At 41.8% G+C, this 72,089-nt stretch overlaps 1 protein-coding gene across 1 annotated transcript; it reads right to left on the reverse strand.

Annotated features, from left to right (window-relative positions):
• Nucleotides 1-1,928: 1,928 nt before the first annotated feature.
• Nucleotides 1,929-29,601, reverse strand: EGLN3 (egl-9 family hypoxia inducible factor 3). Its single transcript, XM_059914071.1, has 5 exons — nt 28,920-29,601; nt 8,068-8,187; nt 6,339-6,475; nt 4,478-4,551; nt 1,929-3,611 (listed from the first exon to the last, which is right to left on the reverse strand). Exons 1-5 carry the CDS (start codon nt 29,274-29,276, stop codon nt 3,580-3,582), a joined length of 720 nt encoding a protein of 239 aa, XP_059770054.1. The 5' UTR covers nt 29,277-29,601; the 3' UTR covers nt 1,929-3,579.
• Between the last annotated feature and the right edge of the window lie 42,488 nt (nt 29,602-72,089).

Consider the following 72,089-nt stretch of genomic DNA (forward strand, 5'->3'; position numbering starts at 1 on the left):
TTCTCTGAGTATGCAGAGTCATCTTACCGACGGCACTACATCAGGACTCGAACCTCTGACCTTGGCCTTGCAAATGTAAAGAAGATAAGCCACAGTAAGTCCAGGATCTCAAAGGATCTAACCTATCAACAAGGAAAGACAGCAACATATTAAAAAATCACTTTTGGATGGGAGTAGATTCGATCTGAAGCCAGACTGGGTCTTAAACATAAACCAGCATATATTAGCCAAGAGTTCAACTATAACCAGCTTCATCTTGAAAAGAACTATTTAGTCCCATTCTGTTTTGACAATAGTCTCTAACCACCTGGCTAACCAGTATTCTTTTCATGCCATTCAAAAGAGTCAAGACTGAAGCTAAGTCAATTTTGTATTACTTTTATTTAAAATAACTTTACCAAGTACATTCCTTGGGCTTGTCCTCATAGTTGATCAAATATAAAAGTACCTGACATGTCCAAACCCCTATTTTATATAAACTGCTGACCCAGCATGGCATTTCCCATCACTGCTTCCTAAATCACAGGAAATTTCAAGACCGTAGAGCCAAAAGAAATTAGGATGACCCAGCCTCTAAAAAACCTGATTTAAAGAAGAAAAACAAAATCATATCTGAATGGATAATTCATGATCCAGACAGCCCAGCATTCAATTGGTATTAACTACTCTACTAAAGACCTATTTAATGCACTTAGGTAACACTTTTTATTTCCACGAAATTGGATCTTTGGTTCAAAATTTAATCTCCTGCCAAGGACTCTGCACTATGTAGGTGACGTAACACTGAGGTAGGCTCTTAACATGTCATTGCCAGGAATATAAAAGAAATTGATCCGATTATTTGCTAAATAATGTTTCTTCATCAGGGCTAAGTCCTCCCCTAAGTGTGCTGTCACAGAGAGGAGCAAAAAGCAGTCACTATTAGTTGTATTTTCCAGGACTCAAATTCAGCCATGAAAAAAATCAGTGCATTAAAAATTGATTTGATATAAAGTTTATTAGGTTATAGGACCTTTGTCTGGAAGGAATAAGCAAGGCCTATGAGGTCTGATCTTCTGGCAAGTCAAAATATTGACTAAAATGAAAGATACAAGACATACTATTGGAACGACATGATATTCCTTCAGAATATCATCATTATCATTCTCATGACATTAGTAATCATGAAAAAAACTTAGCTACCATTTTAGGGAATATAAAATCCCTAATAAATAACCTTTTTTCATTCTCTCTTGCTGAAGTTTTTCGAAATTGTTCTGAAGGAGGAATGTAGTCTGTCCTATCTGAAGCTACTCTTATGTTACTCTCACGGTCCCTGGACACAGAGGGCAGAATCCCCTTGGTTCAATCTTCAGATTCATTGCGGTCAATGACCTCTTCAAACAGGCAAACAGATAGGAGAGGACACTGTGACCAAAGCTTTCTAAAACTCTTCGCCTAAATTTACAAGTCAACAACAAGAGAAAGACGTATGTGCAAAAATTCTAGCGAGCCCTTCCTGCCCAAGATGGAGGAAATGAATCAAACCATTAAAATGCGATGACAGGGGCTTCCCTGGTGGCGCAGTGGTTGGGAGTCCGCCTGCCAATGCAGGGGACACGGGTTCGAGCTCTGGTCCAGGAAGATCCCATATGCCACAAAGCAACTAAGCCTGTGCGCCACAACTACTGAACCTGCGCTCTAGAGCCCGTGAGCTACAACTACTGAGCCCATGTGCCACACCTACTGAAGCCCAGGCGCCCAGTGCCCGTGCTCCACAACAAGAGAAGCCACCGCAATGAGAAGCCCTCGCACTGCAACGAAGAGCAGCCCCCACTCGCTGCCACTAAAGAAAAGCCCGCGTGCAGCAACAGAGACCTAACTCAGCCAAAAATAAAATAAAATAAAATAAATAAATTAAAAAACAAAAAAATGCTACAGCAGGAGAGTGAGTTTATTCAACAAGTATTTACTGAGCCCTTACTATGTGCCAGGCACTATTTTAGGTGCTGGGAATACATTCCCTTGATTAAAAACGTACAAAAATCCCTGTCTTCATTGTGCTTACACTCTAGAGGAAGGATACCAGACAATGAACATAATAAATAAGTAAATTACATAGTAAGTTAGGAGGTGATGAGTACTACAGAAAAAAAAAACAGAGCAGTCGTGAGAATGAAGACAAGTCTTATCTGGAAATTTTCCAAAATCAGACACACTCACACAAAAATATGCTTCTTTCTTGGAAAGTCTATGTATCTGTCAGTGACCAAAGAAAATATTTCTGGCCCCTTAATGTTCATGGGATTTTCAAGCAAGAAATTACAGGGATTTAAAAAATATGAAAATGGAGTTGAAAACTAAGAAAAGTAACTTTCATAAAACAGGAGCTCAATACAGAGTTCTTGAGGCAGCGGAATCTGTGCTTACTGTAGGAGCAGAGCTTCCCACAGTTCTAGCAAATTCCATGATTCTGGCCACACTGCCAACCACAGTGGATCTGAAGAGTCAAATCTGTTGAAAAGAGGCTACTAGGGTCAGAAAATGTGGAAGAACTCAAGCAGCTTTTCAGGATTTTTTGGTTTATTTCCATTTCCTTTTTAAAATACAGTGCCCTAGTTTTTGTGATTTTCTTATTTTGTTAAAGAAGAAGGGTGAGCTCATTAGAAAGGAAAACTGAAAAACAGGAATGCCCACATTTCCAACTCCATTTCCAATCTCAAATCGTTCAAGATGCACACGTTTATTGTATATCAGTAGACCCAGGTCTTTTGACACCATTGTCAGAGGTTGTCGGCTCTAAACTACCAGGAAGATTTTTTCCCCTTTGATTTAAATTCAAATTTCATTTCAACAAAGCAACCAGAACAATTAATGAATTAGGTTCTCTGAGTCAGAAGTGAAAATAGAAAATAAATGGTGTTGTCATCTTTGATCAGAAAGTCATATTTTCAGCAAAATGGGGCAGAGGCGGCAAGTCCAGTTTGCAGGACCAGGAAAAAGGAGTGTCCACCCACAGGATACTCAGAAATTGATGACTATGACAGCAGCCCTTTCTAGAGGTAATAACGTCATTAGGTTGTGATAATCCTCCAGAAACCCCAACAGCCCTGGATTAAGAACATCTGGAAATTGTTCAGATGACACAGATTTCTGCTTCCTGCTGTTAAGGCTTCAGTGATGCCTCTCTGTGGCATCTGTCGCCATCTAACTTCTTTGCAAACCTCCTCCTTTCAAATCAGGAAGTGTACATAAAGTGCAAGTAAGATTCAGTCCCTCGCCTGTGCTTCCAGGTTCTTGCTTTGATACCCAGGATTACCAAATCTGACAATTAAACCGCTGGCCAGCTAGGTCGTCTGCAGTTATTTCTGGAGTTAGCAAATGAGTTCATCTGGCAAAGAGAGTGTCTGAAGGTAGATGCAGTCTTGGCAAGAAAACACAAAGTACCGTACGCAAGACAGGGATGTGAATGATGCAAGCAGTAGGGGGGTTCTCATCACCGAGTCACTAAAGAAGTGGCCTTCTTTGGATCGCCACTCTTAAAAGTGAATTCAGGAACTGTTACTAAAATGAATGAGGCCAGCGGATTTCAGATCAGGGTCAGTCCTCAGTGAGGGCAGGTTCAGTTTTCCCTGGGTTGGGAAGAGAGAAAAGAAAATGAAGAGGGTAAGGAACCAGATCTGATGACTTTCATGTCACAAACGTCACCCCAAAAGCCTCCAGCAAATGCTTCCCATCTTACAGAACAAAGTTGAGCGGAGTGCCTCCTGACAGGGCTTAGCAAAATGTGTTTTCTTTGGGATTTGCCAGGTAGACAGTCCAAATGGATCATGGGTTAGGCAATGTTACATACATCTTTAAGATTTCTTAGATTAATTTTTCTTGATTAATATGCCCATAAGCACTGTGACTCTTCAAGAAAGAGATACAGTATGTAACATTTCCCACATTTGGGGACCAGGAATTTTACCTTCCCTCAAACTAACTCGGCTTTCAATACAATGTATTTTGGGAAACGCTGCCTTACAATACTGGTTGGAGGGGACAGGAATGACCTTACGTCATATTCAGTATATATTACATGAGCCCAGTTTTTTTAATGAGTCACATTCCCGTACCAATATAATAAATTAACCATTGTTGTTGGGATCCACTGTATTTCCTTTGCAATGTGCCAAAATCATGGGCAAAATTTAACGTTATGTTTGACGGACAAACATTAATGATCAAAAGTTAACTATTTGCTATCTATTATAAACTGTCACACAATCAGTGGACAGTCACAGGGGATGTCCTTTGCATTTTTTCTGATTTTTCCAGCACAGCTAAGGCCAAGGTTTCAGAATTAAGACCACAAGGCTGTCATCATATATATATGCAGTCTTGCATAGATATACGGCTGAGACTGAACAGAGTATATTAGAATATACATAAAAATCTGGAATAAAAGTCAAGGATTGACTTGATCAAAAGTCACAGAAAATTATCAAACACATACTAGTTAAATTCCTGAATTTCTTTTTGGCTTCTGCCCTTTCTTCAGCATCAAAGTACCAAACAGTCATGGCATATCTGTGAAAGATAAGTAGATATTAGAAAAGAGGTTTAAAAATACTACCAAAAAAAAAAATACTGTAAATTTCACATAACAGTCATTTGTAAAGCCAACATTTAAAATTTTTCCTATTATCAGAGGTCCATCCCAATTTTAATTTAAAATAAACTTCTCTGGTTTCAAGTCTATTTAAATGTAATAAAACATTTAAGGAATTCCAAGTATGCTCCAGGCATTATCCTGGGCGATGGGAATTCAAATGGTCATGTGAATACATTAGCCTCTTTCTCAAGGAGCTCAGGCTCTAGCAGGCAGGAAAGGCAATTTAACAAATAATGTAACAGGTCAAGATGATCTACACAGAAAGGGCTAGAAGGGAGTCATTCTGCTAAAGACTGAGAGACCCTAAGTTGATGGGGAGAGCACAAAGGAGTGAAGCTTTGAAGAATAACTTATCAAATGACAGGACACTTAAAACTCCTGGCTTTTTTCTTTAGTTTTGGACATTGAGGCAAAGATGCAATGGAATACTAATGCCCTCAAGCTTTCTACTGCGTCCCATCTATGGGATAGACTATAATAGGAGTAATTTCATGCATGAGTTTTCAAAAAGTTTCATTTTATTATTATTATTAGTTAATGGAATTTCTATAGCACTTGATTTTTTCCAAAGGCTTCCCATCAACATGTGCTAATGTTTCCCCTGTGACCCTGGTCATAGAGGAACTGGGGAAGAACGAGGGAATTCTGCACAAATGACAGGGTCCAATTATTGTACAACATTAAACAAGCCACAAGCAGGCTTTGGTGGTAGAATCAGTTACCTGTTCACCTAGGGCACATCCCAATTTGATATTTCATATGCAACTCTATGCGGGGCTCAGATCTGTGATTTCTGGAGGGGGCCACATAAACCTTAAGCTCTTAACACCTGTGATTTTAATTTAATCAGTCTTGTTAAGGTTTAGTCATTATCTTTCCACCCAACCTCTCTCCTCCCTGCCCCCAACTGCTATTCCCAATTCAGGCTACACCCCACAGAGCTCCAATACCACCTGGTTTACAGCTTTGGCCATAAAACAAAGGCAAATGAGAGGCAGAATCTGAAATTAAGATTATATCAAGAGTTTCCAGATTAATACTAAACAATACTAAATTGTTCAGTTACTCTGAAAATCTCCCCATGCATGATCTAAAAAAAGAAGTCTGAAAAATCCAATTGTTGGGACATGATGGGTACAGTAAGCCCAATCCAATTTTAAGCTCAGGGAAGGGTAAAAAGGAAAAGAAACCAGAACAAATTCCTCTTTCTTTTTTTTTTTTTTCTTTTAAGTTTTTATTGGAGTATAGTTGATTTACAATGTTGTATTACAAATTCCTCTTTCTTTTCTGGAGGTTCTTTCTCTGCTTGCAACTGGCAACTTGTAAACTCATCCAGAGCTAACCAGACAGAATTCCTGTTATGTGGCAGCCAACATTCTCTAGGGGTGGTTCAACATTAGGTTTTTTTTAAAGAGGGGTAGGGGGAAGAAAGGAGAGAAGAGAAAAATGCTCTGGGAAATTTAGAATCCAAGATGCTCACCTAATGGAAAACAATTTGTTAATAGTTCAAACCGATGTTAGGTTTGTGTACTAAAGAACCCAAAATTTCTCCTTTAATTTTTATTGACTTCATACAGGTTTGCTATCAGTTTTGGGGGGTGGTTGGTCCCTCATCTGCAGAGAACACAAGTTTAGAGAATTCTCTGGGAACTGGGGTTTGTACATGAAGCTTCTCAAGAGGAATCGTGGCCCTGGCTGTTACCTGATTGCATAGGAAGGCTGGACTTCATGTGGGTTCCTGCGGTCTGACCAGAAGAACAAGAGTCTGTCAAAAATGGGCTCCACATCCGCTATGAACGATTTCCCTTCTGGAAATATCCGCAGGACCCCACCATGTAGCTGAGGGCCACAAAGAAGGTAGATTACTTCCTCACACATAGTTCATTATCAATGATATTTCAGCCTCATCTAGAAACAAAGCCATCTTCCAACCACCACTCCAAGCGTATATTACTCCCAAATTTTTACTTCAGCCTCATCCTTTGTATTAAATGTTATTTCAAATTTGGCTAGACATATCTCCTTATTCACCTCCCACCAAATGAAGCCTTCCCACCCTCACAATCACGGAGTCCATGGATACAACATGGAGTACTACTAGGTCAGATCATACAGAATTGCCAATATTCGATTGTTTCTGACCTATAACCCCCTCCCGCCCCTCCCCCTGGCAATTTCATATAGTTCAGTCTAATACTAACAGCTCCCTAGGATAGTGACCACACATAACCTCCCCTTCAATTAGAATTTACAGCTTTCTTTTGAGCTCCCCTATCTCCTATCCGATTTCATCAGTTGGAAGTTACATGCTCTTTTTTCTGAACTCTCAGACCACCTTATCTTTCATGACATATATCACTCTCTTCCTTGAATTACTTTTTTTTACATGTACACCCAAGCTGTCCTACTAGAATAACCATGTCAAGGTAGAATTCAGACCTCATACGTCGATGTTTCCTCACAGCACAATGCCCGGCACTAGCAGGCACTCAGATATTTTTTGAATGATTTCATACTTTGCAATTTATCATCACTGATCTGGCAACTTTACCCTCTCGCCTATAACACTACCTTTCAAGATTTTAAAGGACAACTAAGGGATATACTTCAGTCACGTTACCAATAGGGAGCTGACACAAACCTTGTCACTAATTCACTGGTTTCCCAGGTTTAGTTTTTCTGACCCCAGATAAAATATCCTTGCTTTATGACAGCAAGTATCTGGCCTAATGAATAGCGAAAGGAGATGCAGAAGGTTCAAAAGCCAAATAAGCCTGAAAAGTTCTCCAACGTCTCAGACTCCTAAATCATCCCTAACTTTCAGAAAGCATACAAATTCCAGACAAATGTTTGTCAGTGCGGAACCAGACTTCATATCTCTATATATATGTTCAAAAATATAAAAATAAGCCATAAAACCTTTGGCATTCACAAACCATAGTAAACCATGGCAAGAGGCCACCAGGGAGACATTTTACCCCAAGAGGGAGGACTGTGTGGGAAACCTCACTTGGGGATAGTTTAATATCCTACAGTTCTATTTTTGTGAAATTCTCTCAGTGTTGGTCCTGGCAGGGAAAAGTATATATCTTATTCCACATTGAGAATTGAGAATCCTATCAGCTCTGGATTAGACTAAAGAAATTGATCCCCATTCCTAAAATTATAAATTATTTTCTCTTCATCAACCATCAAATTATAACCTATAACCTAATAATGGCCCTACCCACCCATCCCCATCAAATTAACTTCGTATCTATTATTTTCATCTCATCAACTTTAGTACTAACACCGTAAGAGGAAAAAAGAAAAAATATGAAATAGAAAGGATTCATCAGTGGGGATTATGAACTGCAAATTTTCCTCTAAGTCATCTGAATTCTTTTCCTATAGTTCCTAACCCCTCACTCTACTCCCATTATTCCAAGTACCTTGGCATCCCAGTTCTTGTTCAGATAGTAGATGCAGGTGATGCAGCGGCCGTCACCGCTGGGGTTGTCCACATGTCGAACATAACCTGTTCCATTTCCTGGGTAGCAAGCCACCATCGCCTATGGAGAAATCCCAAGGTAGCTGGTTAACAAAGCTGAACCAATCTTCTCCCACCAGTGAACAGCTGAGTAACACAGTCTCCTTGGGTGCCACGTGACATAGGTGACTGTTGGCTTCTTAACTTCACGTACAGTACATGAATTTGGACTCTTCAGCATATATGATTAACGGCCAAGTTATACCTTATGGCTCAGCCCAGTGGAAAGTAGTTCAACAATATTCCCACAATTCTAGAACAGTTTGGACAGTATCTATGGTTGTCATTAGGATGCCCCGCCTTTCTTCAATTTTTCTTTTTGAAAAAGCAGGTTCTGGGTTCCCACCCTAGAGCCACAAAATCATAATCACTAGGTTTGGAGTTTAGGGATTATGCATTATTGACAAGTGCCCCTGAATCACCTAATCACCCACTGTCTCAATCAATGGCTAAAGATACTTGCATTTACAAAGAGACAGGAACCAATGACGAAGGAGAAAAAGGTTAGGCTTGCTCAATAAAATGCTTAGGACAGAAAGAAGAGGGGAGGGTCAATGGAAGCTGTGCCCCAACTTGTCAGCATAGATGACAGTCAGATCCAATTCATAGAAAAAGCCACAGACAGATCTTAATGCATTTTTCAATGCTTGTCTTCTTCCTACTGACAATTATCAAATTAAATGATAACCTGAAATTCTCTTCCTTTTGCCCAAGCGCTACCTGTATCAGTCAGGTGGAGAAATAAAGCAGGAAGCCAAACTAAAAATCCTACTAAAAATTACTATTAGGGAATTACTATGAAGAGGGTAACAAATCTCTACTTGCTCCCTGGAAAATTTATAGCAAAGAGTTGAAAAAAATAGACAAAGTGTAAAAAGCCAGTTCTTTTCACAGGACACGGCCTTATTTCTAAAATATCTTTGTAGGGATGAGATACATGCAGGGAAGATCTCGGCAACAAAAGATGAGAAAAGGGATATTTTTTCTGTTTTGTTTGCTGATGTATTCTTAGTGTCTAGAACAGTTCCTGACACACAGAAAGTATCTGTTTAAATTTGATTTTTTTCTTGGTGGGGGAGGGGGGCACCGCGGGGCTTGTGGGATCTTAATTCCCCAACCAGGGATTGAACCCAGGCCCTCAGCAGCGACAGCACGGAGTCCTAACCACTGGACCGCCAGGGAATTCTCTTTTTTGTTTTGTTTTGTTTTAAAATTTGATAAATATATGAATGAATAGCAAACAGCTCTTTCCTCTAAACAGTAAGTTTACTTTCTACCTAGATCAATAGAGACTTTTGTCATTTTAAAGCATATCTTCAAACATACATGTAGCGATCCAGTTCACATTTTCCTTCATAAATGGCAAGACTGTTTCATTGGTAAAATAACCAGTCAGGTAGAGCCCAAACTAATAACACTAGTGGCTCAATGAATCAGCTTCAAAACCATGGGTGCCAAGTCACTCCCAGTGGTAACAGGAAGACATGAACTAGGCATGTACTTGAAAGGCTTCTTGCATACTAGAACAAAAATAAGGTTGAATAGTAACTTGGCTTTACACTGATCTTAAGGCTTAAATCACCATATCTCTCAAACGTTATATCCCTAGGAGGCTAGCAATCCCCATATCCTGCCTTTTAATGTCTAAAATGTCAGTGCAATGTCATCTTAGAGCTGAAGTTAGGCTGTTAGCTTGAACATCTTTCAGAGGTGGGATTCTGAGGCTACTGCAATCGAGATTTAACAAATGATGGTACCACCAAGCAAAGGATGGCTTGGGGAAAGGTGATTGGTAGCAGACAGAAATGATGGGTCTAGCTGGGGAAGAAGAGATAAATGAAGTCGCCTATAATGACTAGGGAATTACCCATCCCTGGAAGCAGCTATTAGGATTATAAGAGCCACCACTGAGCCAATAATGAAAGTCACTTAAGCCACAAACAATTATAGGCTGAATTCCCTACCAACTCAGCCTCTCCCCACTGTGAAGCTCTGAAAAGAAGAAAAAGTACTCCATCAATGCTACATAATCGGGCAGAAACAGAGACACAGATGTAGAGAACAAACGTATGGCCACCAAGGGGGGAAAGTGGCGGGGGGAGGTGGTGGTGGTGGGATGAATTGGGAGATTGGGATTGACATATATACACTAAAATGCATAAAATAGATAACTAAAAAGAACCTGCTGTATAAAAAATAAATAAAATAAAATTAAAAAAAAAAAACGCTACATAATCTTATATTCTTAAACAGCTCTACTCTAAGGAAAAGGTCAGTAGTCTGGATGTCCGCCATCTAATTTACTCTGCAACTAATCATGTGATCCCAGGCTTGGTTTCTTTCCTGTAAAAAATGGCTTGGGTTACCCAGCCTCTGATGGTTCAAGAAGATCTCAGAGTCTACCTAAGCATCAACCCCAGAAGCAGCAACAGAGTTCTTCAGGGCATTAGGAAGTGCTTAACTGCCTCAGGACTCAGCTTAGATTAAATACTGACAGAAAGAGATAAAAACTCACAAAAGTACATCCTTTTGTATGTACTGCTGCATCTATAAAACGCACGCATAGAGAAGGAACTAGCACATTCCAGGGCACTTATCATTAGGACAAGACTCCTAAGTGTCAGCAAAGTATCTGATTGCTTAAGGGAGAGAAATATAGAGAATTTTTCTGGCCAGAGTGAATCTTCACCTTCTCTCCTGGTTCCTGAAACCATAGCATCAAGTTCAAAACAATGCAAGCAAATCATTGTGAGCCTCAGTGGGCCTGCTGAAACTACACAGGCCAATTTTATCAGTGTTTTCTGGACAAGAGCCACAGGAGATGGGTCTTGGCTTGGGCACATTCCCAGTATCTGTTGGGTTTTGACACAGTCTAAAACCAGGAGGCTAAGGATGCGCTAAGAAGCAAGGCTCACTTCAATGACATCACGCGTTTCTGTGCCAAACTGTGCACGGGGCAGAAACAAACCCCGGAAACTGATCAGTTAGTTCAACAGAGCTGCTATCCAAACCTCATCAAGCCAGGAAGGGATTTAGAGTGTACAGAGGAGGAGAACGCTCCAGGACAATAAGAACATCACCAGAGCACTTCAATGATCACATGACAAACACGCTGCGCAATAGCACTGACATCCATCAGGAGGAAGTCTCACTTATCGCCGACTTTTTATTTGCCAGAACTTGCGGACTAGATTAATATTTGAAATTTATACAAGTTTAATAACGTGTTAGCGTGACCTGCAATAGCACATACAATTTAGTCCTATACTTCTATGCTTGGATGGGCAGACAAATCCACATGTCCCCTTATGTGTCCACCATCCTTTCCTATGGCCCCATCGTGGACACCCCCCACCCCCTGCACCATCCCCAGAGGCTTCTCCATAGCTCTGTAGCAAAAGGAAATGAGTGGAGAGGGGTGAACCCCTCCCAGGCTCCCAAACTGGCTCTAGACCAGAGACATGTGCTCTGGATACCTACGCGGCCACGTTCAGGCAGTAAATGTGTAAGGATTCTTTGAAAATGTACACAGACACAGAACTTTGACAGCCAAACCCAAGTAACAAAATCTGCTCCCCAAATGCCACAGGTGGAAAAGAAAACAGTTTCTGTTAAGGGGTATTACTGAGTTGGCTTCATAAAAAGCCATATCTCACCAATCCCAAAGGTAAAGTTGAAAAAGGAAAGTCCAGGATTTCCATCCCAATGCCTAAACAGAATGTTCTTAATTGAAACCAGTTTGATCGCATATATACACCATTTCAAAAAACTGGCATCATTGACCTCCACTGTCCATTCATGGGTGGGAAGGGGATACATCTGTCCCATCCCAGCCTCCACTCAGATTCACCACTTCTCTAAAAACAATCAACAACATAGATGTTTTACAGAAACGTATTTTACATCACTCATGACTTCAGCGTCAGTCACTAGTATGACTTGATCTTAAAAAAGAGAGTGACGTTTTACATAAAGTTTAACTCAGCAAATTAAAATAGTAATCAAGTCTTATTTTATTTACCAAATTTGCAATAAATATGAATCCATTTTTAAAAATTTATCAAGAATAGCATAACTTCAAAGCTGCCAGGTTGAGTGACCTTTAAACTGGTATTTTGGTCCACGGCCAAATGCTAGGTCCCTCTAACTGTGAAGCAGAAATACCAGCCAATCTTGGTAAGGATTTGTTTTGAATTACGAACGGTCCCTAGCAGAGCATATTTTAATAAAATGCCACCTAAACACAGAATAACCTGTACTTAACCTCTTCACACCTCAGTTTTCTCATCTGAAAAATGGGTTTATGAGGATTGAAGGTGATAATCCATGTAAAACAGCGCAAGGCCTGGCACACACTAAATGCTGCTTAGTGTCAGCTATTTTTAAAACTGATGATGTGCATGTTTTTGTGTTCCCCTCCACTGGGGCTTCAGAATGTCTCCCCTTCAGGGATCCGATCCTACCTAAGTGCTTTGTAGCTTCGAACCCAGGGCTGGCAAACTCATATAGCCTGTGGCACTTGCAAGTAACATAAAAAATTGAAGCTAACCAGGTATATATGTGTCAAAACTCTAGAGTGTGTACTATGCTACCTACAACTAGGGAATTTTCTAACCTTGGCAATGAGGGGCCGGTGTTCCAAAATCTTCAGATTTTAGGACAGTAGCAGGGAACTGAACCGGATTTGGATGTAAACTCTCCTGTATATTTTTTATCCCGATTGTTAAATCTGGGCCACAAAAAAACATATCAGGCTGGATTTTGAGATCACTGTCTGAGGCTCTCCTAAGAGATCAAGCTACTCCCTGTTACTTCCTGAGCTACAAGGAGGCACCTTCCCCATTTCTCTTTACCAGGCTCAGCTGTATCCTTCATCCTTCAGTGCCATCCACATTGCACAGGCCTCCGCCAAACCTCTCTCCCCTCAAGTCCTTCCCCCGTGTCCGCTCTGGATATAGCAATGGGGGCCCAGGATCCCTCCTCTCTTTACCATAAGACACTAACCACATAGAGTATTAGACATGTAAAGACTTGAGAAGAAATACACAAGACCATGCACCTTGGTTAGCTTGGAAAAACAGCTAAGCAAATGTAATAGCTGAAGTTTTCTGGCCAGAAATGGGTCCAATTTATACTACCTAAATCGGACAAAAATCATATGATATCACTTACATGTGGAATCTTAAAAAATGATACAAATGAACTTATTTACCAAACAGAGATAGACTCATAGACATAGAAAACAAACTTATGGTTACCAAAGGGGAAGGGGTAGGGGATAAATTAGGACTTCGGGATTAAAATATACACATGACTATATATAAAATAGATAACCATCAAGGACGTACTGTGTAGCACAGGGAACTATACTCAATATCTTGTAAGAACCTATAATGGAAAAGAATCTAAAAAAGAATACGTGTGTGTGTGTGTGTGTGTATAACTGAATCACTTTGCTGTACACCTGAAACTAACATAATATTGTGAATCAACTACACTTCAATAAAAATTTAAAAAATATATATATTACCTAAACCACTTAAATTCCTACAATACAATATTTACAACGCATCTTTACAACATAGTCGCAACTATGCAAAGCTTTCTCCAACAGTTTCAAGAAAATGTCACTAAACAAGAGTTCACATTGTGGCCAGTCTCTTACAAAAAAGCAAGCTCTCAGTGTGATGATGAACAGCTCATAAGCAGAAAAAGTGCTTTAGAGTCTTTATATTTATTCTCATGTCATCTAGATTGGCATAAAGAAATTAGTTGGAGATAATGTAGGCACTTTAAGGAAACAAGTGTGCAAACTGTCACTAGTTATCTTGGCATCTTGCTTGTTATCTGTCTTGTTAGTTAAGAGCAAGCCTAGCTAGTTCCTTCCTCCTAGTGCCCTAGTTAAAGACTGATGTAACGAAATGAGAGAGAAATGGGAAATATGCTTTTGGTGGGCAATAGCAAGAGCTGTGTCCAGCTACCACGTTCCCCTTCCCAAAGTTTCAGCATCTGACCATACAATTCAGAAGATTCAGAACATCAGACAGTCAATGTCCATCAGGTAAGTAATCTTGAAAACGAACCCCAAGTTATTCACTAAAATGTCTTCTATTATTCTATTTCTATCCTGGGAACTTCTGCCTTCCTCATGTGTCCTAAATCCACACTAAAAATTCCCCTCCCTGAACCCACGTACCCAGAACTCTGCTACATATAACCTCACCTCCAATTTAGAACAATAATCATTATGCCCCCCATACCTGAACTTTGTTGAAATGCAGGAGCTTCAGTAATTCTGAAAATGAAAAATCAGAAGTTATTGATATAAGCAACTCTCAGTTGCTCTGGTGAAGTAGGCCTGCTGGTTCCTCCTGATCAGGCAAGAGCATCCTGCCTAGAAGGGCAGGGAATTTACCATATTCACTTGAAAACCTGTCCTCGGGGAGACCTTTTTCATCAATGCCCCTCTTTACTATGAACTTGGTCCTAACTTTGGGATCATTCAACCAACTATGAACAACTATCAAGACTCTGAAATCTTCTACTCAGTTCTCTTAGCTCCTTGAAATTCTTACATTAAAGAGCTGGGATCCCACACCCACCCTCAGAAATATGCATAGATGCGCGCGCGCACACACACACACACACACACAGAAGCACGCATAAGATCACAAAGGGTTCACGGGCTTGTAAGTTCTAACTGAACTAGATCAAGATTCGATTTCAGGGGATCCTGTACTTCGTGCATGAACCTGAGTAAATCACCCTGAACTTGAGTGAATCACCCTTCCCCAGAAGCCACTGAAACTCTCCGAGGCCAGGATTTTAAGAGACTATTGTCACTCCTTTTCGAATTCTGCTTAATTCCTCTCCTTGGAGGGGATTCAAGCAGAGCCCTGCAATTAAGCACAGTAAACAGGCCCCGGAACATCGACACAGCAATACAGGCTGTTTGGGTTTGGGAAGGCGGCCCTTCCCGCAGAGGCCTGGCTCCCGGCCAGCGGGGTGACGGCTGAGTGACAGGGCTACGTGCGCTGCGTGAGGGTGGCAGCGAGCCCACACCCGAGCACACAGCCCGGCAGCCCGCGGAGGGAACCGGCACGGGAAAGCCCTCCCCCATCACTACCCCAGTCACCAGAGAAATGTACTCAGTAAGGGCTTCCTTGCAATTATGAAATCCGCACAAGTCAGCCAGGCCCTGGGTTAAGGACATTAACACAGGCATTTAACCGTATCCATTCCGCTACCCCTCCTCAAATCGTTAACAACTGCCATTTCCCGAAGACCCATGAAGCCAGGGAGCACTTTAGGGTGGCAATTTACACGTATTCTCTCATTTAATTTCCAGGTTAAGGGGAAGGTGGGCAGCGGTCACCTGCCCTGAGTCACCCTGCCCACAAGTTTTCGGTAGAAGTCATTAACCCTGGGAGCTATCATATTGACCTACAAGTTATCTTATTCCTATAGAAAAACAAATTCATGAGTAATCCTTAAGGCAATATGGGGGTAGGGACGTTTCACTTCCTTTGATGTGAGAAACAGACTTATCAGTAAATAAAACTTTACATGTAGCTCTCTAAAGGCTTTGAGCCGAATAGAAAAAAAAAAGAATGTCTGTGACCGCAGGATTGTCAGAGAATTAAATATGGTTGGCTTTAAATTCTCATCTGGAATGAATCCTAAAATACTTGAGGGAAGCCATGATAACTTAAATACAGTTGGTAAGACAAGATTTTATTGAGTAATATACAAAAATATATAGTTACCAATCAAAACATGTCAAGAAAAATGCCTTGAAGCAATGTTCTTCAGAGAAACCAGGAAGCACTTTACTTGCAATTCCCAGTGACTCTGAGGAGTCTTAATGTGGGACAATGTAACTATGTTGGAAAAAGAAAAAGTTAAAGAACTTTCTAGGAAACCAGATCTTACATTCACATTCGGATTTCAGCACTTGGAAAAATACATCTGCTGAATGAAAGGAATGACACACAGCAAGTCAGAACTAGAACTCATGAAACTCGGGAGGCCCATTTATTTACTGAACAAACATGTGTACGTGCCTGACACTGTTCTATGTGCCTCCCAAATATTACCTCATTCAATATTCGTAACAGCTCCATGAGGCAGGAACCATTATTATCTCCATTTTACAAATGAGGAAACCGAGGCACGAGGAGTTTAGGTAACCGGCCTTTTTGAACCCAGTTAGTCTGGCCTCAGAGTGAGCGCACGCTTTACGGGCGCAGCTTATCCTTTGTCTAACATTAATCGGTTCACCTCTTTTTTGAGAGAACTAAGATCTTCGGTTCTTCTTGAAGTATTTGACTTCTTCTCACCCTCGCCTATCACCCTTGCCATAATGATAGAAAATCACAAAATGCAAAAAGAAAGAAAAAAAAAAAAAGTGTCCTTGGTATTGAGTCTGTGAACTAAAAGCTCCAGGGCAGTGAAGGGGGTAGGGGGTAGGGTGCAGGTAGGGTTGTATTTCCACAAAAGCCGAGAGCAAAGGAAACTGACTCAGTCCCGCAGCAAAACACTAGTTGTCCGAGTTGCCTTTGATTGGTTATTCCCACTGCAGGACAAACTCAATCCCACTCTAAACTCTGTAGCCCCATATCTGACTGGGATGCAGTTGGTCAGCAATCAGTCTTCTCCCCAGGCTGCTCTTCCCCTTACCTCGGGGTCTGTGGAAGGAAGTCAGCCTCTCCAGGACCTTTCCTTTTAGCTCAGGTGAACACCAGCCAAGGTTTTCAGACTTTTTCAAAGTCAGAAAGCAAATGAACAATTAAGAAAAAACTTTAAAGGAAATACAGAAGTGTATTTCCCTTGGGAAGGCACCTGGTAAACTCCAAGGAATCCCAGGGATGAGACAAATTTTCCTTACTCAGGTGCAAAGCTTATTCAGGAGACTCTTAACTCCACTACTACCACATTAATTAGAATTCACTGAGTACAGAACTTTCTAATATCAAGTGAATTAGAATACGCTGGATACAGACCCACTATGGCTTACAGGAGGGGTGAGATCTAGAGGACCACTCAGACACTTGAAAAGTGAAAGGCTCTTCTGAGAGAAATGTATAAACTACTTTGGGGAGCAGCAAGGGGACTAGAAATAAAGGAGTTGCCTGGCCCTGAGTCTAGGGGGCAGCGATGGTGAACACAATTGTACCTATGTCCCTTCAAGATGGGGCTCCAAGAGAAGCCCCATTTTACAAACGTGGAAACTGAGAGAGACAAAAAGTGACTTACGGGACATTATAGAACTAAGCATGGTCTTCCCACTGCTAAACACTGCTTCTAAAATATCAGGAAAAAGTTGTTCACTGAAAACAGGTGCAATTATTTCCAGAGTGACCATGAATGAAATTGTCTTCCTTCAAGATAACACAACAAAGGATTCTCAGATGATTATCATGGCTTATCAAATAGAGGCTCAAACTATATTAACTGGGAAATCAAAGCCCTCCATGCGGAAGTAGGAAAAGGCAAGTGCCAGCTACTCTCCAATCTCTACCTAGTAAAACCTTTGATTACAGTCAAGCTGGATTCGTTTTTCGGCTTTGCTTCCCCAAAGAGTCCCACACCTCAGCCATCTTACCCTAGAGGGTCAGAAACAACCCTAGGCTCCTGTGTGGTGTTCAGTTAGCGCATAATCGATACTCAATACTGACAGAATCATCTGCTCTTTTCCAGTTTGTTCTCACCCCAAATCACTACGATGCTTTCTTGTTCTCCCTGGTGCCTTGAGCTTGCACTCCTTGCCAGGCTGTAGGATACAGGGGAGCAATACTGTGCAGATATTAACAAATAGTGTTCCCCTCCATTCAACGCAACAGGAGAGAATCAGTTCCAAATTATACTCCAATTCTGATTCTGGAAAATTAACTTTTATTGGAAAAAATAATAGAAAAATTGTGTGCGTTGTGTGTGTGTGTGTGTGTGTGTGTGTGTACTTAATACGTTAATGTGTTTTTCTCAAAAATTTCCCAAATGAAACAAGAACACTTGCATTTTTTAGTTTTAGCAATGAATTAGCTCAGATCTGATCAACTGATTGAATGCCGATTTTCTCACTGATAGAGAAACTCCAGGAAGACAGAGCACCATCCCCATTTAGCCTCCTCATATTCATTTTATTCAGTGGTTCTCAAACTTCAGCCTGTATGAGAATTGCCTGGAGGACCTGTGAGCTTCTGATTCACTAGGTTTGGGGAGAAGCTCAAGAACATGCATTTGCAGCACGTTCCCAGGTGATGCTCATGCTGCTGGTCCCACGACCACGCGGAGAATCCATGGCTATTTTGTGGCAAGGCACGAGTTTCTATGCAATGCCTCACCCTAAATAATAAAAAGTCAAGGGGAATTAGAATTAGTCACCTGCACTAGTTAACTTGGAGAACAGGAGATGGTGGGTAAAGCAGGAAGTGAGAGGAATTCCTATAGGGCAGTTTCTGGCACAGCCCTGGCATCATGATTCCTGAAGCTGGCAGGAAACATTCCAATTGCAACTCTGTAGCATTGCTGAGGATTACTGTCCTGTCAGCGCTGGGGTGTGACTGTGGATAGAGTCAGATCTCTTCTTCAGGAATCCAATCAGAGGCACTGAAAGCACCTATTTGCCCTCTCAAATAAAAGTTTAGTCTCAATTTTCATTGAATTCCTTGTCATCTGGAGGTAGATTTATATTATTGTACCCATGTTACAGATGAGGAGAGTGAGGCTCCGAGAACTGACTTGCCAAAGATCACAGTGAGACAAAATAAAACGTTAAATGTCCATCCCAGTGCCTAGTAAGGTACTGACCAAATTAAGTTCAAATATAAAAATAAAAATTGACCTTGTTCCTAAAGAAGTGGAGATTAAGGTCCTGAGATGCTGCCTGCCAGGGTCTGAGCGAGGACCAGAAGCCAGGGTCCTAGCCTCGTGGTCCCAGGCTTCTCTGAGGCAGACCTCTAAGTATGAGCTGCCAGGATCTGATGTGACTTGGTACTTTCTAGGGCCAAGCATAGAGTATCAGAACTAAGAAAAAAAAAAACCTTACAAAGTCAAAGTCCCTCCTTTGAGATGGTCCCTCACAGCCTATTAATGTAATAAAATAGTTAAACCCTTTAGCATCAAATTAGGGACCAGGCTGCAAAACCTTTCTTTTTTCTTTTTCTTTTTGGCCTAACAAAATATTTATAGCACGAATGGATAAAGAAGTTGTGGTACATATATACAATGGAATGTGGTACATATATACTCAGCCATAAAAAGGAACGAAATTGAGTCATTTGTTGAGATGTGGATGGATCTAGAGACTGTCATACACAGTGAAGTAAGTCAGAAAGAGAAAAACAAATATTGTATATTAACGCGTGTATGTGGAACCTAGAAAAATGGTACAGATGAACCGGTTTGCAGGGCAGAAGTTGAGACACAGATGTAGAGAACAAACGTATGGATACCAAGGGGGGAAAACCGCGGTGGGGTGGGGATGGTGGGGTGATGAATTGGGCGATTGGGATTGACATGTGTATACTGATGTGTATAAAATTGATGACTAATAAGAACCTGCAGTATAAACAAACAAACAAAAAACAAAACAACTAATACTAAACTTTCTTTGGGTTATTTGTATGGAAATATGTTAATATAAATGTTTCAGACATTACATGAAATTTCTAAAAAAACATATATATATATTTATAGCTTTTTTTTTTTGACACCCTGACATCCTTAAAATCGAAGTTCCTTTTAAAGATGAAATTAAGTCAACAATAAAGGACTATTGGAGGCACTAAAAATATATATCAAGCTTAATAGTCTCTGCCTTCAAAGAATTTATAGGTAAATGAGGCAGGCAGGGTAAGCAGCAAAGAAATAAATGTACTGGGGTGGCCCGGGTTGAGCCACCCACAGAGTTCTAGGAAGCAGAAGGGAACTTCACGGAGAAGGCAGGAGGATGGATTTTTGAGGAGAAGACAATGGGGAAGCTTGGTTTGCCTGGCAAATCCGTTTCTAGCACTTCAGGGATCCGGAGGGCAGGAAGGCTGTCAGTGGGAGATTAAATGTAGAAAGGTCAGATGGGGTCAGACGTGGAGGGCCTTAAATGGCACGCTAAATTCACAGCATATACGGTGGACAATGGGGAGAGAGCTCGGTTGGGTGTGTTTTTGTTTGTTTTTTTTTTTGTAAGCATGGAGACGGCATGATTAGCGTTGGGTTTTACACTGCATAACACTGGCAAAGCTCATTAAAATGGATCACAAGGAGAACAAGAACCAAAGGCAGGTGATTTCTGATTAAAGTAGGTATCTTTAAAATACTTCCCTCCTCAAGGATTTCTACTGTGAAAGAAACAACATTTAGTTTTTTAAAAAAAGACAAAACTTAAGGTTCCACAGGGAGCCAAAAAAAAAACCCTCAAAAAGCCAAAACAGCACAAAATAGCCAAATTTTGACCAATAATATTGCACATTCCTGAATGAACCTTCAACATTTAAAACAGTTTTGTTTACCTACTCCAAACAATCAAATTAAACTGCAAAACAATATAAATAGGAAAGAAGCCATCCAAAAAAAAAAAAAAAAAAAAAAGACTCACTGCCAACTCTGTGTGGGGTATTGAGATTTCTAAGTAATAGTCCCTCAGGTTTGACTAGACAGATAGTAGAACTGGGAGGGGATGTGGAGGGAGGGGCACAGGCAGAATCTGTGATCTATTTGTCTGGAGAACACAGAGCAAGCTCCCCCAAAATGTTCAGACTGTTTAAAACAGTGTATCTTTACTTCCAAGCAATGCTCAGAAAGAAGAGTATTATCCTGAATACTTCAAAACAACTTCAAGTTGCCCTAAGAGAACCAAAAGTAGATGTCACTGACACCTGGAATTGTGTTTTTCCATTTGTCTTCTTCCCACTACTATCAAGACTACTATCATATTCTTTGAATCTCTGTATTTTGGAATTATTTTTATATGGTGTTATTATTTTGGCTTCATTTTGGAAACAAAAATAAGAGTTAATATGAGATAGGTACATTTACTCCAGAACTTGAGAAACAGTGATCATTGCATCTCCTAAAGCATGAAAAATTGGTTTGACTAAAAATAGAACTACCATATGACCCAGCAATTCCACTCCTGGGTGTATGCCCAAAGAAAATGAAAACACTGCTTTGAAAAGATACATGAACCTCAATGTTCATAGCAGCATTCTTTACAACAGCCAATATATGGAAGCAACCCAACTGTCCATCCACAGATGAATGGGTAAAGATGATGTGGTATATATACAACGGAATACTACTCAGCCATAACAATGAACGAAATTTTGCCATTTGCAGCAACATGGATGGACTTGGAGGGGATTATGCTAAGTGAGATAAGTCAGATGGAAAAAGACAAATACTGTATGAATCACTTGTATGTGAAATCTAAAAAATACAACAAATGGACAAATATAACAAAACAGAAGCAGACTCACAGATACAGAGAACAAACTAGTGGTCACCAGTGGGGAGGGGGGCAGGGCCAAAATGGGAGTTGGGGAGTAGGAGGTACAAACTATTGGGTGTAAGACAGGTTCAAGGACATATTGTACAACACGGGGAATATAGCCAATATTTCGTAGTAACTGTAAATGGAAACTAACCTTTAAAAATTGTATAAAAATAAAAAATTAAAATAAAATTGGTTTGACTTAAGGAGGTATTAACATTGTACTGAACATGGAGGACACTCAGTAAGTAGGAACCAAATGAATCCAACACAAGATGTGAAAGCCTACATTACACAACTGCAAAGCCATGGGTCTGTAAGGCTGGGACTGGGTAGAGGCAGGGGGTAAAAAATATGACACTCAGTCACTACCAGCTCACCAAAAACAAGAATAGGAACTTACCTACAAATCAATATCAAAAGAAGATACAAAATTAAGGTAAGAGCCATATTGGTTTAAGATTGAAATAATCGAGGGAAACAGGGCACAAATTTCTATGTATAAAGAACCAAGCTAACTAATCTTGCTTGGCAAACAGACACATAGTTCTGAATCTGAGCCAAAGCCAAATTCCTTGGTTTGGCATCATAAAATGATTTGTCTGTTGAATTTACAATTCCAGTGTCTCTGGATTCAGCTACCCACTGGGCACCCCTGGCAGTTGCCCAGCAGAATACATCTGAACTATCATTACTGTCAGAACATGTGCACTTGACAAACACTGGAGAAAAATGACACTCATTTCTTAGAGCAATATTAGTTAACAGCTACAAAGTGCTGCTACAAAGGAATTATCAAAGTCTGTAGCTATAATAATTAAGGAAGAGTTAATAACCTTCTCCGTAGTGCTAACCTGCAAGCTGCTCCTTGGTGTTCAGTAGACATGGGTCAAACTGTCATTTAATTTACTGGAGGCCACAAAGGTGAGTCAAAATCAGAGGTCTTGCCAAACTGAGCAAACACGGTCCAAAGGCGATATGCCCTCTGAACTTTATCTTCAGGTGCTAGGATGCTTCTCAGATGCGCTCTGCTTATCATGGGTTAAACTCCACCCCCAATTTTAAGCTCATCAGAGAAGTCTCCCAGACACGGTGCATTTTCAGGACAGAGTTGTAACACGCAACTCCAAGACTGCTTGTTATTTATCAAAGCTGAAATTTTTCTAGCCAGAGTTGGGAATCAGGGAAGCATTTACAAATTTTGCTTGAGCTGAGTAAGGTCAGAAAGGGAAATAATTCATGACACCCACAAGTCGAATGCACAGACTGGCTACTTAATTCCCACCAAAGGATGGGTGCTAATCAATTTTAAGTCAGAATTATATTTAAAAATTATAAACCACTGGCCATCTGAATGTTAACGCCTATTTTCCACATAAATAATTCTGAAAACAGTGAACGTATTCTAATTCCTTCAAAAAAAGAGCCAGATGGACAAAGGAGATAAGCAAGTGTTTTAAGATATTCCTGGTAAATTAAAGATCATGATTGATTTTAAGAGGCTACATCCTAGCCCTAGTTTTCTTGAGCTTAAAATAGTTAATAAAGTAGAGCAACTTTTTTCTTTTCCTTAAAAAAAAAAAAAAAATGCCCAAATAAGACACTGACGCAGCTGACTTCACCTACCGACCGGGTCTCCCAGCCCACCTGACTTATGAAGCAACCCCAACCGGGGTAGCCCCTTCTCCATTAAAGCACTTTGCTCAAGCCCAAGACCTACGCCAATCTCTTCTCAAGGGCCTATGCAAGACCTCATTTCTCCAAACACAAAAACCACCTAATTGTTGAATGATTGAGCAATTGGACAAATGTAATTTCTGATACCTCCCTAGCTCCAAAAACCTTTATTATTAAAGTCCTAATAGTTTTGGTCACTTATTTTAGGCACTTCATGTTAAGTAAATAGAGAAACTGGACAAAGCCCAAAGAAGAGAAACAAAAATGACTAATCAGTGTAAAACTGGTCTGTTTAACCAGAAAAAGAGAAAACAAAGTTGGTGACAACCATTTCACGCCACTCAACTTTCAGCTTACTTCTTTAGGTGCTTTTATCATCCCTTTCCTTTCCACCTCCTTTCTCCCATCCATGTACAGATCTACCGCAGTGCAAGGCATTTAATGATTTGTGAATGAATAAATTAAATTGATACCCCCTGATTTCCCGCTTCACTGCAAGCAGACAAGGTCGTGGTGGAGTGGCCAGTGGCCCAAAATTGAACAAAAGAAATTATAAAGGAAACACACATACGCACCTTCTTTTCTTTGTTTCCAAGTGTCATTCAACAAAATAGACAAAGAACACTATGAAAACTCACACTATGGAGAAACTTGCTTCACTGTCACTGAGGCTGTATTCTGTAAATTATTTCTTTCCTCCAAGAGCTAAAATACAAAACCTTTTATTAAGAATCCTCACCTTACAGAAAGATGTTCCCGTGCTTCAAACTCAGTGCCTCCTCCCCCTAAAATACCTTATTTTTTTTTAATTAATTAATTTATTTTTGGCTGCGTTGGGTCTTCGTTGCTGTGCGCGGGCTTTCTCTAGTTGCAGCGAGTGGGGGCTACTCTTTGTTGCGGTGCACAGGCTTCTCATTGCGGTAGCTTCTCTTGTTGCAGAGCATGGGCTCTAGAGTGCACGGGCTTCAGTAGATGTGGCGCGTGGGCTTCAGTAGATGCGGCGCGTGGGCTTAGTTGCTACATGGCATGTGGGATCTTCCTGGACCAGGGCTTGAACCCGTGTCGCCTGCATTGGCAGGTGGATTCTTAACCACTGCGCCACCAGGGAAGCCCTAAAATACCTTATTCACAGATAAATTTTTAAGATTTTAATTGCAGAAACACCATGTATGACACCTAGTCCCCAAACCTCATGCCGTAAGAACTGCACCTCTCATGGGCCCTGGCAACTAACTGTATTTGTGATGTATGATTCCACATGCCCTCCCAAACCATCCCCACCCAAGGTTGACAGGTCCTCTCTCAGGGGATGGAAACAGGGATTCTAGAATGTTAGTCAAGTCTCTGTTGAACTCAAACTGAGGCTGAGATGGCCACTGTGGGGTAGCCATCTTGAGCCGTGCGCATGGAAAAGCAGCAAAAGCTGGACGGAAGGTAGAGAGGGCTAGAAATAAAGAGTACAAGCAGAGAAGCAAAGATGGAGGCCATAGAGCACCAGAGAAAAGAACTAACACACCAGCTCCCCTGGACGTTAAGGACTTCCTAGTTCCTAGTTCATGGCTTCAGGCTTCTGTGAACCCCAGTTGCATTTCCTGCACTTGGGTCCTGAGAGAGATCCTGATCTTTGAAATTCATTATCCCAGGTTTGTCTAAAGTAGTTTACAACCATGCTAAGCTCTGAGTCATGAATATTCCTGATATCCCAGGAGAAGGAAGGGCCAAAACTGTTCTTGCTCTAGCAGCAAAGGAACAAATCCACCATTTGTAACATATTTTTTGTTATCTACAACTTACTGCTGTTTCATCATTTCTCTGTACAGTTTCCAGGGGAGGACTGACCTGTTGATTCATAATACAACCCCCATAACCCTATCATCCACAGCTACTCCAGTTGGGGATCCTAAAAACCAAGCTGGTTAACAAATGCTTTTCCTGCAAATAACAGTAGGAAAACATTAGCACAGCATTCCATTCTCTTCTTCAAATGTACTTAACTGACCCACTTCAATGTTTGGGTTTTGTCTTTTTTCTTTTTTAAGCTTGAGAATAATCAAGTGTGAGCTAGAGGATCCTACACTTCAAAAGTACACGTGAATGTAAGCTCTAGGGGGCAGCGATGATGCCTGTCTACCTTTGTATCCCCACCCCTGCACAGTACCCCACGCTGAGTGAACATTTGCTGAGGGAATGAAAGGAGGGTAAGTAGGAGCCTAAGAGTCAAAAACACAAACTCTGGGCTCAGACAGACCTGGGTTAGACTCCCAAATCTCCCCTTAGAACATTTATGAAGGCTCAGAATTCTGCTAAGAATTTTATGTACACTCTCTTATTTCATGCTCCTTCCCCCCGCCAAAGCTTTAAGGTATTCCCTCTCATTTCACACTTGGTGAAAACTGTGCAACTTACCTGTGGCCACAAGGTTAGTCACCCCAAGTCCAAGACCCTAACCCCTATGACAAACTGCATTTACTGCTGACTTCGTGTCCTTGGGCAAATGATTTAATTACTCAATTTGCCAAAGATTATGGTTCTGAAGACTGTCAGACAGTGTCTGAAAAGTGCTTAGCACAGTACCAGATGGAGCCAACGGCTCATTAAAAGGTAGTTATTATTATTAGAGTTACTAACTTCTGCTGCAAGCAGAAGCACTCTTGGTTCTATAAATTACACATTCTCTGGAAAACAGCCATGTCCAAGATCTAGGCAGCCAAAGCAAAAGGAGCAAATTAGGACCAATATTTATCTTGGATATGATCTAAGTTCTCCAATAGGGAGTAACAGATAAGAAATCTTTTCATAGCCTGAAAGCAATGATTGTGCTTGAAGTTAGGGGGCACCATACTGCTGTATATCATAGAAACGTCTGCCCCAGTCTTCAGCACCCTTGGATTTTTCTCCAACAAAGCGGAGGTAGATGAATTCTGATCAGTTAACACCTTTTGTGGCAGGAAGGGGAACACTTTAATATTTCTTTCCATACCCTTCCACAATTTCAATTTTAGGCCCACTATATTCCTATTCTATTTCCAATGCCTCTACCATTGTTTCATTGAGATAAAGAGCATTATTACCTTCTTCAATGACCTTTAAAAGTTCAGGGAAAAAAGTATTTCATTAGGATTAACAAGCATAACACCAAGAAATCTAAAGTACCTAAAAAAAAACTGGTCTAAAATACGTAAACGTATATATTGGCAATTGTTGAAAATGGGTGATAGGAGCTCATTATACTAGCCTCTCTACATTTATATATGTTTGAAAATTTCCATAATAAAAAGTTACAAATAAATGTTTAAAATAAATGTACAAATTCTACCTTTTAATAATTTAGATTTTACTGAATACCTGCTTCGAGGATGGAGCAGGAAACTGGGTCTGTATCACTACTCTGGGAAACAGCACAGAGTATGGCACTCAGTTGAGGGAAGAGAAGTAAATAAGGTTAAATTAAGGTGGAACTAATATAAATCATATAGAAATGGAATGTGTTTCTACAATGCTTTAACAATGAACTTCAAGTAAGAGACCCAGGGCTACAAGACATTACTAAGGAGACTTCTTTATACAAACAAACCAAACTTTTTTTTTTTTGAGTACATATAATAATTGTTTGCTCAAGCCTGGTTTACATTTGGTTTTAGCTGGCCAAGGAATATCCCAATTTAGAGGTGATTTTCCTAAAGGGCAGAAATAAAGAACTTTGTGCCAAACCGCTAAAGGAAAGCTGGAAATCAAGGTACGGGCAGATGTGTCTCTTCAGCGGACAAAAGATGAATTTTCTCTTTTCAATTCACAGTCACCTTCTGAAAGCGTTAACTGAAAAGTTACTTGTTCTACCCAGATGATAATCCATAATTGAAAAATCATATCTAGAGAGCTTTTATTTTTCCTTACCCGGACGTACACAGTGCTTTTCATTCAATTTGTGGAGTTAAATTCGAGCCTAAAACCCTACCATTGTCCATTAAGTCAAAGCTAAAATAAGAACAAAAACCAAAAAAACTTAACTTTCAAATATGTCAGTGACCTCTTTCCATCAACGAATTCTGATCTGCCTCCCGCAGAGCAAATTCTGTTCCTAGAATGCTAGGGGTGAATTTCCTAACACCAAAATTTAAAAGAAACTCTAGAAAACTGATAAGAAGCCACCTGCTGTTCTAGGTTGAAGTTATGTACACCTCTTCAACACTGAGGATAGCTGGTCCCCTCCTGACCCCATCCCAAAGGCGCGGTCATTTACAAAACAAGTGCAAAAACAAAACTAATCAAGACAAATGGCTTTCTACTCCATCACCAAAACGATGCAACAAGAGTAAAGAAACACTTTACCATCAATCTTCTACAGAGTCTGGCTAACTGAATTTTCCCCTAATCAAAGTAAAATTTAGGAAGCAGCATTTTCTTCTAAGATTTACTTTATTTGCATTCTATTAAAAACAGTGCTTTCAGATATTCTAACCATGTCCTCCTGGCTTGAAAGGTATACAGCAATCTCTTCTCTATTCCACTCGCCCAATCCAACCCCTTCATTTCTATACACTTCCAGTCTTTACCACTTGCCCTTTATGAAAAGTATTCCTCTTAGTTTATGGGACAAATGAGACAACAATGGTATGTTTTATCACAGGATCAATCTTAAATTGAGGAATACAACATACAGTGTGACAGAGTAGTACATAGGTGAATGTTCACCTTCCTTCTCATGCTAGTATGTTTTGCCTCACTGTGTTAAAGTAAAACTTGTCTACAGTTCTGAGTGCCCCTTGACCAGTCCACAATAAAAGAGGTACAAAATCACTCTCAGAACTGCCCTGGAAAACTGGCTGGATTATCATTTGTAGAAAAGACTGAGTAGCTCGACTATCCCAACGTAACGTACACGCACCTACATCATGGTACTCCACGTTCCCATATTTCTGCCAATCTACCTGTAAATGTTTCCAAGAAAAATTACCACCCAGGGAGTGACTGCTGGCCATTTGAACAAAAACATGGTTTCTTTCCAGAGGTACTTGACTACCCTCTTCTGATCACTTAACTGGTTGTTCTCAGTGGATTTCCCCAGCAATTGATAGTTAGGAAAGGGGGCTGGGGCTCAGCACCAGGAGAGAATTTTCAACTCAAGTGGATGATCAAATAATGTCCTGGACGCAGAAAGCCAAGGGCAGCACTAGAAAGTGACGATGATGAGCCTTACTCCTTCACAGGTCAAACTCTTCCCACATCTGCCAAACTCCACAAACCAAATGCCACACTGTGAAGTCACACTGTCTCTAGAATTCTCCAAAAGTGCTTTCGTTGGAATCCCCTCTGAACACAATGAAGGGCTGACGGGCAATATTAGGTGACTTGAAAGTAGACATTTAAGATCATGAGTTCGCGTGTCTCGGACCATACATAATGTTTCTAATAACCTGTCCCAACGTGGGGCGGGGGAGTGGGGGGTGTAGGGGGGAACCAGGCGGACTTCTTGCTTCTTGGTTAAAAACTAAAGTTCGCTTGCAGCCCTGCGAAGGCGACAGACAACGGACTCCGAACGTCCCCAGTCCCCGCGGGCTGCAGCAGCGGCCGGGCACCCGCGCGCGTCCTACCTTGGACCTTTCCTTGACGTAGTATTTGCCCAGCCGGCTCCCGCAATACAGGACCAGCCTGTCGATGAGGGACAAGAGGAAGCTGATGGCCTCGCAGCCTTCCTCGTTGCCCCCGATCCACGTGATCTGGTCGCCCCGCAGGTGCCGCTTGGAGACGCCGGCTCGGGGCCCGGCCAGCTGGCCGTCCCGCAGGGCCCCGTTGCAGTGCAGCTGCTTGACTCGCTCCAAGACACAGTCGCCCACCACCTCGCCCAGGAAGTTGTCCAGGTAGCAGAAGCCGACCTCGTGCAGACAGGGCACGATGTACTCCAGGGCGATCTTCTCCAGATCCAGCCTCATGATATGTCCTAGGGGCATCTCGCCCGCAGAGCCGAGCTCGGGGACCCCCAGCGTGCACCCGGAGAGAGAGCGACCTGCGAGCGCGCTGAGCCGAGGCGCAGGGAGCGTGGCCCGGAGTTCAGTTACCTGCGGCGGCCACGGTCCCCGAGCCACCGAAAGTTGCTCGCAACTCTGGGGACGAGGGATCCCGTTCAGGGACCAGCGGGAGTTGTGCGGGGCTCCACGACTCAGCGCCGGACTGGCCCAGCGAGGAGTCGGAGGGCCCCTTTTGGAAACGCGGAGCCACCACTGGCGCGGCGGCGGCCCCAGGCGGGGAGAGGCTGAGGTCCAGCCCCTGAGCAGGCCGACTCGGCGCGTCACGGGCCCCGCCCAGGCTCCGCCCCAGGACCGCCTCCGGGACAGCCCTCCCCCCCCCGGCCCGTCACCCCGCCGGGTTTACCCCTTGCCCAAGGAGCCCGGCGAGCCCGGCGCCAGCCTCCCTTGTTTGTGACCAGGAGAGGGGCCGGAGAACAGACGGCATTTTTAGAATGCTATCGATTTGCATATTGTTTTGCATAAAATCCCATAACAAACTTGAAAACCTGGATCCCAACTCTGAAAATGTAAACGGATTAACAGCACAGTTTACTGCCACATTCTAGGCTGGTCACCTCCCAGGCTTTTGAATAAAATAATAAACCCAGGAACAAACAAATATTTTAGCAATGATCTCGTTTTAGCTTTACCTGGTACCTTATTCCCCTTTCCTCTGCTGTTTGACCCAGGTCGGGAGATACAAAGACACTGAGAGACTGGGAGGAATCCAATTTTAAATAAAATTAACAAGCATCTCCCTGACCCCTACTATGTTCAAGGTCCCATGAGCTCAATGAAGGGGGGTGTGAACAATGAAGAAATACTGGGTCATATCTCACTGAATCCTAAAAATACTGTATTTTGCTTTGCTGAATGTTTTCATCCACTTATCTTTCAAGCTTCTTACTAAAATATAATGTTCTGAAAGTCTGCCTTCAGAATCCACCACATGCTCATGTAACAGCTAACACAGGCATGTCCCGCAAGACTTTTTAGTTATCCAAAGGTAAGCTGATTGCTTAATGAATTTTTTTTTTATTCCCTTTCCTACCGAACACCAGAGAACAGACTCTGGAGAAAAAGATTCAGAAATTGCGTGCAAAGCCCTTTCTACATTTTTAATTTTACATCAGTTTGCACTTGGGTTCTTCATGTAGGTTGAACAAAAGAATGTACAGTTCTCACATTAAGTTGTAAGTTCCAATGCGTTAGGTCTTATATAAAGTTGAACAACAAAAAAATGGGTGACCTGTTTCTGTTTTTTAGTTTAAATAAACTGAGTAAAAGATAAAAGTACAATTAACATTTGTGAAGAAGAAGAAGAAGGAGAATGTACGGGTTTTTCAGGTATCATTTTGTACACAATCCCCTACAGCGTTTACACTTTTATTCTCCTGCCCATAGCCCTCTCTTTTCTTCATCTGAGAGGAGAAATGGAGTGAAGTCTGGGCCAAGAACAAAGAGCAGAACAGGAAAGGCATGCTGCTGCTACGGATGGAAAGAAGCACACAGAGGCGCACGGTCATCAAGTAAGAACCTGAAGAAGTGGTCCACGAGAAACTTGGCGAAACTCCTAGTTATACAGGGAGGAGGACCTCTGCCGAGATGGCGATAGTGGGCACCCTTGGTATGACCTTTCGGCAGGAGGTGCACCAACTGGGGTAACGGCTTGATTGGTCAGCCTCGAGGAGCTGCCGTCTAAATTCCCACAGCAGCTCCTGGATGACAGGAGCCCATCATCCTTGGACCCCCAGCACGTAGCACATAGTAAGTGCCTAATAAATAGGTACCCGGAACCTGGTGTCTGACCCTGAGGCATGGCAACCTCCACGTGCGATTGGGGCATGTCTGGGCTTGTACGAAGCCTGCCCAAGGGTCTATTTGCATGAAGGGATGGGGGGAGCCTCCCCAGAGAGAAGTCACTGGGAGAGTGTCAGGCAGAGCAGCCCGGCTCAGAGCAAAACCTCACGGGCCAGTGAAGGGGGGAGTCAGGCATTCTGTAGGATACTTGTCTCCTGGCTTTGCCTCCCTATCCAGCCATGGTGGATGTTCAGGGACTGGGGACTGGGTTGGAAACCTGGGGACTGTTCATTTGCTGCAAGGAGTAAGATGGAGCTGCAATACCAAAAGAGAGGAAGGCCCTTCCCTGACTTGGGCTGGAGCCCTGCATAGCCACAATACCTTGGCCCATCCAGTGATCTCCTTCAGGGGCATCGTGGATAACATGTAACCAGGAGAAGAGCCGTCTGAGGCCGCCTGAATGTGGTCCCTGGTAGGCAGTGGCTTGTGTTTTTTGCAGCTTCGGGGTTTGTTGTAGACCTCAGAAGTAGATATCCTTGAATTTAAAAGGGGGGAAATGACAGACTTGGTAGTTGGCTGAAACTTTTCTGAAGGTTCTTTGGAAATACACCTGACACTCCTAGGAATAATTAGGGGATTTACAGAGGACCAGAAATCCGCAGTAGAAGGTGGAGGAGGTAGTGGTCAATAAAATACACAAAATTACATCCCCACCTCCCAGAATGAACATGTGGACCCAGGACTTTAAATCCCGGGACTGGTAAATTTGGCTCACTATTCAAATACTATTTCCATAATTTTAGAATAAAGTTACAACTAGTTTAGGTGTAACCAGAGCAGCAGTCTATGAGCAAGTTTTAGTGACTGTAATCTTTAAATTGTTCTAGATTACTTTGGTTGCAAAGCATGGGCAGCTTAGAAAGGTATTCTAAGTAAGAACCATTCCTTAGAAGAACCAGGGACTGGTTCTTGCCTACTTGGCAAGGGCACCTATTAATCAATCAAGGGCCTCCTAATCAACTTGGGGCTGCCAGCACTGCATTTGGCAGAGCAGCCTGAGATACAGTGACTGGCAAAAAGCACAGTGTGTGATTACACCAAGGGGTGCAGACAGGCTGGAGTCATGCATGGGCTCAGAGGAGTCTGAACGTCAGAGTGGCAAACACCAAGATAATGGTTCAAGTGCATTTGTTCTAGTTATTTGCCCGTTAATTTGCATCATTATCACAATAAATATTAAAATACTTTTCCTGTTAATAACTAAAATTAATTTCCCTGTAATTTAATTTCAATAAATTGTCTTCCAGTGTATATCTGCAGTACAGACGCAGTCATTTTTCAAGCATGTGGATGAGAGAGGGTGAAAGAAGGAAGCTGAATTTCTTTGCCTTGGAATTCGAGTCGGAAGGGATCCTGGTAGTCCAACTTCATTTTCCTACTGATGAGGAAACCAGGGCCCAGAGGGGCTGGACATTAGGTAACTTCCCTAAGAAAGGAATCTCTCTGGTCAGTGGAAGAGGAAGCCTGGAATGCTTTTGTGTTCTCAACCACAACAAGAGAGCACTCAACTCTTGTCCTGTTTATGTACGTATGTGGGGTTTTTTTTGTTTTTGTTTTTGTTTTGGATGAGGTAAAATTCACCAAAAATAGTGTGCAATTCAGTGGCATCTAGTACATTCACAATATTGTGCAACCACCGCCTCTCTCCAGTTCCAAAACATTTTCACCATTCCAAAAGAAAACCCTGTATCCAGTAAGCAGTTACTCCTCGCTTCCCCAGCCCCTGGCAACCACCAATCTGCTTTTAGTATCTATGGAGTCACCTTTTCTGGATATTCCCTTTAAGGGGAATCATAGGATATGTAACCTTGTATGTCTGGCTTATTTCACTTAGTATAATGTTTTCCAGGTCCATTCATGTTGTACCATGTATCATTCCTTTTTATGGCTAATATTCCATTGCATGGATATATGACATTTATCTATCCATCATAAGCCGATGGACATTTGGGTTGTTTCCACCTTTAGGTTATTGTGAGTAATGCTGTTATGAGCATGTATGTGTAAGTACCTGAGTGCCTGCTTTCAGTTCTCTTGGGTATATACCTAGGAGTGGAATTGCTGGGTCATATAGTGATTTTACATTTAATTTTTTGAGGAACTGCCACACTGTTTTACACAGCAGCTGCACCATTTTACATTTTTTACTGGTAATTTGGGAGAGTTCCATCACATCCTTTTTTATTTCTGATGAAAACCATCTACATTTCTTTCACCCCTTCAACATCTTTCTGTGCCAGAGCTTCCCTCCCTCCAAGCTGGCATCTGAATATTCTTTTCTGTGTTTTTGCCATGCCATATTATCAAGAGGTTTATCATTACATTGAATGGCTTTAATGTGGGCAAGGATGATCTTATTTTTTGATTTATCCAACACTTTTTTTAACACCATATATTCCAGGCACTGTGCTAAAAGTATTACAAACATTATTTCTATGAATTCTTCTAACACCACCAAGGGCTTATTATTTTCACTATTGTGAAGAGGACAAAAATGAGGAGTAGAGAGGCTAAGGAACTTGTCCAAGTTCACACAGTGAGAGAATAGAACAATGCTGGACAAAATCTAAGAGATTCCAAATGAGATAAGATTGGGGGTGGGGTGGGGATCATTCTGAGCCACTTGCTTGACATAGCAACGTTTTTGCCCTTAAATACTCTTTTTTATTATAACCCTTAATTATAGCACGTTCACCTGCAATGACAATTTTAACTCTTGGTTTCCTTACTGGTACTTAGTGTAGAAGGACAGTAAGCAAAATTTACCATGAATTATTTAGTTGACTACATTGCGAGTAACCTTCCAAGCTACAAATTAGGATTTGCTCTTTGCTCCGTTCCAATTATGGCCCAGTGTTTCCAGGAATCCCACATAAATTCAGTGATGTACAGTCTGTTGAGAGTAGTAGTCAGTAATAAGCCACACCTCAGTCCACCCGATCAGATTGCCAGACTCACCCCTCAGGACACAAGATGTCCATTTCATTTAAATGGAGCTGGTGAAACAAGAGAAGAGTGCCTGAAGGGCATTTACGCTTGAGCTCACCGCTATGAATTGGGTTGAGAGAGAGATGCATCGGATTATGTCCCATTCCCTGTGGAGTCCAGCCGTCCTACTCCTTTCCAAGTCTAAGGGGATGGCAAAGAATGTGACTTGATTGGTTCTAAATTATTTCTAAGCATATGAACAAGTTTAAGCCTCTCTCAATTGCTCTTTGATAATTCTGCTGTGTGCAGGTTCTAGGAAGTGTGACATATCAGGAATATTCATTAGTGTTTTCCAATTCAACTTTTGTTTAAGCTGAAAACGTCTAAAAAGCATTCTCTCTGGCTAAAAACATGGCACCGATCATAAAAATACAGCAGTGTCAAATTTTTATTAATATGGAATATTTTAAAGAACTTTTTTTGCTTAATTTTACAAAGCTTTTTCCAAAGGTGTTTTCTTCATTCATTAGAATTTCACATCTTAATGTGCTGTACTTAAGATAACCTTATTTTAGAATAGTTTTAGATTTACAGGAGAGTTGTGAAGATTTATACATAGTCCCCACATGCCACACACCCAGTCTCCCCTACTGACATCAGATATTAGTATGGTTACATTTGTCACAATTTATGAACCAATACTGTGACGTTATTGTTAACTAAAGTCCTTACTGTGTTCAGATTTCTTTTGTTTTTACTGAATGGCCTTTTTTTTTCCCCCAGGATCCTGTTGAAACTGTACAGTAGTTGAAATTAGTTCAAAGGGTTTTCAGGAAAGTATATACCAGGCCTGTCTTTTCAGCCCTTTAGCATCTACAGAAACTTCCAGGTTCCCCAGGGTAGGAAGGAATGGGTACCTACAGCACGTGCTTTCTTCCCATCTTAGCTGGGCCCACTGCTAAGCCCGTTGCTGTGGCTGAGGCTTGGTGGCACAGTTGGGAGGCCTCTCTGTACAGCTACGGGTCTGGGGGTTCAGGTGGTGGATTCCCCCGCCCTGTTCTGGCCTGTCGGTGGGAGGAGGGAACGTTAAAAGGCTTGAGGTCCTGCGGTTCACCGTTCTAACAGACCTCGATTTTGTTCTCGTATTTATCTCCTCCCAAGCTCCAGAGAGGAGCCTGATTGATCTCAGGCCGTGGGTCTCAAACATTAGTATCCATCAGAATCACGTGGCAAGCTTGTTAAAACACAAACTTCTGGGTCCCACCCCTGGAGTTTCTGAGTCCATAGTCCTGGGTGACGCCCGAGAATCTGCATCTCTGACAGGGTCCTGGGAGCTGTTTCTGCTGGTCGAGACCGGAGCGGGGGGCGGCGGGGGGGAGGTCACACTTGGAGGTCCACTTTCCTAAGCCAATCAGTTCATGGCATTACCCTGGTGACTGTCTAGGGGTGGGCAGGTGATCTAAACCACCCTAAACCAGTGGTTCTCTGCCCTGGCTGTACATGAGAATCAGCTGGGAGCTTCTAAAAATGACCTCCAGCTTGGGCCCTACCCCAGACTAATACTTCTAGAGAAAAGGCCTAGGTATTGCAGTTAAAAAAATAAAATAGCAAATAAATAATATATCATCATCATCAATTAATAAATAGTAAAGTACAAATGAAATAATAAAGTGCAAATGAAATAATCACAATAAATAAATAAATGATACAGCACTCCTGGTGATTTTAATATGCAGCAGTACTGGGAACCACTGGTCTGCTTGAAAAGAATTTGTATTGAAGGGAAGGATCTAATTTTCTTGCTGAACATGGAGGAGGGCAGGGAGCTCTGTGGCCTCTGGCAGCCATCTAGTCACCATGAAGGGAGCCAGTCTCAGAAGGAAGGCAGAACAGAGTGTGGCAAGAACTTGGGACCTTGGTGACATCACTGAGCGGCTCATCTTACTATTCCGGTAGCCTGTCCTACCTCTGGACTTCCAGTTATGTGAGATAATGCATTTCCTCATTTTTAAAGCCAATTTAAGTCACGGTTTTCTGCTACTAGTTGTCAAAAGGATTCTAACAGGTAACACCAGAGAAATGGTCACCCTGTAGCCATAATAATTAGCACCCACTCTTAAAGCCACCTTGTCTCCATGTCACCCCTTCTGCACACTTCAGAGGACCAGCTTCCTCAAGAAGTCTGACTCTACGGAGACCAGGCAGATGGGCAGCAGGAGAGTTCTAGCGTACTCTGTAGCTAAAGCTCCTCTCCATTTCCAGCTCTGAAATTCTACTGTGTTTTCTTCTTCCCAAAAAAGGAAATGAACAGGATAAAGGAAGACCTGACATTCTACCTTATATTTAAAAGAATGTTTTCTCTTTCTACCTAAGCAAATAATCTCCTAATAGTCAAATTAGAGTTTACGACTGTATTCTTCATGAACTGTTTTCTTAAACTGCAAATTTGTTTTCAGGCAATAATTCCTTTTTTACATTTATAATCGGAAAATGTTTATAGAACATAAATATTCAACCTGGGAGCTAGTTGTAATGAAGTAAATGTCCAGCAAATGTTTGATTGCATAAATTTAGTGCAGTGGGTTACAAAACTGAATGTAGAATTAGAGTCCCTTTTTAAGAGAGATTGAGATCAAGCTGTTATTAATGATTGTTTTTGGGTAGGTGGGAATATGGAACTTTTTACATTCTATTGTTTTCCTTATTTAGCTATTTATTTAATGGCTGCACTGGGTCTTCGTTGCTGTGTGCGGTCTTTAGTTGTGGAGAGCGGGGGTTACTCTTCATTGCGGTGTGTGGGCTTCTCATTGCAGTGGCTTCTCTTGTTGCGGAGCATGGGCTCTAGGCGCACGGTCTTCAGTAGTTGTGGCACGTGGGCTCAGTAGTTGTGGCTCACGGGCTCTACAGTGCAGGCTCAGTAGTTGCGGCACACAGGCTTAGGTGCTCCGCGGCATGTGGGATCTTCCCGGACCAGGGCTTGAACCCATGTCCCCTGCAGTGGCAGGTGGATTCTTAACCACTGCACCACCAGGGAAGTCCCTCCTGTATTTTCTAATGGGCACATATTGCTTTTGTTAAAAAAAAAAAAAGAAATATAATATATATTTTGTATAAAATATAGATTGTTTTTCCTACTTAAAACAAACCTTTATTTCTTCCATGTGCTGGCCGTTGGCTTGCTCGTGGTAAGTACAGGCCCTGCCATTCTGTGCGCCGCTCTGTTGGAGGTGGCTGGGATCCTGTGAACTGCATCTCCCAGACTCCCTTGCCAGCCGGCTGAGTTAAATGCTGCCAGTGGGAAGCACTGGTGGGAAACTGGATAAAATGAGGGAGGGAGAGACACCTGCCTTTAAAAACAAGCTTCTGACAGTGGCTGTGGCAGTGGCCTTCAGCAGCTCCAGCAACAGCGTCCATGGTTGGGGCGGTGGCCAGTGCCAACAGCATTGGCAGCTTCCCGCGGTGCCAGATGCCAGGCACTCCTGGGCTCTGAAAACATCAGCACTTCTCTATTTTATCTCCAGCCTTAGGAGTGGTCCAAGACTTCTTGCAGTTACTTATCTCTAGGTCACTGCATCCTCCCCTTTTGGTTCCTCCAACCTTTCCCACACTTTTGTAACTGATTCCTTAGGTTAAATTCCCTCCACTTGAAATACCTGGAATGATTTTTGTTCTCCCAGCTGGACACTGACTGATATGCCTACTCTCAGTTCCGACGTTGGACTCACCAACAACGCCTCTCAATTCGACTGCCAAGTTGTACCTCCAACTTCTCCTCCTTCCCAGTCTCACTGCCACAACCATTCCAGACTGCCATCATCTCCCGTGTGGATTACTGCAACAGCCTTCTCTTGGGGCTCCCCACTTTTACACTTGCCCCACATCAATCTGTTCTCTACACGGAAGCCAGAGCAATCTTCCTTAGACTTAAATAAGCTGGCATCACTCTGCTTTGTGAAACCTCTGCACTTAAAATCCAAACTCATTACCGTGGCCCGGGAAGCCCCAGTGACCAGTTCATTGTGCCTCATCTTCTTTACCCACTGTGATCCAGTCACACCCCTGTTTTTTGTTGTTCTTGAAATAAGCCAAGCTCTCTTTCCTACCTTAGTAACGCTGCATAATGTGGTATCTTCACCTTGCAATACACTTTTCCCTACCCTCCATAAAGGCAGTTTCTCATCATTTCCTCCATGTTACTTCTTCCATAAGGCCTTCCTTATCACCCGAACAAGAGGAGGCATCGCCCATCTCAGCTCCCTGTTTATTTCCTTTTTACTGCCTATCAAAACTTGACTTTTGGGCTTCCCTGGTGGCGCAGTGGTTGAGAATCTGCCTGCTAATGCAGGGGACACGGGTTCGAGCCCTGGTCTGGGAAGATCCCACATGCCACGGAGCAGCTGGGCCCGTGAGCCACAACTACTGAGCCTGCGCGTCTGGAGTCTGTGCCCCGCAACGGGAGGGGCCGCGATAGTGAAAGGCCCGCGCACCGCGATGAAGAGTGGCCCCCACTTGCCGCAACTAGAGAAAGCCCTCGCACAGCAACGAAGACCCAACACAGCCAAAAATAAATAATAAATAAATAAATAAATAAAGTAGCTATAAAATTAAAAAAAAAAAAGTGACAATTAAAAAAAAAAAAAAAAAAAAAACTTGACTTTTTTGGTTTGAATCTGTTTTACATCTATTCCTCCCAGGAGTCTGAAGGCAGAATGGGTTCACCACAGCAATCCTAGTGCCCAAAACAATGCCTGACACAAGTCAGATGTTCACCATACACTCAATATTTAACTGTTATATATGCACTGCATATTTAACTGTTTCTATATTCATGCACAGAACTCAAGGAAATCTGATTTTCTCAATAAAATTTTTATTGTTGGATGTTTAAATTATGTTTCCCTAGAGAATAAGCCAAAAGTTCATTAAAATTTAAGAAGTAGAAAGTTAAAAGCAAACATTTTGGAAAAGCAGACCAAATGGATAAAAGATAAAGAACTGAAAAATCTTCCCATGATATAGTAGCAAAATGTTCTACCAAATCTCATTTGGTCCAAATTCTTCAGTTGACAAATTGGCTTTTGCCTAAATTGATTTAAGTCCATTAGCTAAAGCCGATTCGGTTATCCAAGCTGGGTTCCAAGTCACTTTTAAGGTTCTATGATGGACAGAGAATTTCACCTAGGATCAGACCTCATACGTAAAACGCTTTGAGCTCTTTCATTCAGTCACTGAGTCAGTCAAGAAATATTTTCTTGCATGCCTTCCATGTGCCAGACACTGTATTAGGTGCAGGAGGCAGAGTAAACAAGGCAGACAGGATTCCTGGGCTTCTGAGGCCCACATGCGAAAGGGAGACAGACAGTCAACAAGGAAGCACATAAAAAAGCACAATAGGGGCTTCCCTGGTGGCGCAGTGGTTGGGAATCTGCCTGCCAATGCAGGGGACACGGGTTCAAGCCCTGGTCCGGGAAGATCCCACATGCCACGGAGCACCTAAGCCCATGTGCCACAACTACTGAGCCTGCACTCTAGAGCCCACAAGCCACAACTACTGAGCCCGTGCTCCTAGAGCCCGTGCTCCGCAAGAAGAGAAGCCACCACAGTGAGAAGCCTGCGCACCGCAGCAAGGAGTGGCCCCCGCTCGTCACAATCAGAGAAAAGCCCGTGCGCAGCAGCAAAGACCCAACGCAGGCAAAAACAATAAATAAATAAAATAAAATAAATAAATTAAAGGAAAAAAAAGCACAATAATTGCAGAGAGTGATTACGTGCTGTGAGAAAACACAACAGCAGAACGTAATAGGTGGTGAAGGGGCACCAGCAAGTCACTGGTTGGAGAAACCTTCCCTGAGAAGGCAACGCTTGACCTGAGGCCACAGTGACCAAAAGGAGCCAGCAGGGCCACACTGAGACTTTAGAGGCTTTAAACATGACAAGATTAGGGTGGCCTCCCTCCTTCCCAGCCCCCGCCCCCACCCCACCCCCCCAGGCAACTAAAAATATAAAAAGCCAATCAAGGCTTAAAGTAAGTGCAAAGAATGTCAATGAAGTTCTGCTTCCCTCACCCCTATAAGAACTACTTGAATACTTTGGGGGAAATATCTAAAATCAAATTCATTCCAAAATATTTTCTCATTTTTAGAGCTCTTTCTTCGCTGATTTTCCAAATATACATTTAATCTGTTTACTGAGTCAGCTAGCACTTGGAGCCATCTATGCAAAAATCTGAGAAAGAGGATTCCAGGAAGAGGATGAGCAAATGCAGACTCTGACCTGAGAACTTGGTGCATGCAGCCTGGGGGCCAAATACGGTTTTCATGGAACATGGCCATGCCTGTTCTTTATGTGTTTCTGTGGCTGCTTTCACGGCCTTGAGAGGGACCATCTCCTTTGACTTTGTTTCACTGGATAACTGGCTTGCTTCACTCTAGCGCAGCCCATCTTTGAGGGACAACAGCACAGCAGGCACCATATTGGACAAAGCCTGAAATACTTACTATGTGGTCCATTCCAGAACATCTTTGCTGATCCCTGGGCTTTGTTTATTCATTTATGTTCATAAAATGATATCAAGTGCTGTTAGAGAATTTTCAGCTGTGGAGGGAGCATGGTTTCATGTTCCTTTTCATTTGAGGATTCTGGGCTTTCACTGCTGTGGCCAGGGTTCAATCCCTGGTCGGGCAACTGAGATCCCACAAGCCTAGCAGTACAGCCAAAAAAAAAAAAGATGGCTTTGGCAGCTGTGTGGAGAATGTGAGGGGAGGGCGGGCACAGGAGAGACCAGGTAGAGGCTTTGGAGATCGTTGTGGGGAGACACTGGGGCTCGGAGTTGAGCGGGAGCGGTAAGCATCACGTCTCCTAAAGGGCCATTCCTTCAGCAAATATAACAACATGAGCCTATTCTTCTCTTGAAAGGACTCTCATCCTTCTGCAGAGTGTCCACCACTTTTCAGTAGAAAAAGATGCCTTTTGAGACCTCCCGTCCAATCGATCATCTTGAGAGGCCTTTGATGTACTTCTGCCCAGTTGCAGGTCTTCGCAGGAACCTCTGGAACACTGGCGTCCCATTTTGTTCCCAGACATCAGGAAAGTGCCCCAGGGCCTCTGCCAGCTGTCCGGGCCATAAGGAACGCACTGTGGAGGCTGCTGTCTTTTGCCAGTTTCTCCAGGTGACAAGCTGGTGAGCTCCCTAGGAGGCTAAAGGCAGAGTTCCGGTGCCGGGTCCCCTCTGTGGTCCTCACCACAGGCCCAGAATCTTCGGGGGCTTTGCTGATGCACCTACCTGGCTTCCTTGCTCAAGAGCTGAGACTTTACCCCAAGCAGACCTGCGTCTCTCCCGTGTGATCCACGCAGCAGGGCCCCTCTTCTCTTCTCTAACCTGAGAGTTCTGAGTCAGCCGCAGGTCTACGTCTGCTTTCTTCTGGGTGTTGGCTCCTACCAGGAAGGAAAGTGGAGTGGGCTATGGAGGGTGACGGAGGGTGGAGTTTCTGACAAAACTTCCTTGATTGATGGAGAGTGGATGGCTTCCTCCATATCTCTTTTGTTCACTCTCAATACAATTGTATTCAAGGTTCAATTCAATTTTTTTAAAAAATAAATTGCTTTCCTCAAATCATTGTAGATTTGAATTAGAATCTTCCATGTGGGGACTGCCCAGAGTGCCTTCATTTTATAAGGCTGAAGGCCAGTCAGGTGAAGACAGAGGCTGAGATACACCTCACAATCATATTAATAATGAAAAAGCTTTACAGAATGTTTTTAGCTGTTTCTAGTCATTAGAAGGATGGATGGAAGGAGGGAGGGAGGGGAGGGGAGGAGGACCTTTAGGAAAGGGAAAGGAATCATGTCCTACTAAACAGAGTGGAGCTATTTCTGAGTCTGCCCTCTATTTTTCAGACTTCTCTGCCTCCTTCACTTTAAAAAAAACTATAGTTATCTATATATAACCACACATATATATGTATATATAACTACATATATATATATGTATATACTTCACTGCTTGATTTATGTAACTGGAATCTTTCCTGCCAGCCTGGTTTACTCTCTACCTTCCTCAAAATTTCTCCAAACTTCCCGAGCAGCAGCACGTGTTTCTCTGACAACTGGCAAAAAGGAGACAAACAGAAAGTGGATGGCCAGGTGATTTTTAGAAGAACTGTTTAGAGGCGTCTTGCCTCTAGAACTGACAGACTTTGAGGATGATCTGGGAATTTCGGGTGATATATTGCCATCTTCTCGTTAAACACGAGGTGAATAGTAGCTGTGTTTCAAATCAGAGGTCAGAAGAGCCCAGGAAAAGAAGCCACTCTGGAGTTAGGATGGCTGGTCCCAGCATCCTAGGGTCACCTCCAGGGCCGAGGGAACTAGGTTGACGAAGGCAGGGAGGTCGATGAGATGGATGGAGGCCACCTGAACGTTAGCGGCATAGGTCAGTCTTCATCTGACAGTGCAAGTGGCTCTGAAGCCTTAAGGAGAAGTTAGGGGGACTTCCCTGGCGGTCCAGTGGTTAAGACTCCACGCTTCTGGGCTTCCCTGGTGGTGCAGTGGTTAAGAATCCGCCTGCCAATGCAGGGGACACAGGTTCGAGCCCTGGTCCGGGAAGATCCCACATGCCGCGGAGCAACTAAGCCCGTGCGCCACAACTACTGAGCCTGTGCTCTAGAGCCTGTGAGCCACAACTACTGAGCCCGCATGCCACAACTACTGAAGCCCACGTGCCTAGAGCCCATGCTCCGCAACAAGAGAAGTCACTGCAATGAGAAGCCCGCGCACTGCAACAAAGAGTAGCCCCCGCTCGCCGCAACTACAGAAAGCCCGCAGGCAGCAACGAAGACCCAATGCAGCCAAAAATAAATAAAGAAAATAAATTTATTAAAAAAAAAAAAAAACAAGACTCTGTGCTTCCAGTGCAGGGGGCACAGGTTCGATCCCTGGTCAGGGAACTAAGATCCTGCATGCCGCATGGCTCAGCCAAAAAATAAAAATTTTTTTTTAAATTTTAAAAAATTAAAAGGAGAAGTTAGGGCATGGGAAGGGCTGTACAACACTGGGGACTTGCGGTTGAACACAGAGTAGTAGTGAATCTCAAAGGGGTGGAGCATATCAGAATCACCTGGGGAACTTTTTTTTTCACTGACGTATAGTTGATTTACAACGTTGTGTTAGTTTTAGGTGTACAGCAAAGTGATTCAGATATATATATATATACATTCTTTTTCAGATTCTTTGCATTATATGTTATTATAAGATATTGAATATTGTTCCCTGTGCTATTCCCTTGTTGTTTATCTATTTTATATATAGTAGACACCTGTGGAACTTTTTCACACTCTGATCCATCCCCACCCACCCCTATATCCCTCCATATCCTCCTCCCCCTCCCATCACTGTGGAGCAAACCTCTGTCATTGACAGGAATGTGTCTGTCTCCCCACTGTGTTGCAGGGGTATATCCCGGTTTTGTTGGGCCTGAAGCTGATACAATTTTAGGGGCTCTCTTAAAAAAAACAACAAACAAAATAGCAAATAAAAAATGCCTGCAAGCCAATACAAAATACACTCAATGCACCCCAGTGCCACCCATCTGCCTTATTCTTGTTAATAACTGCATACTATTTTACTGTATGAATGCACTGTAATTTACTTATCCATTCCCCAGTTGATTGATCCACGTGTTGTTTCCAGCCTCTTGCTATCACATGCAACACTGCCATGAGTACCTTTGTACCCATATCAATTTCCACACTCGGGAGCATATCTGTAGGGCAAATTTCTAGGAGTAAAAATCACTGGATGAAAGGGTTTGTGCATTTGTAACTTAGATAAATATTATCAAATCACCCTCTATAAAAATTGTTCCAGTTTACACTCTTACCAGCAGGATATGAGGGTTACTGTTGCCATAACCTTGCTGATACAATATTATTATTACCTTTGCCAATCTGAATGATAAAAAATCTCTCTCTCTCTTTCCTTTTTTTTTTACCATAGGAGAGTTTGAGTACTTTTATACATGTTTGAGCAGCATATGTGGGTTGTTTGTTTCGTGAACTGTTCCTATCCTTTGCCCATTTTTTTCACATTAGACCAATAGCCCAATTGGTCTTTATCTTACTGAACTGTAGAAAGCCTTTATATTTTAAAGGCCATGTAACACCAAATTAGCCATGTAATACCAAATATACAAATATTTTCCCAGGTTTTTTTATTGGCTTTTGACTTAGCTTATAGGTGCTTTGTCATCAGGGTTTTGGGTTTTTTTTTTAATGTCATCAAATTTAGCCTCCCAGAGGGGGCTATTTTAGCTATGCTGGTAGGGAAGGCTCCTCTAGAGAGGTGGCACTTGAGCTGAAGCCTAAATTTCATGCAGAGAGCAGGAGACAGAGCTCTGGTCAGAAGGCTCTCAGGCAGGAACGTGCTTGGTGTGTTAGAAATGAAAGGAGCCCCAGCAAACCTAGTGCCGAAGAAGGAAACGGCACATGATAAAGTGGGAGAACTAGACGGGGCCCAGATGGTGAAGGCTGTGAAGCCCAGGGGAGGAAGTGTGGCTTGGCTTTAGGAGCAAGAGGGGAACGAAAACCAATGAAAAAAGTGATAGGAAGGCAAGTTTAGGTTCTACATTATTAGATGAACATTCTAATAATTATCACCGTCCACCGTGGAATGGGCTCCAAGAGTATTTATGGGTGAGTTTCCTGTCCCTGGAATTTTTCAGGCAGAAGTGTAACACACCTGGGTGCAAACACTGTAGAGGAAACTCAGCATTATATGGGAGTTCGATTAGGAGACATTCATTGTACAGACCCCTGCTTTTCACTTTTCTCACGGCTTCTCTCCTTTTCTGTTCTTAAATCCTTCCTTTCCTTTTCTTTCCCTCCCTCCCTCCCCTTCTTCCTTCCTTTCTTTCTCCTTTCCTTCTTTCCTTCCTTTCTTTTTTTTTCTCTTTCTTCTTTTCCTTCCTTCCTCCTTTCTTTCTTTCCATTATCTTCTCCCATGTGATAGTACTGCCAATGGTTTATTCTTGGCCCCACTGATAGCATTAAAGGCCACAGTGACATAGTGTCTACATGGAAATAACTTTCTATTTCCAGTGGTACCTGCTTATAGCTATGCTGTGCATGTACTTGGCACTGGAACCCTCTTTGACCCAGGAGTCTCTGAGGACAAGAACCACATCTTTTCCCTCCTGTGTTGTATCCTGGTGCAGAGACATGGACCCACTAGGTGCTCAATAAACAGGTGATGTTAATATGCCTTCACAGGCTGCGTCTGCAAAATGACTAAGTGCAGATGGTAGAGTTTCCTCTTTTTTTTTTTAACATCTTTATTGGAGTATAATTGCTTTACAATGGTGTGTTAGTTTCTGCTGTATAACAAAGTGAATCAGCTATACATATACATATATCCCCATATCTCTTCCCTCTTGCGTCTCCCTCCCTTCCACCCTCCCCATCCCACCCCTCTAGGTGGTCACAAAGCACCGAGCTGATCTCCCTGTGCTATGCTTGAGATCTAGGAACAGGGAGGGCAGAGCCTGGCCTGAGGAGTCAGGGCATGAAATGGATTTGAGAGCCTTCCCTATAGATGAGGTAAAGCCTCAATTATGGATGGGATCACTAAGTCAGAATGTCGGGGAGCAGGTGTAGAGGGACAAGGAAAGAGAGAAGACACCCCTGAGATTTCTAGCCTAGGAACATCTCCAAAGCTTGAGGCAGACAATGTCACGTGACACCGGATTTGGAGAGGGGCCAGGGTAGGAGGTGACACTGAGATGAGAAGGAAAAAAAAGAAAAGGAGGGTGAATTAGGCTGTTCTCAGAACCTGGCACCAGAACTGAAGCAACCCAGTGGGGGACTTGGGGGGAAGAGGGGTTAGAGGCATTTATACTGAGCCAGTGCCTTCGCTAGGAAGGCCAGAAACGTCTAAGGCCTGTACATATTTTGCTTCATTTAATTTCATGGCAGCTCTGCAAATTACAAATTATCATCCTTGTTTTACAGCTGTGGAAACTGAGGCTCAGAAAAGTGACTTCCCCAAAGTCACATGGTTGGTGAGTGATGGCGTAGGGATTTATACCCAGTCTGATTCCAAGGCCTCACTCCTTCCACGCCATCAGTAAAGAAGTGAGTGTCCCCTGCTACTGCAAGACATTGGCTGGGCAGCCCAAGAAGAGACCAGGAGGTCTCCAGGTGAGGGTAGGATGTGCCCTCAGCCAGGTGAACTGGTCTGGCAGATATGCTCTGCTCTTGGCAGAAGGAAAAGAAAAACGCACCTACTACCGTGTTCTCAGCTTCTCTCTATAGCCAGGTCAACAACATGCTTGTTCTAGAGCCATGTTTTATCCAAATGACATCTTAGTGTTTCCTCAAAGGAAGACATCAATGTGCTTAGTTTAGAGGGACCGATTTCTTTCCAATTTCTTATTTCCCTGGGGACACATTCTCTCAACACGTCTCTCATCTACACAGAGCAACCAGTCAAATTTGGAATTGGGATCCTACACAGAGGAAAAACACCCAATAGGAAAATAAACCCTAAAATCCTTTTTTTTTTTTACCCACCATGGATTTAGTTGGAGATGGGGGTTGTCTTGCTTTAAATACATTGTAGAACAATTAGATACACAAGCATAAAGCATCCTAAATTTTTAATGATTTGCTCAGTTTACATTATAAAATCTAGTCTAGCCTGGTCATAAGACAATCATCTCACATATAAAATTACCTAGAATTTAGTTCATGTTTTGGGTTGCCCCAATATTTTTTAGTTCTCCATTATTATTATTTGTCCTTTGACACTGATTATTATAATAGAAGGTAAACTGTTCACTGAACCCAGGTTTGTGTAACCTTGGCGGTGCAGGTCCTTTCTATGAGCCTTGATACTTGGTTAGGAAATGTGTGATCTCATACAAGCAGGTTTCCTCAAGACAAACCACTCTTGAAAACAAGATAGAAGTTCTTGTCCTTAATTCCTGTTTTAGACATGTTATAAACATGCAAATTTATTTCCCAGTTGATTCAATCTGCCATCTCTAAATCTTTAGGGAGAATTACAGAAATGGAGATAAAATCTTGGTAATTTATTCAATTTTATCACTTCTACTGATCCCATAAAAAGACTCCATCTGTCAAATTATCCTTTCTTTAAAAAAAAAAAATCCTTTTATAATTTTCTTTATATGGGTATGTTGAAAACGAGTAGTTTAAGTATCTGTGTCATGAAAACTATTGACGTTCCAATAAAATCTGTTCTTTCTAAATTATCTGTTCTTTAGCCTCTTTTGAGAGGAAGCTTCATCTTGTATCATTTGTTTATAATTTGCTTGTGCAGCTTGGGATTTATTTCTTTGGGTGAATATATTATGGCATGTTTGGGAAGCATAGAATAAAATATTCTCATGTTAATATATTCTGTGATTTGGATGCCAATCTATAATCAGCACATCTTTCTTTTTAAAATTTCTGCCTTGGTTTTACTGAAAGCACAAATAGTGGGCATAAAAAGAAGAGAAAGCTAGCTGAATCCCATCTTTTATCATATACTTTATACCTTGCTTTTGTAATCATAGGCTGTATGAATACCAATGTACCCGAGCGTCGGAGCTCCGTTAGAGAAACACCTCAACCACCACCAGGAGGTTTCTGATTTCTAATCTCAATTAAGCCCTCCTTGTACTAATCTTTGGTCAGCTCGATCATCCTCTCAATGACGATTCCAGAGCTTCACTTTTCTCTTAAGACCCCACCTAGGACTGTGAGACAAAATACAGAATGCCCAGTTAAATTGGAATTTTAGATAAACAATGAATAAAATTTAGGGTATGTCCCATGCAATATTTAACACGTCCTCTATTTTTATTTACTAAATCTGACGACCCTAACCCTAACCTCTCTTGCTCTCTCTCATAGCCAACTTTGTCTCACAGTAAAATCTGAAGTCATTAGCAGGAACTCCCTCAAGTGCCTGTCATCTCCTCTCCAGACTTACCTACCTTAAGACACATCCTCACCTGGCTCTCCTCCCACCCCAGTGACTAGACTGTTCGAGACCAACCCCCTTCCCCAGCCATCTCCTGTGTGAGAGGTCCCGACACCAAAGAGCTGAGCCAGTGGCTGTCCTGCAGGATATAGGCATGCTACAGAGCCCAGCACTGGATGTCTGTGTTTAGTGGAGGAGAAGCAGGATTGAAATGTTTGGAGCCAGAAGCTAGGCTGGCTGAATTTTACAGCTCATATAGGAAAGAAACCTGATGGTTTTCCTAGATTGGACAACAATCTTAAACACATGGCATCATCAATAATTTCTGTGATGCTGAAAAAAAAAACTTTCTGAACTATCAATTTTTGAAAGTTTAAACAACTATACTAAAGGAAAGACTGAATTACCTTTCTATGTACTCTATGGAAAATGATTATTACAAAATCATTGTCGTATGAAGGGGTGATTAAAATCTATGAAGTCAAAAAATCAGGGGAAAGTGTTCTAGACGTATTTAAAGGAATTAATTTTTTTAATTATGTGACTTTCTAGATTTTGTGATTTTCGTGGTACTTAACTTTCAAAAATTTGTAATTACTGTCATTTCTTGTCTCATTCCAAATAAATATTTACCTTGTGACTTATTTTGTATTTATAATTTCGTATGTTATACAAAATTTATAATTTTGTAAAAATGTTCCCCACTATCGTGTGGACTTCAAGAGCCCATCCAAACCTGGATCTGTCCCTGCGTGGAGGAGCCCCGGACTAGATAACCGAGTCATCATTAGTCAAGGTGAAAAATTCACAGAGCCCACAGGTGGGAAGGGGAGCAGACACAGAATCTGGAAAACCCCCTGAGAGAAACGAGCATCAAACCTGATACATTCCAGAAAGGAAGAGCAAGCAGAAAAGTGCCTTTGGCAGTTCTTGACACATCCCTGGAGTTCTCCTCCCTAACAAGTCAGGGTCGGTTCGGGAGAAATGGCTCCTCTTCCTTGGCTCAGCCCTCATGTCATATTCTTCAGGATTCCTTCTCTCCTTACACCACCCAGCTAAAACTTCATTGCCCGGTCTCGTCTAGTCCCGTGTTTCTAATCAACACCTAGAATCTAATGGCTGTCAACTCTCTAGGACTCTCCTCTCCTAAGCTTCATACTCACAGGGAACTCTTCTGAGAAGGTTCCCAGCTCACAGTGGCCCCTCGAGCTGCCATTCTGTGCCCTGTGTGCCTGCCTCCCGGCCACAGTCCGCTGGGTCAGGGCAGTCATCGGAGCCAGCCTGGGCCAGTCAGCACCTCCTTTTCTATCAATTTGGAATTGGGGGAGAGATGGCAGAAGAGCCATTGACTTTCCTGCTTCAGAGAGCTGGATTGTAAAGGGCGTGGTTGAGCTTTGGGGCAATCCTCTCCCACAGCAGAGTCAGGAAAGACCAGCGTGCAGGGAAAGAGAGAATGAGCTGATGTTTAAGGAGAAGCAGAGAGCATACCCCGTGCGAATGGTCGCCCAGCTTTCCAGGTCTTTGTGTCAGAACCTCCCCGAGACCCCATTGACAAGACACCTCGGTATTCCCATAACAAATTTCCCATTTTAGCTTCAGAGTGTGAACTGATTTCTGATACTTGTAACCAGAAAGCTATTTCTTTTTTGCTTTTTTTTTTTGGCAGCACTGCACGGCTTGTGGGACCTTAGTTACCCGACCAGGGATCGAACCTGCGCCCTTGGCAGTGAAAGCGCCGACTCCTAACCACTGGACCACCAGGGAATTCCCCAGAAAGCTACTTCTGTTATATATAGCCTCCGGGTCATTCCACAAACTCAAGATTAATCAACCCAAATGCATTAACAAAGAGAATTCTCTTTTCCAAACAGAGGAAATCCTGCTATTAGAACTCATTTGAGAATTTTTTTCTAGGTAGAATTTTTGGAGCTCACTTCAATTTGATTAAACTTTATTGTTAAATATCATATTGGCTTCATTACAGTCATTTGGATCACAGTCTAGCTGGGTTTTTTTTTTTTTTTTTTTTGGCTGCGTTGGGTCTTCGTTGCTGCGCACAGCTTTCTCTAGTTGCAGCAAGCAGGGGCTACCCTTCATTGCGGTGCTCGGGCTTCTCTTGCTGCAGAGCATGGGCTCTAGGCATGTGGGCTTCAGTAGTTGTGGCTCGCAGGCTCTAGAGTGCAGGCTCAGTAGTTGTGGCGCACGGGCTTAGTTGCTCCGTGGCACGCGGGCTCTTCCTGGACCAGGGCTCGAACCCATGTCCCCTGCATTGGCAGGTGGATTCTTAACCACTGCACCACCAGGGAAGCCCCTCCAGCTGTTTTTTTATGGACACGTAACTTCGTGTAAATTGGATTTCCCTATAGGAGATTGAGCTTATTCCAACTTTTCCTAGAGTGGCAAAATGAGCTGCAAACTGATAAAAATTACCCTTATGAGGCTTACCAATAATAATTATAGGGAATATTTTTAACATGGCATAATATATTGGAGTATATGCAAAAAAGCCTTTATTTGAATTTTTAAAGCCATTACCTCACGATGCAACAACATGCTATTGTTTTGATAACCATCATTTTCTAAAATGACTGCACAAGTGCATCTTAAAGAACTTAAGAATGTGCAGCAAAATAGATTCCCATAAGTGTAAAACGTGTGGTAAAGTGGTTAATTTCAAAAATTTTCAGGAAAGAGAAACATTCAAAACTTTTGTTACAAGATATCCGTGCTAGAATACTTATTGCAGCATTGTCTAAAAATTGGAAACAACTTCAATATCCAGCAATAGGATGTTGGTTAAGTAAGTTACATGATTCTATGTAGCTATTAAAAATGATGATGTAGGTTTATAATTGTAATAGAAGGGAAGGATGCCAGTTAGATGGTACCACATCTCTGGTGTAAATGTCTCAGGCTGGAGGTCCCACTGTACCAAGTTTATAAACTGGCTGAAGATCCTTTCAGATGTTCCTGATTTTCCTGGCTCTTTGGTTCTCGGGCATCTGCCCCAATTACTGTTGTGTCAGCTTCCTGTCTATGTGGGAATGCTCCAAAGTTTAAATGCATTTTTCTGACTCTTGGCCAAAATTTAGAAGATGCTGTGAATATCATTTTGAACTTGTGTAAATATATGAAACAGAAAAAGAAAAGGAGGATTTTTTTTTCCAATCCCATTTTTTTTTTAATTGAAGTAGAGTTGATTTACAATGTTGTGTTAGTTCCTGGTGTAAAGCAAACTGTCAATCCCATTTTTGTAACATAAGTATGAAAATAAATTCTGTGTGAATCTGAAACCTCAAATAATGTATGGCAAAATATAAATGGCAGTCCTTTTCTTTGGGTAATGGAAATATGGGTAAACTATTTTAATTTCTCTATTTTTATATTATGTCATTTTGGGGTTTTTTTGCTTTTGTTTTTTAACATCTTTATTGGAGTATAATTGCTTTACAATGGTGTGTTAGTTTCTGCTGTATAACAAAGTGAACCACTATACATGTACTCCTCCCTCTTGTGTCTCCCTCCCACCCTCCCTATCCCACCCCTCTAGGTGGTCACAAAGCACCGAGCTGATCTCCCTGTGCTCTGCGGCTGCTTCCCACTAGCTATCTATTTTACATTTGGTAGTGTATATATGTCCATGCCACTCTCTCACTTTGTCCCAGCTTACTGCCCCCCCTCCCCACGTCCTCAAGTCCATTCTCTACATCTCTGTCTTTATTCCTGTCCTTCCCCTAGGTTCTTCAAAACCATTTTTTTTTTTAGATTCCATATATATGTGTTAGCATACGGTATTTGTTTTTCTCTTTCTGACTTACTTCACTCTGTATGACACACTCTAGGCCCATCCACCTCACTACAAATAACTCAATTTCGTTTCTTTTTATGGCTGAGTAATAATATTCCATTGTATATATGTGCCACATCGTCTTTATAACTTCATCTGTCGATGGACACTTAGGTTGCTTCCATGTCCTGGCTATTGTAAATAGAGCTGCAATGAACATTTCGGTACATGACTCTTTTTGAAATACGGTCTTCTCAGGGTATATGCCCAGGAGCGGGATTGCTGGGTTGTATGGTAGTTCTATTTTTAGTTTTTTAAGGAACATCCATACTGTTCTCCACAGTGGCTGTATCAATTTACATTCTCACCAACAGTGCAAGAAGGTTCCCTTTTCTCCACACCCTCTCCAGCATTTATTGTTTGTAGATTTTTGATGATGGCCATTCTGAGTGGTGTGACATGATATCTCATTGTGGTTTTGATTTGCATTTCTCTAATGATTAGTGATGTTGAGCATCCTTTCATGTGTTTGTTGGCAATCTGTATGTCTTCTTTGAAGAAATGTCTATTTAGGTCTTCTGTCCATTTTTGGATTGGGTTTGGTTTTTTTTCGATATTCAGCTGCATGAGCTGCTTGTATATTTTGGAGATTAATTCTTTGTCAGTTGCTTAGTTTGCAAATATTTTCTTGAATTCTGAGGGTTGTCTTTTTGTCTTATTTATGGTTTCCTTTGCTGTGCAAAAGCTTTTAAGTTTCATTAGGTCCCATTTGTTTATTTTTGTTTATATTTCCATTTCTCTAGGAGGTGGGTCAAAAAGGATCTTGCTGTGATTTATGTCATAGAGTGTTCTGCCTATGTTTTCCTCTAAGAGTTTATCTGATAGTGTCTGGCCTTACATTTAGGTCTTTAATCCATTTTGAGTTTATTTTTGTGTATGGTGTTAGGGAGTGTTCTAATTTCGTTCTTTTACATGTAGCTGTCTGGTTTTCCCAGCACCACTTACTGAAGAGGCTGTCTTTTCTCCATTGTATATTCTTGCCTCCTTTAACAAAGACAGGGTGACCATATGTGCATGGGTTTATCTCTGGGCTTTCTATCCTGTTCCATTGATCTATATTTCTGTTTTTGCGCCAGTACCATACTGCCTTGATTACTGTAGCTTTGTAGCATAGTCTGAAGGCAGGGAGGCTGATTTCTCCAGCTCCGTTTTCTTTCTCAAGATTGCTTTGGCTATTCGGGGTCTTTTGTGTTTCCATACAAATTGTGAAATTTTTTGTTCTAGTTCTGTGAAAAATCCCATTGGTAGTTTGATAGGGACTGCACTGAATCTGTAGATTGCTTTGGGTAGTATAGTCATTTTCACAATGTTGATTCTTCCAATCCAAGAACATGGTATATCTCTCCATCTGTTTGTATCATCTTTAATTTCTTTTATCAGTGTCTTATAATTTTCTGCATACAGGTCTTTTGTCTCCTTAGGTAGGTTAATTCCTAGGTATTTTATTCTTTTTGTTGCAGTGGTAAATGGGAGTCTTTCCTTAATTTCTCTTTCAGATTTTTCATCATTAGTGTATAGGAATGCAAGAGATTTCTGTGCATTAATTTTGTATCCTGCTACTTTACCAAACTCATTGATTAGCTCTAGTAGTTTTCCGGTAGCATCTTAAGGATTCTCTATGCATAGTATCATGTCATCTGCAAACGCTGACAGTTTTACTTTTTTTGCGATTTAGACTCCTTTTATTTCTTTTTCTTCTCTGATTGCTGTGGCTAAAACTTCTAAAACTATGTTGAATAATAGTGGTGAGAGTGGGCAACCTTGTCTTGTTCCTGATCTTAGAGGAAATGGTTTCAGTTTTTCACCATTGAGAATGATGTTAGCTGTGGGTTTGTCATATATGGCCTTTATTATGTTGAGATAAGTTCCCTCTATGCCTACTTTCTGGAGGGTTTTTTATCATAAATGGGTGTTGAATTTTGTCAAAAGCTTTTTCTGCATCTATTGAGATTATCATATAGTTTTTATCCTTCAGTTTGTTAGTATGGTGTATCACGTTGATTGATTTGCATATATTGAAGAATCCTTGCATCCCTGGGATAAACCCCACTTGATCATGGTGTGTGATCCTTTTAATGTGCTGTTGGATTCTGTTTGCTAGTATTCTGTTGAGGATTTTTGCATCTATGTTCATCAGTGATATTGGCCTGTAGTTTTCTTTCTTTGTGACATCTTTGTCTGGTTTTGGTATCAGGGTGATGGTGGCCTCGTAGAATGAGTTGGGGAGTGTTCCTCCCTCTGCTATATTTTGGAAGAGTTTGGGAAGGATAGGTGTTAGCTCTTCTCTAAATGTTTGATAGAATTCGCCTGTGAAGCCATCTGGTCCTGGGCTTTTATTTGTTGGAAGATTTTTAGTCACAGTTTCAATTTCAGTGCTTGTGATTGGTCTGTGTATATTTTCTATTTCTTCCTGGTTCAGTCTCGAAAGATTGTGCTTTTCTAAGAATTTGTCCAATTCTTCCAGGTTGTTCATTTTATTGGCATAATGTTGTTCGTAGTAAACTCTCATGATCCTTTGTATTTCTGCAGTGTCAGTTGTTACTTCTCCTTTTTCATTTCTAATTCTATTGATTTGAGTCTTCTCCCTTTTTTTCTTGATGAGTCTGGCTAATGGTTTATCAATTTTGTTTATCTTCTCAAAGAACCAACTTTTAGTTTTATTGCACTTTGCTATCGTTTCCTTCATTTCTTTTTCATTTATTTCTGATCTGATCTTTATGATTTCTTTCCTTCTGCTAACTGGGTTTTTTCTGTTCTTCTTTCTCTAATTGCTTTAGGTGTAAGGTTAGGTTGTTTATTTGAGCTGTTTCTTTTTCCTTGAGGTAGTATTGTATTGCTATAAACTTCCCTCTTAGAACTGCTTTTGCTGCATCCCATAGGTTTTGGATCATTGTGTTTTCATTGTCATTTGTTTCTGGGTATTTTTTGATTTCCTCAGTGATTTCTTGGTTATTCAGTAGTGTATTGTTTAGCCTCCATGTATTTGTATTTTTTTACAGTTTTTTTCCTTTAATTGACATCCAGACTCATAGCATTGTGGTCAGAAAAGATACTTGATATGATTTCAATTTTCTCAAATTTACCAAGCCTTGGTTTGCGACCGAAGATATGATCTATCCTGGAGAATGTTCAATGAGCACTTGAGAAGAAAGTGTATTCTGTTGTTTTTGGATGGAATGTCCTATAAACATCAATTAAGTCCATCTTGTTTAGTGTGTCACTTAAAGCTTGTGTTTCCTTATTTATTTTCATTTTGGATGATCTGTCCATTGGTGAAAGTGGGGTGTTAAAGTCCCCTACTATGATTGTGTTACTGTCAATTTCCCCCATTAGGGCTGTTAGCATGTGCCTTATGTATTGAGGTGATCCTATGTTGGGTGCATAAATATTTACAATTGTTATAGCTTCCTCTTGGATTGATCCCTTGATCATTATGTAGTGTCCTTCTTTGTCTGTTGTAATAGTCTTTATTTTAAAGTGTATTTTGTCTGATACAGAATTGCTACTCCAGCTTTCTTTTGATTTCCATTTGCATGGAATATCTTTTTCCATCCCCTCACTTTCAGTCTGTATGTGTCCCTACGTCTGAAGTGGGTCTCTTTTAGACAGCATATATATGGGCATTGTTTTTGTATCCATTCAGCCAGTCTATGTCTTTTGGTTGGAGCATTTAATCCATTTACATTTAAGGTAATTATTGATATGTATGTTCCTATTACCATTTGCTTAATTGTTTTGGGTTTGTTATTGTAGGTCTTTTCCTTCTCTTGTGTTTCCTGCCTAGAGAAGTTCCTTTAGCATTTGTTGTAAAGCTGGTTTGGTGGTGCTGGATTCTCTTAGCTTTTGTTTGTCTGTAAAGGTTTTAGTTTCTCCGTTGAATCTGAATGAGATCCTTGCTGGGTAGAATAATACTGGTTGTAGGTTTTTCCCTTTCATCACTTTAAATGTGCCCTGCCACACCCTTCTGGCTTGCAGAGTTTCTGCTGAAAGATCAGCTGTTAACCTTACGGGGATTCCCTTGTATGTTATTTGTTGCTTTTCCCTTGCTGCTTTTAATATTTTTTCTTTGTATTTAATTTTTGGTAGTTTGATTAATATGTGTCTTGCTGTGTTTCTCCTTGGATTTATCCTGTGTGGGACTCTCTGCATTTCCTGGACTTGAACGACTATTTCCTTTCCCATATTAGGTCAGTTTTCAACTATAATCTCTTCAAATATTTTCTCAGTCCCTTTCTTTTTCTCTTCTTTTCTGGGACCCCTATAATTCGAATGTTGGTGCATTTATTGCTGTCCCAGAGGTCTCTGAGACTGTCCTCAATTCTTTTCATTCTTTTTTCTTTAACCTGCTCTGTGGTAGTCTTTTCTACTATTTTATCTTCCAGGTCGCTTATCCGTTCTTCTGCCTCAGTTAATCTGCTATTGATTCCTTCTAGAGAATTCTTAATTTCTTTTATTGTGTTGTTTGTTGGCTCTTTAGTTCTTCTAGGTCCTTGTTAAACATTTCTTGTATTTTCTCCATTCTATTTCCAAGATTTTGGATCATCTTTGCTATCATTACTGTGAATTCTTTTTCAGGTAGACTACCTATTTCATCTTCATTTGTTTGGTCTGGTGGGTTTTTACCTTGCTCCTTCATCTGCTGCGTATTTCTCTGTCTTTTCATTTTGCTTAACTTACTGTGTTTGGGGTCTCCTTTTCTCAGGCTGCAGGTTCATAGTTCCCGTTGTTTTTGGTGTCTGCCCCCAGTGGGTAAGGTTGGTTCAGTGGGTTGTGTAGGCTTCCTTGTGGAGGGAACTCGTCCCTGTGTTCTGGAGGATGAGGCTGGATCTTGTCTTTCTGGTGGCAGGACTGTATCCGGTGGTATGTTTGGGGGTGTCTGTGAACTTAGTCTGACTTTAGGCAGCCTCTCTGCTAATGGGTGGGGTTGTGTTCCTGTCTTGCTAGTTGTTTGGCATGGGATGTCCAGCACTGGAGCTTTCTGGTCGTTGAGTGGAGCTGGGTCTTAGCGTTGAGATGGAGATCTCTGGGAGAGCTCTTGCCGATTGATATTACGTGGGGCCTGGAGGTCTCTGGTGGTCCAATATCCTGAACTCAGCTCTCCCACCTCAGAGGCACAGGCCTGACACCTGGCCGGAGCACCAAGACCCTGTCAGCCACACGGCAGGTGTATGGCCTTTAGCAAGTCATTCTGGTGAGAACGAAGCAGGGTCAAAGAAAATTCTGAGTCCTTATTTTTCCTCTTCTATAAATTGGCATTAATTCTCTATCCACCTCAAGATACATTTGGGAGGTTGAGAACTTCCATGGCCTCTAGATATGTGGCCAAACGTGAAGCCTGCCCCTCAGGCCGAAGTTCCAGGACAAGCATCAGGCCTCCTTTATAGAAAGACTGGGGGTGTGATCCGGTCCATTGTCCATGCAGTGCCCTGGGGGTGGCAGCCGGCCAGGAGCTATCTCTGACTTTTACAGTCTGTGGGAGCCAGGAGCACAACACCCCCTGGCCATCAGAGCCAGGCCATCAAGGGGTGTCCCCTGGGCGGCAGCCGTAGAGACGGCAGCACCACATGCCTCCAAAAGCTCCCCGCTGGGAGGTCCTGGTGCTCTGGAGACAGCCCCCACCTTCCAAGGTCTCCAGACAGGGTGACACTCAGCTCTGAGATGTGTGTTTAATTAGAAGCCTGCCCCTCAGGCTGCAGCTCTAATGATTAGCTTAGAGGCTGCTTTCACTAGGCCTGTGTCCCTCTGGCTGTGCCCTGGAGGTGGCAGCCCTTTAAGAACTGTTTTTCTGTTGGTGATAGTTCTGTGGTACCCAGGAGCGAAAGCCCCACTGGCCACCAGAGTCAGGAGATGTCTAGGTGTCTCAGGGCGGCAGCTGCGTGCAAGGCCCACCCTGCTGCACACGGGAGCTTTGGCGGAGGAGCCCCGCGGAGGGACTGTCATTTTATTTTGGGTTTTTCACAATGTACATATGTCACCTTCATAGTTAGAACCAACAGTAGTAGTATTTTCATTTTGAAAAATCTCTTTACTTCTGAAGGGTAGAATCAAACAATTTTGATGCAGAAAGGACAGTAGAGCCTTCCCCAGTACCCCTTCCTACCACCAGTGCTGGGATCCTTTCTGGAAGTTTCTATCAGCTGGTCACCCATTCCCTCTGTTTAGGAAGTGACTAGGATTTAGAGAAAGATGGACCCCTTTGGGTCACTAGGGTATGGTGAGACTCCAAGAGCATGGATTTATCCCCGTGTTAAAGTGCTCTGTATGAGGCAGGGAGAATAACATGTGTTCTTCCTAAAAGGAGTGGGGAGAAGTTTGCAGAGAAAAGTAAGGGGAGAGGGCACTTGAAAGGATGGAGAGGCTGGGATCACTGCAGCCATCTCTGAGAGGGACTGGCGGGAGGTCCTTCTACCTAGTGCACCATGGGACCATTTTGGGGGTTATTTTCCTGTGATGTTAACAGCTCCTTCCTTGTCTCCTCTGCTTTGCTGTCTCTCACTCTAATTTGTTTGTGAAAATCAAAGTCGCAATGAGTTTTATATCTGGATTGACATGCTGCAAAACAGATACAGCACAACTGAAAGCAAGCACCTAGAGTCAGCAGTAACCACGAGAAAACAATTCACCAAACTCTTGGGCCCAGCTTGCGACTTCCACCTGATGGAAACGGAGCATTGAGGGCAAGTCAACCTTACTTCCACTTCCACAGGCAGAGGCCCTGTGACATCTGGGTCACAGGAGGCATGATTTCACAGCTCTCTTTCTGCCTCATGGCAACTCAAAATCTGCTCCTGCATGTCACATTTCCTTGGTCCTACTCTGTACCAACGCAGAGTCAGTTTGATCCCTCTTCCAAATGAAAGATAAAGATGATACCCTTGAAATATTAAACCAAAAATAATTTTCATTCCTCATAAGTGATGTTGTCCTATTGCCCCCTCACTCATTGAACCAATGGGCTTGACTACTTCGGGGAAGGCTGAATACCCAACTAGAACAAAGTCATTACTCAGCTTAGGGTGTCAAACTAAATTTCTTAAGTGCACAGCAAGATAATTCCAGGCTTTGTTAAGAGGAAAGAAGATTTTGCCTAAATTCTAAAACTTTCCTTTTTTCAACACTGTAAGAGCAAAGCTGGGGGTCTGAGCACAGAGCTTTACTGGAAAGCTGTGGTCTTCACGTTGGCCTGCGTGCACCCCTGGGGTGGAGAGGAGCAGGGTGGGGTGGGGGGAAGCATGGAGACTCTCTAAGCAGTGCTTGGTCCCTGGGAATTTTAAGGGAACAGTTTTTGAAACTGTCAACTTCCATGTGTATTCTTTCCTAAAATGCACCTGCCTTTAGAACTGGCAGATTAACCTGCCTTTTCAAATTGTTCTCCTCCTTTACAAAAGAAAATCATATCTCTCACCATCTAGAATCCTAAAATAATTCATTGCCCCAGGGTGCAAAACTCTCTGGGTCACCAAATGACTGGACAGTTGGAGAACGCATGCCCCCGAGGGAGAGTTCTTTGAGAGCAGCACCAGGTGAGTTCACAGGAAAATACTGAGGGTCACGGAGTCTTATTTCATCCAGGCTGTAGAGTCATGCACAGCTCATTGCCTCATCTGTTTGTTTCTATGTATTAGAATTCAGAAGTGATATGGTTGCCATGAGGACTTACATGGAAACACTGACTTAAACTGAGAAATAAAATCACGACTTGTTCTGACAGAAAGTATGGCTGATTGGCTAGACAATGAAAACTGACTTTGCCAGTTAGGTTCTGTGTAAATGTTTTCTACATATTGAATGAGCAAAATCTAATGCTCTGAAGTTTTAACAAAAATTTAGAGCATATATATAAAATACACCAGAGATTACATCTTTTGCTATTATTAAACATATGATAAAAAATTTAAATGCCAAGCTAAAAATGGGCAAGTTTTTCAGAATTCTTTTCAGGGTATGAGAGGAGAAAGTTTGCTAAAAGCCAGTGTAGAGAGGCAGGAGAGGATGGACAGGCATTTTGGACAAAAAGGTGAAGAAAGGAGAGGAGTGGTAAAGGGTAAGAGGTCAGATGTGAATTTGGGAGCTCCTCTCTACCCCGACCCTGGGCCAGACTGAAAGATCCAAGAGCCAATGGGGGTAAGAAGTACTTGGAATGAGCAGATAAATTTGGGAGAACCCAGTGCTCAAGGACTTGTCTCTTGCTCTCCAGAAAAGAGTAGGTCAGGAAATTTTCAAGCATCTTAACCCCAGAGCAACATGAAATAACCACAGGGCAGTGAAAATGGTGGCAAAATACTGTGGTTGAGAAAGCTCTGAGAGATCACCAAGCGGGACTCCCTACAGTGGTCACGTGGTGTGGAAGAACCTCCCACAGTCCACATGACCCATGAGGGATGTACAAGGACTGGGAGTTAGGAATGGCCTGGTCTTCAGGGGAAGATGGCTCAAGTCCCCAGGTGCAGTCCTCCTCCCTTCCTCCAACCTCTTCCTGGGTCCTGATGTCATCCAGGGAGAGGGAAGGAGCCCCACACTGGAGGAAACCCTGCAGGAGGTCGTTTTAAACCAGTCACAAGACGCCCATCCTGCATCTGTGAGTCAATAATTCAGACATGCAATAGCTTTCTCGTCAGAGTAATATACAGAGTCACTGAGCCTAGAGCTTGAAGGAACTTAAAAGATTGTTTGGTCCTCTGCTCTCATTGGACAACAGGAAAGCTGCAGCCCAGGGTGATGAAGGAGCTCACATCAGAAGTGGTGGTTCCCACAGGCTCACCTTAAGACTGGGTCTTAGGTAATGCTTTTTGGTACTAGCCTTCTAACACTTTTCAGAACACAATTTCTCTCCACTCGGCTTGGGTGCCATGCAATGTGCTCAGAATACCTTTAGGTTGACCCCCCTCCGGGGTATCCAGGAACAGCTGACCTTTTATACTGGTTAACCATATATGAAGAGAACAACAGTGAAATAAACTTCAGAAGCACTGGTGTCAGGACTGAAATTGGTGAAAACACTTCACAGCAGGGCTGCCCAATGGAAGCTTCCGCAACATTGGAAATGTTCTATAATGGCACCGCCCAGTACTGTGGCCACTGGTTCTTGAGGCTACTGAGCACCAGAATGTGTCTAGTATGACCGAGGGACTGTATTTTAAATTGTATTTCATTTTAATTACTTTCAATTTATATTTAAATAATCACATGTGGCTAGTGGATACAGTACTAGACAGTGTAGCTCTATAACATTCATAAAAATGAGGTTCCTTTTCTTTTTCATCACAAGTATCAGGAAATTGGTTGAAACTAGTCATTTTTGGCCTGCATACCAATGTTTTCCTCAGATCTTTTATCCCCCAATTCATGAGAAGACAGTCCTTTACACTGTGGCAAAACAGTAGTCATTCTCTGGAAGACCAAACATGGGCCTCTGAATGCTGAAGGGTGAGAATTAATCTTAGTCTCTGGACCGGGACTTATTGGTATTGTTTATTTCTTTAGTTTCTTATTTACTTTGTGCATCTGAGCGTCATTGAATAATTTCAAACTATCAAAGTTAAATTCAGTTTCATAGACACACTGTCAACTTTAATAGCTTTAACTTCTAAGTAATTTGCTCCGAATTTCCCTCCCTTTCCAAATGATGTTGGGTCTTGAGTACTACTATATTCATTATCTATTGCTGTGTAACAAATTATCCCAAAACTTGGTGGCTTAAAACATCAACATTTTCATTATCACACAGTTCCTGGGGGTTAAGAACCATAGCACAGCTTAGAGGGGTCCCCTGGCTCAGAGTGTCCCATAAGGATACAGTCAAGGTATCAGCTAGGACTGCAGTCATCTCAAGGCTCAAGTGGGGGAGGATCTGCTTCCAAGCTCTCTCCTATGGTTAACTAGAGGCATCAGTTCCTTGCCATGTAGTCCTCTTTATGGGGCCACTCACAACCTGGCATCTGCCTGGTGGTTGCCCTCAGTTCCTTGCCACATGGACATCTCCACAGAGCAGCTCCCAACATGGCATCTTGCTTCATCAGAGAGAAAGCAAGAAAAGCCAGAGAGAGAATGTGAGCAAAGAACAAGTCTTTTGTAATCTAAGCTAAGAAGTAACATTCCTTCACTTTTGCTGCATTTTTTTGTTACAAGCAAGTCCTTAGGTGCAGCCTGCACTCAAGGGGAGGGGATTAGACAAGGGGGTGCATACTAGAAGGCAGGGATCATTGAGAATCATTTGAGAAGCTGCTCTCCATAGCTACTTTAAAGAGGGCTCTTTTCCTGGCTGGTCTAGTCTACTTTGAATCTTATCTTCAAGGTCAGCCCTACCCAGAGTAAGAATGTGAGTGAGTCCAATGTCACCCAACTAGATAGTGGAAGAACCAGAACTAGAATCCAAGTCTCCTAAATTCCTGATTAGTCCTCTGTTTTTCTTTGTACGTGATACTTAGTTAGGACCCTAGCACAGGCACACAGATGACAAGCAAAAGCATTTTGACCTCAGAAAACAGGTACTAAGGTTTTTAAGCAGGAGAGTGCTATGACAGAGGTGATTTTAAAGAAAGATTAGTGTCAAAAGCCAAAACAATCTTGAAAAAAGAACAACAAAACTGGAGGTATCACACTGCCTGATTTCAAGCTAACTACAAAGCTGTAGTAAGCAAAACAGCATGGTACTAGCACAATGACAGACACACAGATCAATGAAATAGAACTGAGAGTCCAGAAATTAACCGCCTCACATATGTACAATTAATCTATGACAAAGGAGCAAAGAACATACAATGGAGAAAGAACAGTCTCTCCAATAAATGGTGTTGGGGAAACTGGACAGCTACATGTAAAAGAATGAAACTAGACTGCTATCTTATACCATACACAAAAATTAACTCACAATGGATTAAAGATTTGAATGTAAGACCTGAAACCATAAAATTCCTAGAAGAAAACATAGGCAGTAAGAAAACATCAGTCTTACTGACGTTTTTGTGGATCTGATTCAAAGGCAAGGGAAACAAAAGCAAAAATAAACAAATGGAATTACATCAAACTAAAAAGCCTCTGTACAGTGAAGGAAACCATCATCAAAAGGAAAAGGCAACCTACCAAATGGGAGAAGATATTGCAAATCATATATTCATTGAAGGGTTAATATCCAAAATATATAAAGAACTCATACAACTCAACAACAAAAAACAAACAACTCAATTAAAAAATGGGCAGAGACTCTGAATAGACATTTTTCCAGAGAAGACATACAGATGGCCAACAGACACATGGAAAGATGCTCAACGTCACTGATCATCAGGGGAATGCAAATCAAACCACAATGAGACATCACTTCACACCTGTCAGAATGGCTATTACTAAAAAGACAACAGGGCTTCCCTGGTGGCGCAGTGGTTGAGAATCTGCCTGCCAATGCAGGGGACGCGGGTTCGAGCCCTGGCCTGGGAAGATCCCACATGTCACGGAGCAACTAGGCCCGTGAGCCACAATTACTGAGCCTGCGCATCTGGAGCTTGTGCTCCGCAACGAGAGAGGCTGCGATAGTGAGAGGCCCGCGCACCGCGATGAAGAGTGGCCCCCGCTTGCCGCAACTAGAGAAAGCCCTCACACAGAAACGAAGACCCAACACAGCCAAAAATAAATAAATAAAATTAAAAAAAAAAAAAAAGACAACAAATAACAAATGTTGGAACGGATGTGCACTGTTGGTGGAAATGTAAATTGGTACAGCCACCATGGAAAACAGTATGGAGGTTCTTCAAAAAATTAAACACAGAACTATCATTTGATCCAGCAATTCTACTCCTGGATAGTCATCTGAAGAAAAGGAAAACACTAATTTGAAAAGATATATGCACCCTTATGTTCACTGCAGCATTATTTACAATAGCCAAGATATTAAAGAAACCTAAATGTCCATTGATAAATGAATGGATAAAGAAGATAGAATTGAATAGAGTAGAATAGAATGGAATAGAATAACTGTTTGCAGATGACATGATACTACACACAGAGAATCCTAAAGATGCTAAAAGAAAACTACTAGAGCTAATCAATGAATTTGGTAAAGTAGCAGGATACAAAATTAATGCACAGAAATCTCTTGCATTCCTATACACTAATGATGAAAAATCTGAAAGTGAAATTAAGGAAACGCTCCCATTTACCATTGCAACAAAAAGAATAAAATACCTAGGAATAAACCTACCTAAGGAGACAAAAGACCTGTATGCAGAAAACTATAAGACACTGATGAAAGAAATTAAAGATGATAGAAACAGATGGAGAGGTATACCATGTTCTTGGATTGGAAGAGTCAACATCGTGAAAATGACTCTACTACCCAAAGCAATCTACAGATTCAATGCAATCCCTATCAAACTACCACTGGCATTTTTCACAGAACTAGAACAAAAAATTTCACAATTTGTATGGAGACACAAAAGACCCCGAATAGCCAAAGTAATCTTGAGAAAGAAAAACGGAGCTGGAGGAATCAGGCTCCCTGACTTCAGACTATGCTACAAAGCTACAGTAATCAAGACAGTATGGTACTGGTACAAAAAAAGAAATATAGATCAATGGAACAGGATAGAAAGCCCAGAGATAAACCCATGCACATATGGTCACCTTATCTTTGATAAAGGAGGCAAGAATATACAATGGAGAAAAGACAGCCTCTTCAATAAGTGGTGCTGGGAAAACCAGACAGCTACATGTAAAAGAACGAAATTAGAACACTCCCTAACACCATACACAAAAATAAACTCAAAATGGATTAAAGACCTAAATGTAAGGCCAGACACTATCAAACTCTTAGAGGAAAACATAGGCAGAACACTCTATGACATAAATCACAGCAAGATCCTTTTTGACCCACCTCCTAGAGAAATGGAAATAAAATCAAAAATAAACAAATGGGACCTAATGAAACTTAAAAGCTTTTGCACAGCAAAGGACACCATAAACAAGACAAAAAGACAACTCTCAAAGTGCAAGAAAATATTTGCAAATGAAGCAACTGACAAAGGATTAATTTCCAAAATTTACAAGTAGCTCATGCAGCTCAATATCAAAAAAACAAACAACCTAATCCAAAAATGGGCAGAAGACCTAAATAGACATTTCTCCAAAGAAGATATACAGATTGCCAAAAAACACATGAAAGAATGCTCAACATCATTAATCATTAGAGAAATGCAAATCAAAACTACAATGAGATATCACCTCACACCAGTCAGAATGGCCATCATCAAAAAATCTACAAACAATAAATGCTGGAGAAGGTGTGGAGAAAAGAGAACCCTCTTGCACTGTTGGTGGGAATGTAAATTGATACAGCCACTATGGAGAACAGTATGGACATTCCTTAAAAAACTAAAAATAGAACTACCATACAACCCAGCAATCCCACTACTGGGCATATACCCTGAGAAAACCATAACTCAAAAAAAGTCATGTACCACAATGTTCATTGCAGCTCTATTTACAATAGCCAGGACATGGAAGCAACCTAAGTGTCCATTGACAGATGAAGTTATAAAGAAGATGTGGCACATATATACAATGGAATATTACTCAGCCATAAAAAGAAATGAAATTGAGTTACTTGTAGTGAGGTGGATGGATCTAGAGTGTGTCATACAGAGTGAAGTAAGTCAGAAAGAGAAAAACAAATACCGTATGCTAACACATATATATGGAATCTAAAAAAAAAATGGCCATGAAGAACCTAGGGGCAGGACGGGAATAAAGACGCAGACCTACTAGAGAATGGACTTGAGGACATGGGGAGGGGGGAGGGGGGAGGGTAAGCTGGGACAAAGTGAGAGAGTGGCATGGACATATATACACTACCAAATGTAAAACCGATAGCTAGTGGGAAGCAGCCACATAGCACAGGGAGATCAGCTCGGTGCTTTGTGTCCACCTAGAGGGGTGGGATAGGGAGGGTGGGAGGGAGATGCAAGAGGGAGGAGATATGGGGATATGTGTATATGTATAGCTGAATCACTTTGTTATAAAGCAGAAACTAACACACCATTGTAAAGCAATCATGCTCCAATAAATATGTTAAAAATAAAAAACCAACAACAAGGTCCTACTGTATAGCACAGAGAACTATATTCAATATCTTATGATAAACCATAATGGAAAAGAATATAAAAAACAAAATATATATATGTATAACTGAATCACTTTACTGTACAACAGAAATTAACACAACATTGTATATCAACTATACTTCAATAAAAAATTTTGGAAAAAAAAAAAGAATAGAATAGAATATTACTCAGCCATAAAAAAGAATGAAATCTTGCCACTTGTGACAACATAGATGGATTTTGAGGGTATTATGGTAAGTGAGTAAGTCAGACAGGGAAAGACAAATATTGTATGAGTTCACTTATATGTGGAATTTAAAAAATAAAGCAAATGAACAAACATAACTAAACAGAAATAGAGTCATAGATATAGAGATCAGACAGGTGGTTGCCAGAGGGAGGGGTTGGGGGCAGGAGAGAAATAAGTGAGGGAGATTAAGAGATAAAAACTTTCAGTTATAAGATAAATCACAGAGGTATATTATATAGCTTAAGGAATACGGTCAATAATACTGTAATAACTTTTTATGGGGACAGATGGTGACCAGACAATGTGGTGATCATTTCATACTGTATTTAAATGTGGAATCACTGAAACCGTACACCTGAAACTAATATAATATTGTATGTCAGGTATTTTTCAGTAAAGATGAAAGATTAGTGTGATGACTGTAAAATGGACTGCAGAAGGAAAGACTGGAAATTACATTAATTTCTATTTATTTACAATTAGATGTTTATGGTCTACAGTTTTGTACTTTACTATTGTAAAGGCATCCCATGTGTTTTCACAAGTCTTAACAAAATGGTCTTTGAAAGAATTATTTAGGCCAAAAATATATCAAATAAAATACTACATTAGAAAGTCTATCACCAAAATTTTTTTAAGTTAAATTCCTATTTATTTATTTTTAATTTCTTTACTTTATTTATTTATTTTTGGCTGCGTTGGGTCTTCGTTGCATGCACGGCCTTCTCATTGCAGTGGCTTCTCTTGTGCAGCATGGGCTCTAGGTGCGTGGGCTTCAGTAGTTGTGGCACATGGGCTCAGTAGTTGTGGTTCACGGACTCTAGAGCGCAGGCTCAGTAGTTGTGGCACACGGGCTTAGTTGCTCCGCGGCATGTGGGATTTTCCTGGACCAGGGCTCGAACCCGTGTCCCCTGCATTGGCAGGCGGATTCCTTTTTTTATTTTTTAATTAATTAATTTATTTATTTATTTATTTTTGGCTGTGTTGGGTCTTCGTTTCTGTGCAAGGGCTTTCTCTAGTTGTGGCAAGCGGGGGCCACTCTTCGTCGCGGTGCGCGGGCCTTTCACTGTCTCGGCTTCTCTTGTTGCGGAGCACAGGCTCCAGACATGCAGGCTCAGTAGTTGTGGCTCACGGGCCCAGTTGCTCCACGGCATGTGGGATCTTCCCAGACCAGGGCTTGAACCCGTGTCCCCTGCATTAGCAGGCAGATTCTCAACCACTGCACCACCGGGGAAGCCCTCTATTACCAAATTTTATAACAAACAATATTTTCACATGTGTACACTGAATTAAACTCTAAAAGCTATTTCCAGCGAATTTCCAGAGATGATATTTTTTTACTAAGATAGGAAACTCCTGGGAGAGTCAGGACTTAAACACTCTGAGAAGAAATTGTAGTCAGTAAAACGTATTGCCCTGTTAAGCTTCCACCTCCAACCATGACAGCACACAAACTTGCATTTAACGGGTAGTATGAGGTGGCAAAGTCTTCTAGTTATCCATCAGTAGTCACCCTGCCTTCTTCTTTCAGTAGTAAATTTTGTGCTGGGCACATAGCCTAGTTAAGACTACATTTCCCAACCTCTTTAACAGTTAGGTGCACCATTAACACTAAGTTCTGCCCAATGGGGTATGAGTGGAAGTGACGTAAGTCATTCCTAGTTGTGTCCTTAATGGGAAAGGTATGTGCCCCCTGTACTCCTCCCCTTCTGACTGGTTGGTATGCAGATGTGATGACAGGAGCCGGGAGCAGTCAGAGATGAAAGCTCCCATAACAGCGCTGGACCGTCTACCTCTGGAAATTTCCATGATCCAGTTCTTTCTTGCATAAGCCACTGAGCTTGGAAGTCCCTGTATTAGAACAGTTTATACCACAACTTAACTACTGCAATAACATACCCACTTTTCCTTTACCTTGGTTCTCTCCCCAAATAAATAATAGACAAGTGCCTAGGCATCAGTGATAAGGAAAAGGGATGTTATCAGCTCATATTAAATTCTTTTTATCATCTCCTACTTACCTATGAAGCTGCCAGAATCCTAATGATGGCAGCAAATCCCTAATTTTTTTGGCTATGTGACTTTACTCCCCCTCTTTATTTGCCAGGAGTTAAAGAAGCAATAGTATCATAAGCTCAGATTTGCTACTGAACCAAAGGTGATTTTCAGTTTCCCTCTCTCAGGTTTGACCAGGGTCAGGAACTAGAGAGCCACTCAGTTTCGTGCTGATAAACTTAACCACTGACTCTCTAGGGGAAAACAAGTCCCGATTAGTAGGGTTTGCTGATTTCCATGGTGTAAATACTCCCACCATAGCCGATTTCAAGCTAGCAATAAGATGTCACTAAACATAAAGTCCAGAAGAAATGTTGACAATTGCACCTTGCAAGCTAATACTAGCCGGTTCCAAAACACTGGAGTCTATCCATTACCCGAGTCTGGGACTGCTTCTGATTTCCTTTCTTGGTTACACTCCAGAGGAGGATGCTACATTTATAGTGACGTGCAGCAGGAACAACAAAAACAACGTTGGGGGTAGCTCTGACGACCTTTGAACTGCAGCTGGGGCCTTGCCTTCATCTGATCTATGATGCTCCTGCAGTAACACTTCATCCTTTTGGTTCAAGGCCGTGGTTGGTAACATGAGTGCATACTGGGTCACAGGGGAGTTTTAGAAACTAGCAACGCCTGGGTTCCAGTCCCAGAGATTCGGATTCAATTGATCTGGGCTGGGAGTGTTAAAAGCAGATGATTCTAATGTGCAGCCAAGGTTGAGAACCACTGGTTTAAAGTAAGAGATCTCTTATGTATGTGACAGAGGGTTGGTATAATTATTTTTGCTTTTCACATAAAGAGGGAAAAGTCAACTTACATGACCTGGCAAAAAGGGAAGAAGTCAGTGGTGAGGCCAGGACTATTTCCTTAGTGAAGGGAAGGCTGAGGAGAAGAGGTCTGTGCTCTGACTCCTAGTGGGTCCTGGAAAGAACCTTAAATACTACTTTCCTGAACCCTTAAAAAAAAACACTAAAAACAAACAGGGACTTCCCTGGTGGCGCAGTGGATAAGACTCCACGCTCCCAGTGCAGGGGGCCTGGGTTCGATCCCTGGACAGGGAACTAGAGCCCACATGCATGCTGCAACCAAGAGTTCGCATGCCACAACTAAGGAGTCCGCCTGCTGCAACTAAAAGAGCCCACGTGCCACAACTAAGGAAATGGCAAACCGCAACTAAGGAGCCCTGGAGCCACAACTAAGGAGCCCACCTGTCGCAACCAAGGAGCCATGACCCACAACTAAGGAGCCCGCCTGCCACAACTAAGACCCAGCGCAACCAAATAAATAAAATTAACAAATATTTAACAAAACAAAACAAAAAACCACAAGTGAGCCTTTCTTTTTAGCTGGGAATTTAAGTAAGCACAGGAATTGCTGAAATCATAGGAAACTGTCATATAATCAGTTCTGCTATGTTTTGAATCTATGCAAACTGGTATTAGTCATTGTGAAATCAGATTCAATTTCTTTCCATCCATTTCAGATTTGCATTTATTCTTAGAAGCATATGAGAACTTTATTCAAAAATCAGTAATTAGGTCATGTATTTTTTGACTGTTAAGTTAACCTCTGAAGTTGTGATTAGAATTTTACAGATTGATAAAATTGCTAGTTTACTAGTGAATCATTTTCATGCAGTACTATTTCAGTTAATAATCCATACAAGTCTATATGTAGACACACAGATGATATAATTGAGACAATAAAGATGTGTTGAGTCCAGCATATGCTCAGTGCAGGGGCAGCGTGAGATGGAGGATGGACATAGGAGCAGGAAGCCTGGGTTCTAAGCTTGATGTGGTGTAAGTCTGACGCAGTTTACTGATCCATAAAAATGAGGACAGGGTGAATTTGGCTCTTCACCTTTAATATTTTGATAAGGTGTCCTGGGACTGAAACCATCAGTGGTGTCAGTGAACCAAATAGGTTTGACGAACCAAGTGGGTTCTTTCCCCCAAATTTCACAGACATTAATAAACTCTGAGAATGAAGGTATATGTCCAGATTCCTTTTTTGTGAGTTTACATTCCTTCTAAATAAGACGTTGCAAATACACTTTGTCTCCAGGTCCAGTCCCATTTGACCAGTAGTGGCCTCCCAAAACACTGTGTTGAGGTTTCTGAAGCCAGGTCCAAGCCTGGTGGGAGTTAAGAGTGTTGTGATTGATAAGTGATTGTCTTGGGTCTGAAAAGGGGGAAGTGGCAATACACGTGCCCCATGTCCCATCCCTGTTCCTGGTCTTTTCATTAACACCCGTGTTTCCTTCATCTCCCATTAAGTACTTCTGAAGTGAAATGACTGTTGGGATTCTGTATTCCCCCACTTTCCACCAGGAAAATTTAGTCCATTGTTAAAGTGGCAATAAATCTTAAGGTAATTCGACCAAAACATTTAGCTACTGAGTCTTTGATAAACAGCTTCAATTTAGGCTACATCTTTTTTTTAAATTGAAGTATAGTTGATTTATAATGTTTCAGGTGTAAAGCAAAGTGATTCAGTTATACATATATATATTTTTTCTTTTTCAGATTCTTTTCCATTCTGGTTTATTACAAGATATTCAATATAGTTCCCTGTGCTATACAGTAGATCCTTGTTGTTTATTTTATATATAATAGTGTGTATCTGTTAATCCCAAATCTTTATAATGATCAAACAACCATCAGTTGACTCATTTAAACAACTAATCTATTTAAAGGGAAAAAACCCTTGTATTTAATGTTGTTTTGGCTAAAACAAAAAATGCTTTTTGATTCTTTTGCTTTTAAGCCAGTTCCATTAGACACGGTCTAAAAGATAAAAGAAATCGTGACCTTTCTTCTCTTCCACCTCCTTAGGTCCGGATGGCTGTGGTTTTCTCTTTAGGCCGTGTGACACCACAGCATGATCTGAAAAGTAATTAACAACTTTAGAAGTTAATCCAGCATATACTTTGAAGCAGAAGCGATTCCATCCCTAATAGTTGCCTGGCAGACTGATTCTTCCTTCTGGCTCTTGAAACTCTATGTAGTAATTGCCCCAGAATTTAAAAATTATCTGGGGAATTCCTTGTTCCACATTTAGGGCACAAACAGCTAATGACTTTGACATTCTGTAATGTGTGTGTGTGTGTGTGTGTTTGTGGGGAGGGGTAGAGAGCAGTGTCTTGAGAATGACTGTACGGATAAGAAAGCTGTCTCTTCTCACTGTAAAGACCTGAAAAACCCTTATTTGACCAGACCGTAGAACTGAATTTCAAAATTAGTAAACTGATAATGTGTCTGAATGTGTGTTTGCCAAGAGGCGTCTCTACAGGATACATCTTTTCAGAGCGAACACTCTTACACTCAGGAGCTCCAGGCACAGATTTGCCTCCTTCCGTGTTGGTTTTGGTAGTGCTGTTACTGTTTGTAAAACAGTGTTCTGACAACTCTCTTCAGAGCAACAACTTGGCTTATAAATTATCCACTCATTTTCTTGATCAAAAGATTGTCCTTTTACACTGTTCTCCTATGCCTTCCTTTAATGCCTGTTATCTTTTTTTTTTTTTTTAAGTTATACAATTTTTATTTATTTATTTATTTATTTATTTATTTATGGCTGTGTTGGGTCTTCGTTTCTGTGCGAGGGCTTTCTCTAGTTGCGGCAAGTGGGGGCCACTCTTCATCGCGGTGCGCGGGCCTCTCATTATCGCGGCCTCTCTTGTTGCGGAGCACAGGCTCCAGATGCGCAGGCTCAGTAATTGTGGCTCACGGGCCTAGCTG

Source organism: Balaenoptera ricei, chromosome 2, assembly GCF_028023285.1.
Source record: "Balaenoptera ricei isolate mBalRic1 chromosome 2, mBalRic1.hap2, whole genome shotgun sequence".
NCBI lineage: Eukaryota > Metazoa > Chordata > Mammalia > Artiodactyla > Balaenopteridae > Balaenoptera > Balaenoptera ricei.

What these genes read in the sequence shown, in the direction of transcription:
- EGLN3 (XM_059914071.1), bottom strand. Translation starts at nt 29,276, where the DNA reads ATGCCCCTAGGACATATCATGAGGCTGGATCTGGAGAAGATCGCCCTG. An exon ending in ACGTCAAGGAAAGGTCCAAG is followed by an intron (nt 8,188 to 28,919) that starts GTAGGACGCGCG and finishes ATTTCTCCATAG; the next exon opens with GCGATGGTGGCTTGCTACCC. An exon ending in CAGCCTTCCTATGCAATCAG is followed by an intron (nt 4,552 to 6,338) that starts GTAACAGCCAGG and finishes TATCTTTCACAG; the next exon opens with ATATGCCATGACTGTTTGGT.